The sequence below is a fragment of the Protopterus annectens genome, chromosome 17.part0 (assembly GCF_019279795.1).
Source record: "Protopterus annectens isolate FY-2018-M chromosome 17.part0, PAN1.0, whole genome shotgun sequence".
Taxonomy (NCBI): domain Eukaryota; kingdom Metazoa; phylum Chordata; order Ceratodontiformes; family Protopteridae; genus Protopterus; species Protopterus annectens.
The window spans coordinates 257,381,034-257,453,122 of record NC_056751.1 but is presented as its reverse complement, the minus strand read 5'-3'; positions in this window follow the sequence as shown (position 1 = coordinate 257,453,122).

Sequence of the window (72,089 nt, the reverse complement as noted above, 5' to 3'; positions counted from 1 at the left end):
GTCAGCAAAAGAAATTCTCTTCACATTAATGCAGTACAGCATATTTTGTGCAGAGAAATCTGTGTATAATCTTATGCATATACACACACACACACACACACGTTCTTCACCTGATAAGCCAGGGTGAAATGGTGGTAGTGATCAGTTTTCCCTCCCAAAGAGCAAACACTTTGAATGGTTATACTTCCAAACTTTGTAATAATTTGAAAGATGTTCCTGCACTCACACACAATTTGGATATCTGTTCTTCTTCACCTGAAGTTCTAGTCTTTGATTTTGTTATTAAAAATGATTGTTGTTGGGTCAGTTTATATATTAAACACCATTGATAGGTGTGATCCGGTGAAAGTATTACTCAAGTTGATTAACAAAAAAGAAAAGAATTGTTCACTTTAGCAATGCTTACAGCGGATATAAAAAGTGTACACACCCCTGCTAAAATGCCAGGTTTTTGTGATATAAAAAATGAGACCACAATTAATCATTTCAAAACTTTTCCCACTTTTAATGTGACCTATAACCTTAGAGTTCAATTGAAAAACAAATCTGTTAGGGGAAAAAATATAAAAAAGAAAAAACATACGATAAGCTGGTTGCATAAATGTGCACACCCTTAAACTAATACTTTGTTGAAGTACTGTAAGCCGTAACAGTGGAACACAGAGCACCAGGACCAGCCTCTGAATAAGGTATGTCAGACACAAGCTTCCTTATTTAGCAGGCGTGCCTCCCTGCTGCACTATGCTGTCATGCCATGTATTCTTGTAGTCTGTGACATAGTGCACATAGTACAGCAGTGTGCACTGTGTGAATCTGTGTGTGATTTAAAGCTATCTGTATTTTTTTTGTATTGCTTGTCTTTATTATGTTCTGTGTTTATGAAGCACAGTAACGATAGGTTGGCATACTAAATGTCATGTGTACAGCACATTTGTGCAGTGTACACTGTATTTATGAATCTAGGGGCATATTTGTAAAATATAGATAAGTTTACCCATTAAAACAGTTCACTGTGAATTTTTGACTCAAGCAGATATTTACAAAATACTCAGTAGTTCATAATGTATTAAGCCTCGTTTCTTGTAACTGGGACTTCGAGTTCTTTAGGTGTTTCTTTCATGTCCAATGCATTTTAGTATTGTCATGTTGCTTTGGGTTGCAGCTCCAATGATTTGGTGCGTTTCCTCTTTCTGTAGCCTATTTGGACTATGTGACTCACAGGAGGAAGAGAACAGCCATTAGAATGACAGGAGGTGTTCCGAAGGAAAAAAAGAACCCAAAATGGAAGCTGTAAGACTACATATGCCCATAAGCTGTTATTTGAGTGAGTCACGAGTGAAGTAATGCATCTGCATTTACAGTGAATGCCTCGAACACTAGTATTTTGTCATATGGAAAAGTGTAGCTAAGGTTATATATGTGACTGGAAAATTCTAGAACTGGTACTCAGGGGCATGTACTCATAGTGATATTCAAAGCTCAATTCCTATTATAGACCAGCAATAGCCTCCATTTCCTAAAAATGTTGCTGCTGAATTATTTCCAGTTGTACTTTTGCTGTATAATGAAACTAATAATAGCATTTAGATATGGACATCAGACTCACAGACACGTCTTATCTTCTGTTCAGCTTTTAAGAGGAAATTACCAACAATTATAATGGAAGGCTTAAATGTATTCACTGTTTCATAAGATTCACATTCAGGTAGATGTGTATAATTTAGTGAAAAAAGTGCCAGATGAGGTCACTTTTTTACATTGTATTCCTGTTCATTTTATATTTTCTTACATCAGCTTTTCATAATTAGGAATCATGCAGTAAGTTAACAAGGTATACCCAAACTGTTAATATTATCATTCAAACCAAAGTGCAATCCTCTAGTTGAAGAATTCTGACACTAACATCACCAATAAACCTGTAAAATTTATCAGCCCTTACCTTTTTAACAGGGAGTCCACAAAAGGTTTAGTTATAAGCAGAAATTCATACAGGGAAGTAGTAATAACAGTATGCTTGACAGCCAGTAAATTGTTTACATCGATGACTCAACTGATCAATCCCTGACTTTTAAAAAGAAGAGTCTTGAAAAGCCATTGCCAGCTGGCAGAAACCCACAGAAGAGATGGTAGCAAAGATAATATGTCTCACAATACGTAACTTAACCTAACTATTTAGATAATTGTCTCAAGTGTTTTGTATCTTGGTTTAGGGAAAGGGATGGAGCCATACCTTTTATACTGAAGGTATGGAAAAGTTGTAGTCATTAACAGAAACCTTAAGAGGCCAGTGGCAGTGGCTAAACCTTAGAAAACAAGTAGGCTTGTCCAGTTAATTACGCTGATGCCTCCACTGAGATTTATAGTTTTGTTTGTGGACGGAGATCCATTCTCAGTAGTGCTACAGTCTGTGCACATTCTAATAATGAGGAGGACACAAAGTGTATCTAAATATAAATTTCAAACTGTTTGCTTTCATTCTTCTAAAGAAAATGCATTCCCTCTAAGGGATTATGTAGCACTGAGAATTATATTTGAGCTTTCCAGGCTACACTGAGTATAGAAGCAGGTTGTGTACTTCATTCTCCAGAAAGATTTTGTGCAGACACACAATAATATCAAAGTCATCTTCACATCGCTGTATGTTCCTAGCTTAAAATGTTGCCACATATAGCTAATGAATGGAAAATAAACAGACTGAGTACTGATCCATGTGGTACTCCTATGACTATTTTTAGTCTGACTGTGAAGTTACTGTAACACAGACACAGATATTTAACCATTGAGCTGATGTTGGATACGTAACCACAGTGCTGTAGTCTTTATAGTATGATAGTTGTTTCAATAGAAATTGCTCTGACTAGTTTGTTGTAGCAAATCCTTTTATGGCGACAGATGCATTAATGAGGCTATAATTTCTGGAAGATATGTTGAATGCCTACCAATATCTCCATGCTTATTAGATGATTTTTAAGTAGAAGTATTATAAACTGTTTTGGGATTTTAGCCATAAATGGATCTGAAATATGTAAGGATGTTACTGTGGGTACCTCTGTGCAAGGAAATAGTGAAATATTCTTTTCATGTATCTTATACCTTGTCTGCAATAATGCTATGACTAATATACAGCTTTAGTGACTGTTATATGGTTTAATTAGTCATTGTAATAAATGTTGATGATACGCCATTAGCAGATGAGGGTTGCTGTAGATTTAAATTTTTAGGGTTTTCTGATAAATGTCTTTGTCAGGTTGTACCCAAAATATATGTGGTTCATCAGGCAGGGTTTATGAGGTGGTGCTCACAGTTTTTGATTTTTTCAGTAGACAATTTTGGATAGCCTTCTAGATATTTGTAGGCATTTTGGTAATGGAAGCTTAAAGGTTATAGAACTGGTCCTTTTTCCAATTATATTATTTCTGCTTAACATGAGTTCCTTTTTTCTGTTTTTCCTAGTTGGTATCCACGTACAAAGTTATAGCAGCTTTCCAGAAAGAATTCCATTGCATCATTAGTAACCTGAATTGTGATCTTGTACATTATTGTTTATTGGCTTTGTGATGTTCTAGTTGCTTCTTGACTGTTGAGATGACTAGGAAAGTAGTGTTGAACCATTTTTTTTAATCCATTATTCTCATATTGGAGGCCAGGGACTGGAACAGCTAGTTTGGGGAAAAAATGTGAAACTTGAACTTTTTTGTGTTTGTGTGGATCTGGTGTAGTTGTTGTAGCACATGTTGTGAATGTGTGTGTATATATATATATATATATATATATATATATATATATATATATATATATATATATATAAAACCATGCATATAATCTATTTTCTATTTGTTTGAGTGCATGTCATAAAATAGTCTTCAGGGCTGTTCCATACATGCTAATAAATATAAATTAGTGTTATATTCTGGTCATGTATTTACAGGCTAAATATTTTTACACTTCAACTGCTTCAGAAACTGAAGCATTCCAAATCTTTACACATCACATCAATTTCTGTCTAGTATTTCTAATGTTCTAGTGAGAACATGTCAAATTATCAGTGGTGATCCCAGTGAAGCTAAGAAGTTTGAGACAAATTTTCCAAACCTCCTTTGGTGATAGAGTATTCATCTTTCTACACTGTTGTGTGACACTGGAGTTAATATATATGGGTTCAAGGGTTGGGGTCTTGCCTCCCTGCAAAGAAAAAGAACTCCTCTGAGGTTCACTGGAAGTAGTTCTGGCACATTTATTTTGCTGCTGATGATATTTGTGTTGTTCTATCAACACTAATCCTAGTCTAGCAGACAATTAATACAGATTTCTCTGAATACATTATGGGTCTTTGTATTGCAAGGCATTTAGTCTGATGTACAGTTATTTTAGATCAGTTAAAGCCAGTCTAAGTATATTTTCCCATCCTAATGATTTCCTCTTGAGTACAGCTGTTGAGAAAGATGTACTATCATTCTCTACTTATTTCCCCTTAGATAATTTATTAATGCCTCTTCCCTTTTTTGGGTTAATCTCATAAAAATTGTTGCTATATGGGAATCGTCTACCTGCCTTTGTATTCCATGTAAAATAGTTACATAGTCATTGTGCAACTGAGACTTAGCAGACTTTTGTCCAATAAATCATGTTGAGGCCTGTGGTTTTATTTTCCTAATTCAAACTAAAACTGGTTTATCTCACACTGATTTGACAAAAAGTACAATATTAAATTTAATGCAGTATATTTAGTATTTAAGTTACACCATGCACTTGACTTGCTTAAAAATTGTAAATCCTGACTTATATCAAATTATAATTTACCAGATATAATTGTATTAGTATACGTAATAACACTACATTTTAGTATAACATATACACTCATTACTTTTGTCCAACCTACCTAATGTTTCATGGTCCATAGTTAAATCGTGGTTGTTAAATTACTTATCTAATTGTTTATAGTCTGCACTAAATCTTTTAGCCCTGTTTTCTTTCCCTTAATTTAAACTTTAGCAAGTTACTGTCTTTATATGGCAAATTTCCTTCCTCCTATTATTTGCGATTGTTTAGTTAAACAATATTACCTAAAACGTAGAAGCTATTTAATTTATTACCCATTTTGCATACACACATGCACACAGCTATGTAAAAGAAATTGAAATTTAATTTAACTTTAATTAAAAATAATACAACAATGCCTTTCTAATCCTCAGGATATCCATGCATCATCTTTAAGAATCAATGTCACTCAGGTCAAGATCATGTTTAACCGAAAGGATTTGTTGGGACATTTTGTAATGCTGCCACTTTAATCGTATTCCTACAGCTTGATCATATTGCTAATGGTTTTATCCATCTGTACATCACTAGTTAAACAGACTAATCGATCAGTAAACTCTGGAATATGAACCGTGATATAGATATCGATCTGTGTGTATTAGATCTACTACATAAATGTGATTTGTTTACACAAAAAAGTACTTTCTGTGATAAAAAAATCAGACAGTGCATTTCTTGATCACAAAAAACTGTAGTTCCCCTGACTCATATGCTTTCACATCTAATACAAAAACCCTTCCTAAATTCCATCATTATACTTCTTATGTTGTTTCATCTCATAGGCGCATAGGTAAGTATTAGGCTAGCTGCCCATTGGACGATTTTAAGCCTAGCCAATTTTCCTTAGAGAGAATTAAACCCCTTTATCTCTTGTCAGTGAGGTAAACACCTTAGCAATTATGCCAACCTCAACTCCCTTATGACAACCATAAATCCTCAGACACATCTATTCTATATTTTAACTTCTCTGTCTTCATCATAATCGACTAGTAACCTCTGAGAAAGCTCTCTCTCCTTCTGCACTCCATTTCTCTACTGATATATTCACTGCATCACCACAGAAGCCACCTCCACACTTTAGTCTCCTTCTGCTCTGTACTGACTACTACAAATTACCGTGCTGCTCAGTAGCATCCTCCTCATTGCATTTCTGCTGTCTCTTTCACCTTACACATGCCAAACAAACATCTTCCACTCTAGCATACATAATCCCTGCACTAAGGAAATATACTCCCAAACAAACCACATTCTTCATAGCGTTTTGCCCACATCTTTCCACAGTTTTATATCCTCCTCCATAAAATCCCCCCTACAAACTATAAACCATCTATCTATTAAAAACTGGTTTGAAACATTGATACCAACCCAAATATGCCATCTCTTACTTAAACTGTTATCCCCTCTGGTGATATCCACCTAAACCCAGGGCCCGCTACTCATCCTTCCATTCTACCTTGCAATCACCCCCATCTCTTGTCAGATTAATAGCTCTTATTGAAACAAGCACCCTTTCTCCATACTTCTCTTTTTTTTTTTACATAATCTGCCAACACGTATGAAATAAAATATGAGCTACATGCTTGGGTTACACAATATACCCCTGATATAGTTTTAACAGAACCCTAGCTAAAGTCCAGCATTATGAAAATACCTCCCCCCTCAAGTATAACATTGTGCGACTATACAGATGACACTAAAAATCAGGGTGCATAGCAGCTATAATAACCTCACGGTTATCATCACCACAGACAATCTGTTTACCCTCCTTCAACAATGCTGCAATACTCTTTTCTCTCTCAAAAATCAGTGATTGCAAAAAATACTTGATTCATTACTTTTTACATTACCCAGTTAACAACAACTCAGTTTTAGAGGATCTTCTATCTTCGCTATCCACAAATATCAACCCAAAAAAACATCATCCTAAGTGATGCAAATACTGACAGACTATCTATTTCCACTCCTGACTCTACCTCTATCATAAGTCTAGTCAACTTCATAGAACTCATTGCCTCTTCAGCCAGATACAGCAAATATTCCAGTAGATCTTCTATTCTAGACTAGACCTTAACATTTGTCCCAAATAAAATCATCTCCTCTGGCACCCTTCCAAACTATGTGAGTGACTACCTTCCAATCTATCTTAAAATATTGCTAGCTCATGTCCCAAAAGTCCACCATTATAAACAGTCCACAACTTAGCTCAGTTTAACAAAGATACATAACAAGAAACACTCAAAATCTTGCAAATGGCATCTACTAAAACTGTTCTAGGTGAAGCAGTTGCATATTTTATTGATGCCTTTCTCACTGTGCTAAACTAGTTAGTTCCAACCTAACACAAAAAAGTCAAATTCAATCACACCCACTGGCTCACAAAAAGTACTGAATGACTTACGAGAGCCAAAGATAAAGCTAGAAATCTTGGCTTCTTAGCAAAACAGACCAATCTCCAAAATTTCAGAGAACACACACAAAAATCAATCATATCTGATTAAAATACTCACTACACCTCAATACAGTGGATTTATACCATATACTCGTTATTTCAGAACATTGAACCATTCATAATTGAGAAGAAATGGTTCTGAAACATTGAAAACAGAAACAAACCAGTACTTTTTTTTTTTTTTTGCAGGGGAACAAACCACCCTACAGCCCCATACCCTTGGCTAATTATGTATACCAGTTCTGATATCACCTTACAGTGAGGGAAAGGGCAAATTTGCCGATTCCCCACTGAGATGGGATCTCATTTAAAACAGTCTTGCAGCACTACCATATAGTCTACTTTCTGAGATGTCGGCCATATCATCTCAGTCCTATGGAGGTCGTTGTTTCAGAACTTTGATGATATGGTATAAACCTAATCCAGTATACCCACACTAAGAAACCCAAACAATTCTGGTCCTCCTTCAACAGTTTGTTAAATTCACCCTGCCCAGCCCAAGCAACCCCTAATACCACCAACCATACTAAACCTACTTCTGACCAATTCAACTCACACTTCATGCATTCACTCACCTCCCTCATAAACAGCCACATACCTAACCCCCTCTCCATCCTCATAGAACTTGAAAATTCCAGTCTTCCACATCAACCTAGTTCACACTTGTACCATCAAAAAACTACTTCATGAGCTAAAACTCACTACACTCGCTGTTGACAATCTTTCCTTGGAATACATTAACATGTCTTCCAATCCTTTAGCATACTCTGTCTCTGTCCTCAGAAGCAAATCAATCCAAGAAAACTATATACCCACAGAACTCTCAACTGTCCGTAGTTTGGGAGAATGTTCCTATTTTCAGGCCTGATTTACTGCTGTACAGGATGTCCCTATTTTTGGAGATATGTTACTATTTTCTGGTTCGATTTAACCTTTCGCATAATTTTCTGAATCCTCCTCATTGATTTTGCTTTTTGAAGCTGGCACACACACACACACACACACATATATATATATATATATATATATATATATATATATATATATACAAGAATCATGGGCTTTAATAATATTCCAGTTCTTGCAGATAACCTTCCTGATGGCTGTCATGTCCCTGCAGATGGGTAAAGGGAAGCTGCATTTTCTATCAGTATTTTAGTTATCTGCAAGAACTGGAATATTATTAAAGCCCACAATTCTTTGAACAACCCTTTAGGGACAGAACCTGTGTTTACATGTAAAAAAACACCACTTTGAAAGCTTCCTTTGAAAATAATGATCTGCATTATTTATTAAGCCAACCCAGTAAAGGAAGTGATTGTGGCATGTTTAATTGTGGTAAATGTATAGTGTGCTCTGTAGTGTACATAGGAAATGTATATAAAGTTGTACACTGTCATTTCCTTGTCTCTTTTAAAAGACATTTTGATTGCCATTCCTCAGTGGTACTCAGCAGTCTGTAACACCTGTACTGCATTTACATTGAGAAAATGATCAGAAGGCTTTCTGAGTGAGTTAAGGAACATTTGGCTGCTATTAGGAAAAAAGATGAAACCAACGTGTTAGGACGTCACAGATGTCATTTGTTTACTGGTTTCAAATTTCTAGTTTTAGAACAGATTGATCAGTTTTTTGTGACTTTGGCACTTTTCTGCAGCCAAAAGAACTCTGTTGGCAGTTACTTTTAAATGCGGAGATGGTTCCGGGGCTGAATGTTGTTGTTGTTGTGTCTTTTGGCTTTTCCCAGTTAAGGGTCACCACAGCGGAACTCCGGTCCGCTAATGATTGGCAGATGAGAACTTGAATCTCAAATGTGCATTACGCTGGTTTGCATGAGCATATTTAGACACACCTCACTCTTTTTGATTAGCTAATGTATTTACAGCTGGTTGTTTCTAAATTGCTGATGGGCTAATTTCTATTTTGATATGTTTCTATTGGGTATTGATCTTGTCAACCATTTTAAACAGTGTGCACTTATTATATTACTTATTACACAGTTTTACTTTACAATATCAGTTCTGATAACGTTAAAAAATGAAAGCACTTAACAGTTTTGCCTCAGTGTCATTTCTTTTTTATTTTTTGATAAATATTTTGCCACAAGACATCTGCAGCAGCTGGAAAGGCCACAGAAGTACCTCACAAAGAGGATTACTGGCCTCAAACAATTGCCCTACACTGACCGCCTCAAAAAACTCCAGCTTTACTCCGTAGCATATCGCCTACTCCGAGGTGATCTCTGCCTAACATGTAAAGCTACGTCAAACCCAGAGCTGTTGGACATGCTACACCTAAAGAAATCCCAATCCCTCCGAGCTACACACTCTAGGGACCTAAACCTTGTCACCACAATAAACAGGACATGCTGGAGGGATAGATTCCTGTCCCAGAGACTTCCCATACTCTGGAACAGGCTACCCATCTATGTTAAGCAAAGTTCTTCATTAACACTCTTCAAGAAAAATCTTGATGAGTGGATGGGAAATAGAAAATACACCCTGGGGATCCTGTCTTTGTCTCTGCTCGACAGCGGCACAGGAAAATAACTTTCTTGGGTGACGTAAGCCAGGGAACTTTGTTGGCTAGGCTTACGTAGACCCTTGGGCCGATAGCCTAGTACCTACCTATGATATTTACAAAGTCATTTTCGCATATATATAGGGGAGTGCTACAGAATCCTGAAAGCCCAAAATCCTGAGACCAAAATCCCAAAAGTTCAAAATGCTGAAAACTCAAAATACTGAAAACACACAGGATACTAAAACTTACTATATTCCAGCACATGTACATACAGAAACATATTACCCTTCAACTATATGCAGGGGGGCAAGCCCCTCTGCACCCCCATGTGGGGGGCTGTGTCCTCCACACCCTCTGCTACTTAAATATATCAACTCTGAGATTGCACTTCACTACACTAAGTGCAGTATATTTAAAGTAGGGGGGGGTGTGGGGATGCGCAATGGGCTGCCCCCAGCTTATACTAGAAGAAGAGTTGTATGGAGTCTCTGTATGTACTTGTGCTTTTGTCATCTGTATTTTTGGTATCTGAATATCGGTGTTTTGACTTTTGTGTTTTTTGATTTTTTTGATTTTTTTTTATTTTATTTTTTTTTCTTTTTTGATTCTGTGTCACTCATATATACATATATATATATATATATATATATATATATATATATATATATATATATATATATATATATATGTGTATGTATATTCCAAATGCAAAGAATAGTTATAACAAAACACTATTCATATAAAATATTCACAGAAGCATCTATTTCTCTGAAGTCAAGACAAATATCAAGAGCTTACAGATGACCAGGTTTACAAATGACTGTAACATATACCCTTCAAGAAGGTCTGATGCAGACAAACAACTGGTGCCAGACCCATGGACTAAACTCAATGTGAAAGAAGTAGACCCAGTGGTCAGGAATCTGGGAATGTATGTTGACAGTAACCTGGCCATTGACCATCATGTGTCTACTGTGATGACAGAATCATTCTATATTGCACATCTAATAAGTAATGGCATGGCATCCAGGTCCAAGGAAGTTGTTATTCCTCTGTATTCATCTCATTGAGTACCTTCCAAATAGCATCAGAAATATCTATTCTAAGGACCTAAATTTCATCTGTGACATAAGCAGAACATGCATGTGCCTCATAGATTACCTCTTTCTGGAATAGGCTTCCCATATCTGTGAAGCAAATATCATCACCCTATGGACCAATGGATGGCAAATAGCAAATGTACGCCTTGTCTGGCACCAATGTTCCTCATATCATAATTGTAAAATTCATTGGGGTATTGACAAATATCAGTAATATTTTGGTAAATTTGGGGTAAACTTGTCTAGACATAAAATAGCTCTTGGGCTGATAGCCTAGTAATGACCTATAAACCTGTCCATCATTATTTCCATGCAGTTTTATTTTCAGGTCAGTTAAGACCGCTGACTTGCTGACATAATTTGTCTGTATAGTGGCACATTGCATATACTTGTCATCACCATGACTATTGTTATGGATAAGTTTAAATAAATGAATTGTAAACATTTATATGTATGCATGAATGTAAAGATGCACATGTGCATACTCGGATTACTTGGAAATCTGACTGTTGTGTATCCAGCATCACAGTAATTGCTATCCATGGGAAATCCATATGTGGTATGGTGCCTGGGCTGCTGTAGAAGGAGCTCTATCACTATTGTAAGGTTTTCACATGCTCTCTGTGCTTTAAATGTGCCTGACCGACTGTGTAATAAGAGTTCATAGGCCAGCAAAAAGTGGGAGTAGATGGGATCTAAACCAGAAGTAGCCATGACAGATCATACTCTGGGTGCAAGTTTTGAGCATGTAGATCAGTTCCTTTGTACAACCTTCATGAATATGATCAAAATAAGAATGTTAAAAAACTGCAAATAATACTGGTGACCTCCGTCTTGCGCATGTGTTCAGGAAAAATGAAACTACTAATAAGCAATGTTTAATTCATTTTTTCTTTATCATACCACTATCTCTATGAGGTATATATTTTCCGTGGTTTAAACATTTTCCTATCGTAAGTGTTTTACTTATGTTTTGGTATTTACACTAATGTTTTATATATATATATATATATATATATATAATATTTTTTAGATGCCCTTCCATTTCAGTGTTGCAGTACTCATTACAATAGGGATTCCCTGGCAGGGCAGCCTAACATCCAGCCAGTATACCAAAGTCTTTGGGTTGCTTTAAGGTACATGGTATGTCATACGTATGCTCCTCATGTAGTGTAGAGCATAAATGTGATGTCTAGATGTGCCCCAGTCTGAACTCCATCTTTTGATCGGTCTGAATGCCCATTCGATTGCTGGTTCACCAAGCCGTTGCAGATAAGTACCCCATTGGAATTTATTGTATCTAATCTTTCTTTTTATTTTTTGTTGCTTGTGGAGTTTCTTGTCATCTAAGAAGGGTAAATGCCAGTGTGGGAGACAGATTCCCCTTAAAGACCATCACAAGCAGTGCTTGTTTTGCCTCACTGCTTCCTACAACCTTACGTCCTGTTCAATCTGTCAGGCTTTTGTTCCCAAGACCCTCCATAGTAGGCTTTCTTCTTTGGATTGGTATCTGGAAAATCAACATCTTAAGTTCTTATCTAAAGATACAATGGAAGGGACTTCCTGTTCCAAGGGACAGCCGTCCATGAAGAAGAAAGCTTAGAAAACTAGGCCAGATTCTTCTACTGTTCAGCCTCTGCCAGACATCTCTCCTAAGGCAAGTAAAAGCCCGGAGATTCTTTGGCAGTGACCAGTTTAGAGGTCAGTGGGGATCTGACCTTAGGCACATCTGTGGAGGCCTTGCGGAAATCTACATCGAACATTCAGGGGGGACCATGTCTGATTATTTCTGAGGCGTCTTGGGGTGTTCTTCAAATTCTGGCCAGAGAAGAAGTTCCTAGTACAATTATTTAATGCTGTCGGGGGTCAGAGCCTTTTACATTTCATAAGGCAGATGTCCCCTTAAAGAAAAAGCAGAAAAGTAAACCTATTACCCCAGCTCCTAAGTACCCACAGAGTGAATGGCAAAATTTCACTCAGGGGTTGTTTAATGGTTTGATGGCTTTAAAACCTCCTTAGGGAGTTTCTTTTGCAGCTCTTCCTTGGTCCTCTACTCCTTTTAAAATACCCAGGGAACAGGGTTCCTCTAAGGAGGAGGTGGATTCAGATGAGGAATCCCTTGCCTGCTTCTCTCAAATTCCTTCTCCTTTAGATTATGGGTTTGAGGAAGAGGAATCTACTAGTCCTGAAACTCCTTTTGAGGAAATTTCTTTTGGGGACACAGTCTGTAGAATAACAGAGTTTTTTTAAATCGGATTGTGCTCAAGTTTCTGAAGTACAGAATTGTTTCCCAGCCGCCTGCCCCCAAGAAACCTGATAGGTTTTATAGGGTGCCTGAGGACCCTTCTGCTGACCCCTTAGTGGTGTCTGTGGCTTCTGACAAGCCATCTCAGTTGCTACCTGCTCCTAAACTGCTGCATTCTGATAAAGATAGCAGAGCCATGGACAGGTTAGGAAAAAAGGTTTATACCTGTGCTACTTTAGCTTTTAGGGCTGCCGGTTATCAGACCCATATGTCCAAGTACATGTTGGCTCTTCATTCCCAGGCCAGTCAGGTAATTTCTGATCTTCCAGACTCTGAAGGGAAGACTTCTGCTCTTTCCCTGTTAGGGACTTCCTCCCAGGTGGCTCATCATTCCATCAAGTGTTGTTATGATGCAGCAGATGCTTCTTCAAGGGCTGCTGCTTTTGGGTCTCTGATGAGGAGATATTCTTGACTTCAGCATCAACCTTTGCATGATCATATTAAGGCTAAGTTGATGGATACTCCTCTAGATAATAAACACTTGTTTGGTGAAGCTGCTGCTTCTTTGTTTAATTCTCTTCAGGATAAAGGCAAGGGCTTACAGGAACTTAAACATGTTTTTGTTTCTCCTATATCCAGGTTTCAGAGAAATTAACCCAATAAGCCAGCCTTTGTTCATAGGTAATCATGCCCTTCCCCCAAGGGCAAGAAAGGCGGGAAATGGGCTCCTCCTGATAAAGATACTCAGACTTCTCTGCCCCAGAAGTCTCCTTTTCCTGATAAACCAGGTGATGACTATCCTATACTTCCTAACCACATTCCTCTTTCTCTTCACCTTTCTCTGCCTCTCCCTGTTTGGTTAAAGATTACTCAGGACTCCTGGGTTCTGTCCATTATCCGTCAAGGGTATTTCATGTTCTTGAAGTCTATTTTCCCTTTTCTGGGAATTCCTCATCCCCCTCAGGAACAGCTGTCCTTTTTTCAGTGGTGCTTTGGGATCTCTTGACTCAGGGTACTATTCAAGAAGTTCCAGTTTCTCAAAGGGGAAGGGAATGTTACTCCAGAATGTTCCTCATACCTAGGAAAGAGGGTACTTGGAGACCAGTTTTAGACCTCTCTCATCTAAATACATTTCTGAAGGTTCCCCTCTTTTTGAATTTTGTCGCTTCAGACTTTGTTCCCTCTTTGTCTGCTTTATATGGTGTCTCTGGAGCTCAAGGATGCTTATTTCTGTATCCCAATTCATCCCCTTTTCAGGAAGTTTTTACATTTCTCTGCCGCTTCCTGGTATTTTCAGTTCACTGCTTTGCCCTTTGGCCTTTCTACTGCCCCAAGGGTATTCACCAAATGCCTCGCTCCCGTGATTGCTTTTTGCAGACTACAGGGGATTCCAAGTCTTTCCCTACATGGACAACCTCCTGTTTCAGGCATCCTCTACAGAGACTTTGTTGCAAAATCTCCATTTTGCCATTTCTCTTCTGCAAAGCCTGGAGTTCACTATAAATATCTAAAAGTCCTTTCTGACTCCTTCTCTGGATCATGTTTTGCTGGGTTGCAGGATCCAGACTGTGCCTATGCTGGCATCCTTGCCTCCTCTCAAGGCCCTAACTGTCATTTCCTTTATTTTCAGTCCAGTCCTCCTCTGGCTTCACTAACAGCCAGGGAATTTCTGAGAGTTCTGGGGTTCATGGCCTCCACTATTCCTAGGCTTCCTCTGGCCAAACTCCACATGAGAAAGTTTCAGTGGTTTCTGAAGTCACTTCGGCTTCAACATGCTCTTTCCCTCTAATTTATATTTCTTCTTCTGCCTTGTTTCAAGAAGGAACTTTAGTGGTGGATTCAGCAGTTGGCTGTCAGTCCAAGGCTCCCTTTTCTTTCATCTCTTTGCTCCCAGGAGCTGTTCACAGATGGTTCAGATATGGGATGGGAAGTAGCATTTAGATCTCTAAAGGTGCAGAGGGTATGGGCACTTCAACAGGAAGAACACATTAATGTCAAAGAAATGAAAGCTCTTCTGCTGGCTCTACATGTTTTTCATCCCTTCTTCTCCCCAGGGTCTCTCAAGGTGTTTACAGACAATACCACAGTGATGTGGTATGTAAACAAACTGGGGGGGGGCAAGGCCCTGTCTTTGCTGGTTGGCACTCCTAGTGTGGGAACCTGCTATTCAGTATCAACTGACTCTTTAGGCAGTTTAAATTCTCTCAGGTCAAAACATTGTGGCAGAGTATTTGAGCAGGTCCATAACCCAGTCCCATAAATGGATATTTCACAGAGATGTATTTCTGGACATTGTCCACCAGTGGAGTACTGCTCAAGTAGATCCTTTTGCCACCCATCTGAACAGACAACTTCTTCTGTTTTGTGCCACAGTCCCAGGTCCTCTGGTTTGGAAGATGGATGCCCTGTCTTTTTCTTGGAAGGGGATGTTTCTTTATGCTTTCCCTTCCCTTCCTCTCATTCCAAAAGTCCTGTTCAAAATACAACAGAATGCTCCCAAAATCTTGCTGGTGACCCCCTTTTGGCCGAGACAGCATTGGTTCCATCTTCTGCACTTAGCCAAGGGCAATCATCACAAGTTACCTAACAGGGTGGACTTACTCGCACAAAACAAGGGATCTGTCATCCATCCCCACCTGTCCACTCTTCATCTGACAGTAGTCGGTAATAGGATTTGAATTACACATAGACACATAGACACCTTTAGTCTGAGGACGTGCTTAGGGTCCTGCAAGAGGCCAGGAAACCCAATACTAAGAAATCCTATTTATCCAAGTGGAAGATGTTTTATGTTTGGTGTCTTTCTTGTAACATGGATCTTATCTGTGTGAACTGCTCAATGCTGAATTGGCTTATTCTTCTGTAAGGCCCACTTATCAGCTATCTTTGCTAGTCTGCCTTTATCACTTCCTTTAGCTTCTAGATTTGAAGCCAAACAATTTCTTAAAGGCATTCTTCATATTAGGCCTTCCAGGAAGCATTTTCCTCTTCCCAGGGATCTTAATTTTTTTTGGAAAAATTGGCCAAGGCTTCTTTTGAGCCGGCAGCTTCAGTTTCCTTGCAACATTGCTATTGGAAGACTATACTTTTCTTGGCCCTTACTTCTGCGAGACGGGTGTCTGAGCTTCAAGCCCTTATGGCTTGTCCTCCTTTTTTGGTGTTTCATAAGGACAGGATGTCCCTTTGTACTAATCCTTCCTTTATGTTCAAGGTGGTAAATGAGTTGTCCCTTAATCAGACTATTCATTTGCCCACTTTTTTCCCTTTTCCGCAATCTGCCAGTGAGAAGGTGCTGCACATGTTGGATGTACATAGACAGCTCAGATTTTATTTGGATAAGACTTAAGACTTTTCATAAATCTGATCAGCCCATTGTTTCTTTTCATCCTAAGTCCTTAGGATTGACTGTGTCCAGGCACAGTCACTCTTCTTGGATTTCTAAAGGCATTTCATTTTGTTATTCCTTTCATGGCAATAACCTTCCTTTTTCTGTTAAGGCTCATTCTACTAGAGCTGTGGCTTCTTCTGGTGCTTTTTTCATGGGTTTGGATACTAACTCTATTTGAGAAACAGCTACCTGGACTTCAGTGCATACCTTTACCAAGCACTACAAGCTGGATGGAATTTCCAGAGCTAGAGCTGGTTTTGCTAGGGCCACCCTTCATGGCTTCCTAGAGAGCTCTGCTGGTCCTTCCTCCTCTCTCTCATCTTCCTGAGCTGTGGCACTCTCCCTATTCCAGTGAATACTGCAACAGTGAATTGGAAGGAGATGGTACAGTTGTGTAAAATCTTACTGTAATGGTAGATGCCCTTCTCTTCAATGTTACATTATTTACACTCTCCTTCCACCCCCTGGTCCATTTCTTTTCTGGATGTACTGATTACCATTATGCTACTTGGACTGGCATTCCTACTGGGGCTCTCAGTTCTGAGGGTAGTACATCCGGTCATCACCTTTATGCCCTACGCTATGCAAGGAACATATGTGTGATATACAGCTTACCTTAAAGCAACCTAAAGGCTTTGGTATACTAGCCGGATCGGGCTGCCCTTGGCAGGGGATCTCTATTGTAATGAATACTGCAACAGTGAAGATAAGGACATCTACCATTATGGTAACATTTTGCACAACTGTACTTTCTTAATTTCCCTTCTTTATAGACTCAGTTGTCTTTGTCTGTAATATTTTATCTATCCTAACTTTGCTATATATATATATATATATATATATATATATATATATATATATATATCCCCATTCTGAATATCACTGTGTTTTCAGTTTTTTTTAGGTTGTCTTCGTTTTTCTGACACACAAAAAGTGCAAAGTGGTAGTCATGTATGTGAATATAAAGTTTTGTAATTTTGCTCCGGAGGATTGTATACCACATATTTTACTCAGAGACAACAAACTGTAATCACTTGCTTATTGATGAAATCAGAAAGCTGTTCCAGCTCCAGTAAAAGCTACTTATCTGTAACACTGTGGTAATATTTTGCTGAGTAGCCTCTGTGGAGGAATAGATCAATGAAACAGGTTAGTAATGTTCACCCATAGCATTTTTCATTCCTTGTGGGCACAGGTGATAGGTAGCTACATCAGTAACTTAATGTCCAAACTCAAATTATTGTATGCATGGCCATGGACCAAAATGACTATTATATGAACTAATTACTGAGGCCATTGTGACAGATGACTTCATTCTTAATTGCTGAGCTGGAAGCAGAAGTGTAACAAGGGTGGGCCAAAGGGAGCAGTTGCCCTGGGGATATGTCTGTAATAACCAATTGCTACAAATGTTGCACTCGGCTTACTGCAGTAAAGACCTTTTTTTTGCTGTTGAATGGCAGATGTGGGGGGTGTGGATCTGTCTGTACTCAGCCGCTTGCTATAAATGTAGCAATGGGCTTGCTACAGTAAAGTCTTTTTTGTTTTTTTGTTGTTGTTGTTCTTTGCTATTGAATGGAAGAGCTGGGGAATGACCATGCATCTGAGTGCAGTAAGCTGATTTCTACAAATGACAATTGGCTTTCTACAGTAAAGTGCTTTTTTTCCTCCATTAGTTGAAGAGCTGCAAGGATGGGGTACTACATCGGGGATTGGCACTATGAGCTAGATGAACCAGCTACTGCTTAACATCAACTAAACAATAAAATTTTCTGAAGCTTCATTTAGTTAACAACTGCAATCATAATTTGTTGTCAGATATGGAATGCTGCTGTGTTGTAAAAATGGAGGGAAATAGTTGTTACACAAACTTATTTTCTATGCACTTATGTGTTACAAAAAAAAAAAAAAAATAGTTGCACTTCCAGTTCTCACTCACAAAACAGACTAGTTATCCTCTACATTTCATTCTGCTTCATGGACTCATTTAGCAGCTTGGTTGTGGTTTGAGTCTACATTTGAGGAACAAAAACATCAGTAAGTTAAACAGGTGTGGGAGTTATTAGTTGTTTTCCATTGATTGTAGCTCATTAAGTAAAAAAGGCACAACCCTCAGCTCATTCAGGCCTCTTCTTTATTTCCCCCTTTTGAAAGCCTGTGATGGGATTGTAATTAAGCTTGTGTTCTAACTTGTATACCAGTAGAGGAAGATTAAATTTAGAGGTTTTAGATGCATGCTGGGCTGTTATTTCTTTCAATTCTAAGTTGTGTTTGTAAGCTGGCAGCTAAGATTTATTAACTCAAATGATATAGTTCTGTATTATCACATCCTTTGTTAGATATTTGATATGGACGCCAAAGGATCTTGTTTCAGTGAGTTCCACAGGTGGGTCTCTTGCAGGCTGAATCTTAGTCATGTGATTTGATGTAAAAACTACCAGCTCAATGTGGATATCTGGGTTTGAGCTTTAAAGTTATTCAGAGTGTCTTGGCTTACTTTTTAATAATGTATATGTAATTCTTTCACTGAGGCATAACAAAAGAGCAATATTGAAAATGACATATTTTTTTTTTACTTGTATCAAATAGGACATGACTGGAAGATTTTTTTTTCTTCAAAGGTATAATAATGAAAGCCCAAATAACTGTGGATCTTTATTATTAATACCTTAGAGAATAAATGACTTGTTCAAAAGGAAGGATTGGCTTAATGCATAATTATCTGTTTATTTTCTAGTTATCCGGTTAAACCCCACATGTTCAACAATGGCATAAAGAATTAACTTTTGGATTTACAGTGAAACAGTAGAACAATTTCCTGGTATTTTGTTCTGGTATGTATCTTCTTCTCTTCTTTTTAATCTGCTAATTGTAAATTATTGAAGAGAGGCAGTTTGATCTTATTTTTTTTTATTATTTAAAAAGGGATTGTCCGTTACAGTTCATGTTTTTAATTGATTTTGACCCAGCTGTCCCTGACAGTCATCCATATCCCATGACTCCCAATCCCTGTGGGCAGCCAATCTAACTTGCCCTCCAAGGCTAGAATTGCCCTTGGAGGAAGGACATTCTCTTTGTAGAATTACAAACTACTGACTGAAGCGCACTCTATTAAACTTAAAGGAGAAACCACCCCGTGGATAACTCCTACCCTGAAAAGACAAATTTAACTGAGAGATCAAGAAATTATGGACTCTGGGAATATATCTAAATATAACTAATTTAAATTGCACAAGCAAATAATAACTGATCAAAATTGCACTTATGGTAATTAAATAGTACACCTCTTATGTGTATATGCAAAATAAAAGTGGTGGGTTCTCCAGCTTCTGTTCAAACTAGAAGATGATTATTAACTATTGTAGGCACTACATAATTACCTTATTGTGTTCTTTGTACTTCACTATTGATGGAATGAAATATTTTCTGCTTTTGTAATACCAACTATGTGTATTCAGATTATGCATCGTCTTGAGCAGTGCCTTTGACTATCAACCAACTTTGAAGAATATTACATGATTTGATGTCGCTGTGCATGTTAATCATCTGTAATTGGCTGTGTTTGCCTGTAAGACCTTGGTTGTGACTGAAAAGGGTTCATGGACCAGCGTACTTAGCCAGGTAATCAACATAATCAATCAATCAATCAATATGGGAACAGAGACTTTATATTCTTTGGGCCTGACAGGAAAGTTGGGGTTGCCCTTAATGCAGCATCATAGTTAACAGCTACTGGACTTTTTGTATGTTAGGCATACATTTTCCTTGTGGTGACTAGTAGGCATGGTTCAATGCTTACAATGTGTGTGGTATAGCTGAACATTGGATACTATGTGCATCTTAAATTTCCACCTAAGTCAATACCAGCAAGACAATTCATCATATACTGCTGAAATGTCTGCTGTTGCTCTGAACAGATCCATGAGACCCTGCTGTTCAACCCTTGTATGCAGGTACCCACCACTTTGATTTGATTATTTTCTCCCTCTGCCCTGTCATATGCATTAATGCTACCTTGGTCCTGCTTTATTCCACTTTTAGAGCTTATCATGCAATAGCATTAGACATCATAGAGGGGCAGCCAAATAAATACTGCTTCCATTGTCAGCCTTTTAGCACTTGGTATCCTAAAGCAGTGTAAACAATACCTCACGCCCACTGAAAATGAACTTCTGCTCAACCTTGTATATTCTGTCTCTGAGGTGTAAATATTTAGTGAACTTGGAGGCATCCCTCTCGCAGTGTATAGCATGCACTGAGCATCACATTGTCGCAGCCACACCCATACAAGTGCATCGTCCTCATGCAGACAACACTAAAATCCCTTATATTGATTTATTTATTTTTATTTATTTTATTTTACATTTGTTAACCGGGATAGTCCAGCTGGATATATGTCCATTTTCAGTGGAGGCCCGGGGAGAAAAGCTCCAAAGAGACAATTTTTACAGAACATACAGACAAACTTGGGTACATATTTCATCTAGATCCATTAGGATATCTAGTTATTGACACTTATAGGTATAAATTAAAGACACTTATAGGTATAAACTACAGACAGATACAGTTTACAATAGTCATTAAACAGTTTTACATTGTTCATACTAACACTGTTATATGTATGTTATCATACCTTTGATGTGGCATACATTTTTATGCAAGTAACAGATAGGACTCTAGTTTGGGACAATGGTTACAATAGTACTGGAGTAGATCAGGTATTAGTCTGGAGTTGAACAGGGTCATAACCATTTGTTGCTGAGGTAGTTGTAGATAGCTTTTTTAAACGTAGGTAGTGAGGTAATCAGGGATAAGGATGTAGGCAGGGAGTTCCAGATTTTGGCCACATAAGAAGAGTAAAGGGAGTCTCCAGCATGGTTGTTGGATCTAGTAACAGTTAACTGTAATTTGTCAGTTGAGCGGAGTTGCCTAGGACAGGAATATTGTTGAACAATGGTAGCCAGTGAAGGTGATATATTTTGTTGATAGAGTATTTTGTGAGTAGTAACCAGCTGACTATAAATAATTAAGTTTGGTAGTTCCATCCAGTCTAACTGCTTTAGGTTTAGGCAGTGATGTGTTCTGTAGGAGCTGTTGTTGGCAAATTTGGCTATCTGATTGTAGCAGGTTGTCATTTTATTGATTTCTGTTTTGGATAAGTTAATCAAGATGGGTGAGACGTACACTAGTGTTGAGAGAAGGTGTGTACATGCAATTGCAGTTCTAGCATTATGGGCCAGGAATGCTTTATGTTTGTAGAGGCTACCTAGCTTTTTGTTAGTATTTTTAATGGCCAGATTAATGTGTACATCAAATTTGAGCTTATTGTCAATAGTAATACCTAGTAGTTTTGTCTGGGCTTCTGGTGATATGGGGGTACCATTATTAGAGTGGATAGTAAAGGTGCAGGTGGGGGCATTTATAGTTGAGGGATGAAATAGCAGGAGCTTGGTTTTTTGGGGTTGAGTATCAAGCCATTCTCAGTGAGCCATGTTTTCACTGAGTGAAAGTTATCCTGTGTCTTTTTGTGGAGGTCTGGTAAAGTAGGGGCATTACATATTATAGTTGAATCATCTGCATATTGTATAAGGCTTGAACCTTTTGCAACTGAGTGGAGATTATTTGTAAAAATAGAGAACAGCAAGGGGCCTGGTATAGATCCCTGAGGTACTCTGAGTGTTACAGGTAAGGGTGGAGACAAGTTATTATTCCATAGTACTGCCTGTTGTCTATTGTTGAGGTAGTTTTTAAACCAGGAGACTGATGAGTTATCTAAGCCTAGGCTTACAAGATGGGAGATTAATTTTTCATGGTTGACCATGTCAAATGCCTTTGATAGGTCTAGGAAGAGGGCTGAGGAAAGCTTACCATTATTCCTGTTGTGATTAATGGTATCTATGAATGCTAGCAGGGCGGTGGTTGTGCTATGTCCTGTCCGAAACCCATGTTGTGTATGAGATATGAGCTCTTGATCAATAAGATGTGTCATTAATTGATGGTGAATAAATTTTTCTAATATTTTAGCAAGTTGGGATAATATTGCTATTGGTCTGTAGTTAGATATGTCATAAGAATTTCCCCCTTTGTGTAGGGGTATGAGATAGGCAGTTTTCCAGATCAAGGGTACTGAACCTTCTGAGATGGATCGGTTTATTAAGATTAAGACTGGTTTAGCTATTTCATTTGCTGCAAGTTTTAAGAATTCATTGGGGATTGAATCTGCTGCTAGTGTTGTTGGTTTTAGTTGGGATAGTAGTTTTCTTATATAGGAGGTTGAGGTGGGTTGTAGCTTAAATGTGGGACAGTTGTTAGGTTTGGGGGGTACTAGTAGTATTTTTATAGGTTTGGTTTTGGGCAAGAGCAAGTACAGTCTCAGTAAAGAATGAGTTAAATGATTCAGCTATGTTTTCTTTTGTTAAGCCTGTTGTTGTGGGTGGCTAGTGGTTTTTCCAGGGTGTAGTAATCTGTTTAAGCCTGCCTAGATTTTTTTTGGATTGCTTGAGTGTTGGGTTTGATGGGTGATAAAGTAATTTCTTTTATCTTGCATTACTAGTTTCTTAGTAAGATTTCTTATCTGTTGGTATGCTTGCTGTGTTGCTGGGTTTTTGTTGGACCTCCAGGCTGTCCAGGCACTATTCCTTTCTTTTATTTTTTGCCTTGTTTCCCTTGATAACCACGGAACTGTTTTAGATTTAATTCTGGTAGTTCTTGGAGGGGCATGCCTATTTAGTATCTCTAGGAAGGTATAGTTGATGTGTTTGATAGCTTCGTCTAGGGGTAGATAATACAGTTGCGACCAGTTGTAGAGCTGTAGATCTTGTAAGAATTTTGGTAAGTTGAAGTGCTTTTTGTTTCTTATTGTTTGGAGTATAGGGGTTTGGGGGTGGTGGGAGTTATATTTCAGTAGGAAGGTAGTTTGATGGTCACTTAGTGAGTCAGGAAGGGTACCTGCTAAATATGAGCAAGGTATTTTGTTTAGTAAAATCCAGTCTAAAAGTTATTCTCTTTTACTATTTTTGTCGACTCTAGTGGGTTCTTTGATTAGTTGAGAGAAGGTAAGTAGGTTGATATGATTAGTGGGAGCCTGGGAAGAGCATGTGAGCCAGTCAATATTAAAGTCCCCTAATAGAATAGTTTCTTGTGGCAAGGTTTGTGATAGCCATTGTAGTAGATTTTCCATGATGGGGATATTATTGCCTGGGGGGATATAGCCTGTAACTAAGTTGATAGTTTTGTTGTTACATATTTTGAGCCTAGTTAAGAGTAATTCTGCCTTGTCCAGAGGGGGTAAAGTCAACTCAGTTTTAGCTATGGATAGTTATTTTTATAAAGTAGAGCAATGCCTCCACCTTTCTTCATTGGTCTATCTTGCCGAAGGATACTGTATCCAGGTGGTAGGATCTCTGTATCTTTGGTAATTGGTTTTAGCCATGTTTCTGTTAAACTGATTATATCTGGGAGATAATGTGAGATTAGAGTATGAAGCTCATGTATCTTTTTGTTGATGCTCCTGATATTTAGATTTAGAATGAGTAGACTATTTGCTGGTCTGGTATTGATTTGGGTTAGTTTGGGAGGTTTTATATTAGTAGGAGGATTTGTATCATAAGGACCTGGGTTAGGGTGGATATCTCCATCATTTAATAGTTCACGTTGTTGTTTTTGTAGAGTTTTCACTATCTTTTGCAGTATTATTATGTGTTTGTGGGTAATAATGGATTTGGGGTTGGTGTTGATGGGTTTAAGAAGGGTATAAGTAGTGGCAGTGGTGTTGAATAGGGTGGGGCTTATTGTTAGGGAGTATGTAGAAGGGATGGGAGAGATAATGGATGTGGATTTATGGGTGAAGGTAGAGATATTTTGTAATGAGTAGTTGTAACAAGTGATATGGTAGGTAAATGCTAGGAGGAGTAGTAGGGTTGTTTGCTGGAGGTAGATGTACATTGTAGTTGGCCTTGGTAGATTGACAGGAATGAATTGGAGTGATGTAATTAAATATATGAGGGTAGTAAGGGTATGATAGGTAACAGGAAATGCAGAGGGTGGGAAGGATGTTGAGTGGATGTAAGTTAATTGTGGGAGGGACTGGGCAGGATTGGTAACAGGAAATGTAGAGGGCGGGAAGGATGTTGATTGGATGTGAGTTCATTGTGGGAGGGACTGGCCAGGTATAAGTGTAGTAGATGTGGGGGTGGGTGGAAATTGGGGGTAGGGTAGGGGAGCGGAGTGAGCCCAAAGGGTGAATGGAGCGGGTTAGAACATCTATATGAAAGATTTTCCAGAGACAATCAGAGAGGAGGAGATTCCAAAGGCAGACAGAGTGGTCACTGGTTCGTTCAAGGGCAGGAAGAGGAGGAGAAAAGTGCATCAGTGAAGGAGAGAAGACGTCTGAGGTAAGGAGACTACAGTAGAGGTGCTTAGTTTCAGAGTTAAGCAAGCAGAATGTTTCACAACAGAAAGGAGCTATACAGGGCAGAGAAGGTGTAAAAAGAAAGAGTGACTAAATCTGGTTCATAGAACAGGGCAGAGTTGGGTTAAGGTAGTGTAGTCGTACATAGGGGTGTAGAAAGAAGCAGGAGATGCCACCACCTAGTGGCCAGACTCAGTAATTGTAAAGGTAGGCCAAGGACACAGGGGAAAATGGTGAAGACACCAGAAAGGTAGGAAGGGATGATTACGACTAGGGTAGGTTGCTAGCTTTTGCTCACTGGGTTGCTGTACTAATGGACAATAGTAATGAATAGTTAGTAGTAACAAGGTACATACATTCAATAACAATTCCTGGGGAGGCAAGGAAGTTATAGAAGAACAACAGGAGTTCTTATGCTCTGTCAGTTCAAGGGCGGGAAGCCAGGGATTCCAAGCAGAGACTGGGAGGCACCTGGGGTCAAGATGATTCAGCTGGGATACAATTCAATAACAATTCCTGGGGAGGCAAGGAAGTTATAGAAGAACAACAGGAGTTCTTATGCTCTGTCAGTTCAAGGGTGGGAAGCCAGGAATTCCAAGCTGGGACCGGGAGGCACCTGGGGTCAAGGTGATTCAGCTGAGATACAATTCAATAACAATTCCTGGGGAGGCAAGGAAGTTATAGAAGAACAACAGGAGTTCTTATGCTCTATCAGTTCAAGGGCGGGAAGCCAGGGATTCCAAGCAGAGACCGGGAGGCACCTGGGGTCAAGGTGATTCAGCTGGGATACAATTCAATAACAATTCCTGGGGAGGCAAGGAAGTTATAGAAGAACAACAGGAGTTCTTATGCTCTGTCAGTTCAAGGGCGGGAAGCCAGGGATTCCAAGCAAGGACCGGGAGGCACCTGGGGTCAAGGTGATTCAGCTGGGATACAATTCAATAACAATTCCTGGGGAGGCAAGGAAGTTATAGAAGAACAACAGGAGTTCTTATGCTCTGTCAGTTCAAGGGTGGGAAGCCAGGCATTCCAAGCAGAGACCGGGAGGCACCTGGGGTCAAGGTGATTCAGCTGGGATACACCTAAAGCTAAGTCAGCAGCCTACACAGTATGCCATTAAAAACTCCTTACCAGATCCTCCTAGAACTCTCAAGTTTAGGTATCAGTGCCAACTCACCAGTACATCCACTCCATGCACCTCCACATCACCAACTCACTGATACCAAACCACTCCCTTTTCTAGCACTCATAAACCAGTTCTGGGAATGATCTAATGATAGGTGACTCCATTGTTAGACATACAGAGTCCATGCTCACTAAGCTGGACATGGTTACAATCAGCTGCCTCTCAGGAGCCAGGACTGATGACATAGCAAGGGCAATCAAGACCCTTTCCACAAATAAATATAACTATGACTTAGCTTGCAAAACCCTAAGGGATGTGCAAAGGGACATGCTGGAAACTATCATGCAATTATGTGACAGTGGTAATACTATGTTTCTGAGTGGAATCCTCCCTTCATTGAGAATGATTCCTAATTATAAGGAAAAGATACTTGTTTTTAGCAATTGGCTAAGTAACTATAGCCATTCCATGGGGATTCAATATGCATCGGCCTGGAGCAAAATGTTCAAGAGTCAAACTTGCATTGCAAAAGATGGCATGCATCTCTCATTCAAGGGTTTCCACCTTGATGTTGTTCAGTTGGGGAAAGGCTCAAGCCTTTGCTGCTCCCATTGTGCCTTTTTTTATGGCCGAGTTTAATGAACACCTCACCTTAACAAACACGTCTGTTCCCAAACCAGACAACATCAAGGTGGTGGTTCTTAATGCCAGGAATCTTAATAACAAACTTCCTTATCTTGAGGCACTTCTTCATCTGAAACTTGTCTATGTATGTGTAAGACATATTTCAAATGTAAGGAAAGCACTCCCTCAGTGCATGGGTTTGTGCCTACCATGCCTTTAGTCCCATTGGAAATGGCTGTGGTGTCTTGGTGATTGTTAGTGACCATATCCTTTCAAGACTGTTACCCCAGACTCCCACAGTAAGCTCTTAGAACTCCAGCTTATGTTAGGTAAGCCAAACCTTCAATGTATAGCTTATCATCCCTGCTCCATGCCCCCAAATGATCATGCAGAAGTACTGGCTTTCCTAGAAGATACCACTGTAAGCAATTATCTTAATAGCTGTACTGTTTTACTTTCAAAATATTGGCTACTGTCATCATAATCTGTCAGTTTATAAATCTGTCATCCACATTGGATCACCATTGTACTTTCCTGTGGAAGTGTAATTGGCTTCCACTTCACCATGTACCTGTTTGCTTATCTCTCTATCATACCTCCCAACCTAACCCTAACCCTAACCTAATCTAAGCCAAAGAAATCTTGACAAAGCCCGAAATAATGGGGGAATGACAAAGTCTCCAAATTAGGGACAGATTTTAAGTATTGCTCTTATAAACATCAAAAGATGATAGAATAAAAGGTTTTGTTTTAGCATACATTTTCTAAAGGATATGAAGTCTGAAACATAAATGTCTGTCATAATTTAGTGACCTCCATTCTGATTGATATGACAGAAAACCTCAAATTTTATGACAAATAGAGCAAAAATATCAGGCAAAAATCTGGACAATCTGTGAAAATCAGGGCAGTTGAGAGGTATGCTATCTATGCCAGCATTCAAAATTCTTCATAACAACTATCACTCTACACTCAAAAATAAACAGACAAAACAAATAAGCAAAAAAAAAAATGTGTGTGTGTACACCCCCCTACTTTATTATTCTAACTCCGAGATCGCACAAACAGACACACAAGGCAAACTCACACCCACACATTACAGTCCCTCACACACACACACCACAGTCACAACACACACTTGCACACACTACACCCCTCAAAAACACACTTACACACACATACATACCTGAACCGCAACACCAGAAGTGCTAATGCAAAATCCCTTAACATCGGGATTTTGCATTTCATGCTTCTGGTCTTTTGGTAATGCGGGGTTTCGGTCATCTGGTCTTGGTGTTTTCAGCGTCGGGATTTTGAGCGTTCGGTAATCCATATTGATCCCATATATATATATATATATATATATATATATATATATATATATATATATATATATATGTGTGTGTGTGTGTGTATATATATATATATATATATATATATATATATATATATATATATATATATATATGCACACACACATATATAATAATATCATCCCCATAAGGTGTCTTGCTGATGTAGACAACTGATATAATCCAAAGATTCCAGTTTTACAAGGCCATAGCTCTCAACATTCCATCTTCAAAATGAGGAACACTCGCCTTCATAATGTGGAACAAATGGGCAAAATGTGGAACACATACTAATGGCTTACTAACAACTTCAACTAGGAAGGTCATAGGATGGTTAAAATATGCTGGTTTTACTTATAAAGAATTAATTAATATGATTAATTTATATTTACCATTGGTATTCACTTAAAAAAATTCCTAACAATGAATATGTGACAGACTCTTTCAATGTGGAACTTCGAGGAACTTTGAGGAACATTAACTTTTTAAGACCCCAAATGAGGTACGTTCCTCGTAATGAGGTACACTTGAGAGGTATGTACAAGACTGCTAATCATAACATTTTTTCCTAAAATGGCAACTGCCAGTTGGAATGATTTGCCATTTGAAGTCTACAGAACTAGACTTTATTTAGGATTTGATCATTTGATGGGTAGATGGACCTGAGGGCCATTTTCATTCATGACCTAGGCCAAAAAAGTAAAGATAATGACAATGGTAACAATGAAAGTAGTAGCAACATTGGCTTGATAGTGAAGAAGCCATCAAAAAAATTGTTACTAATTAGCTGAGCTTTGGAAACCAGGAGCTATGATACTCTGGATAACTTGGGGGGCAAGACCTGAAACTCAAAAAATTCCACTGTTTGAAAATAATATTATTCTACCTATTTCTTTACACTTCTGCAAAACACTTTTTAGATAGCTTATCACATTTGTATAAAATAAATATGTAAGAGTCACTGCAAATCAGTCACTTGCACCTTTACTAAGGATTCTTAAACTTAACACTATTTCTCATAGGTAGGTACTAGGCTATTGGCCCTAGGGCCTATATAAGCCTAGCCAAAAAGATACCCTGGCTTTCACCACCCAAGAAAATTATTTTCCTGTGCTCTTGTCGAGCAGTGCCACTGAGGTGGTCCCCGGGGTGAATTTCCTATTTCCCATCCAATCATCAAGATTTTTCTTGAAGAGTGCTAATGAGGAGGGGGGGGGGGGGGGGCAAGACCTGAAACTCAAAAAATTCCACTGTTTGAAAGTAATATTATTCTACCTATTTCTTTACACTTCTGCAAAACACTTTTTAGATAGCTTATCACATTTGTATAAAATAAATATGTAAGAGTCACTGCAAATCAGTCACTTGCACCTTTACTAAGGATTCTTAAACTTAACACTATTTCTCATAGGTAGGTACTAGGCTATTGGCCCTAGGGCCTATATAAGCCTAGCCAAAAAGATACCCTGGCTTTCACCACCCAAGAAAATTATTTTCCTGTGCTCTTGTCGAGCAGTGCCACTGAGGTGTTCCCCGGGGTGAATTTCCTATTTCCCATCCAATCATCAAGATTTTTCTTGAAGAGTGCTAATGAGGAGCTTTGTTTGATATAGATAGGTAGTTTGTTCCAGAGTATTGGAAGTCTCTGGGACAGGAATCTATCCCGCCAGCATGTTTTATTTATTGTGGTGACAAGGTTTAGGTCCCTAGAGCATGTAGCTCAGAGGGATTGGGATTTCCTCAAGTGGAGCATGTACAACAGTTCTGCGTTTGACATAGCTTTGTATGTTAGGCAGAGATCACCTCTGAGTAGGCAATATGCGATGGAGTAAAAGTGGAGTTTTTTTGAGACCGTCTGTGTAGGGCATCTGTTTGAGGCTGGTATTCCTCTTTGTGAGGTATTTCTGCAGCCTTTCCAGTTGTAGATGTCTTGTGAGGTACATACCAAAAGGGGTGTTGTACTGTATAATAGGTCTAATGAGTGATGAGTAGAGGGGAACAATGACCTCTTTTTTCCTGGATGAGAAACCTTTTTGTGATGGTGTGTGCCATGTAGAAGGATTTTCTGACTATTGTGGTGATGTGATTATCAAATAAGTGACTACTATGTGGTAGCCCATGGGTACAGAGTTTTTACCAAAAGGGATGACAATGCACTTTTTGGCATTGAGCTTGAGGCCATGGCTTTGACACCAGGCATCTGTCTCCGTGAGGCTCTTTTGTAGGATGTCCACATTGTTAGGAGTTTTGATTATGGCTCCTAGTTTGCAGTCATCTGCAAACTTCATTAGCCAAAGACCTTCTGTGTTAGTCTGTATTTCAGATAAGTAGATACCAAACAGGAGAGGACCCAGGACTGAACCCTGTGGTACTCCACTTGTCACTGGTCTGAAGTCGGATTTGGAGTCTGCTACTTTCACAGTGTGGGTTCTGTCAGTGAGCCAGTTGGCAACCCATCTTGTGACATAGGGATTTATACCTAGATTAGTAAGTTTATCTATAATTCCAGAGTGGGGGATGGTGTCAAAAGCCTTGGCGAGATCTAGATAGGCTGTGTGAACCAGCTTACCCTTGTCTACAGCTTTGGTGACTGTTTCAAACAAGTCTATCAGGTTTAGGAGACATGATCTGCCTTTTACAAACCCGAACTGCGTGGGTTCCAGAGTTTGGAGATTACCAATGTCTTTGTGTATAAGATCCATGACAATATGTTCCATGGCCTTGCAGACCAGGCTTGTTAGGCTAATGTGGTGGTAGTTCCCGGGGTCCATGGTGGCCCCCCCTTTGTGGAGTGGGATAACCATTGCTGTGCGCCATTCAGTGGGCACAAAGCCTGAGGTGAGGCGATGATTGAACATGGTGATTAGGTGTGGTGCCAATTCATTCTGCAGTTCATGTAGAATGCAGTCTGAGATGTTGTCAGGTCCCCTGGATGCTGTGTTCTTGGCTTTGGAGAGTGTGGTTTTTACCTGTGCAGCTGTGATTACAGGACTTTGCATTCTTCCGGTATAGAGATGGGCCCTTTAGGGGGTGAGAGAGGGTAAAGTTAGCACTGAACCTATCTGTCAGGATGTTGGCAATATCAGTTGGTTCTGTATATTTTGTGCCATTGTACTGTAACTCAGAGCAGATCTGAGTGTTGCCATTGAGATTCTTGACATAGCTATAGAATGCTTTGTGGTTGTCTTTAGAATCAGTGGCGATTTTGTTTTTGTAACTAGCTTTGGAGGATTTTATGAGGGATCTCAGCTTCTTACTGAGGTTGACCAGGGAGTTCCTCCACTCATGGGATTTTACTCATTTTTACAACAGTTTCTTTCTTCTGTTGTAGAGTTTGTTTATGGCAGGGGAACAGCAGATTGGCTTCCTTTTTTTGGAGGATATCATCTTAGTTCTGTTAGGGATAGCGCGATCCATGCACTCGTGTAAGTGCTTATAAAGTGAATTTGTGTAGGATTCAACAGTCGTACCTCTATTGTCCGTCTGCATGGATGTCGTGAAGTTTGCCACTTCTGTCTTAAGAAGCGTGAAGTTGGCTTTGGTTTCCCTAATGTGGGGTGGTGGCGAGATGTGGAAGTCTAGGGTGATTAGCTTGTGGTCAGATCTGACCAACGAGGAATTGACCTCTGGTGTGGAACACTGATCGGCCTTGTTGGTAATGACCAGGTCTAGGATAGTGCTGCCCCTGGTGGGGGTGTGGATAAGTTGATCCAAGGCATTGGACTTTATGAATTCCAGAAAACGTTGAGCAAAAGAGTTGGTACATGAGTAGTTTTCCCAGTTAATGGTGGGGTAGTTGAAATCGCCCATTATTAAGGTGTTGGGTTGTATCCTAATATTTTCCAGTGTATCAAGAAATGAGGAGTGGGAATCCTGGGGCATGCTGTGGGATCTATAGCAAGTTACAATTTGGATTGCGGTCTTGCCCAGAGTTAGTTGCACTTGGATAATCTCGGATGCATTATGCCGAGCAACTAACCTGGAGGTCTGGATATCCTTAATGAATATGGACACGCCTCTGCCTTTAGTGTTTCGGTCCAGGTTAGGTGGCCAAAAGGTGTGGTATGAATTATAGCCTGGTAATGCAACGGTGCTCTCTGGAACCTTGAACCAGGTCTCTGTCACTGCACAGATGTCGATGTTTTCCATTTTAAGGACTGCTTCGAGTGAATGCATTTTGAGGTTTAGACTTCTAGCATTGAGTAGCATTACCCTCAGATTTTGCTTGCTTGTACCTGTTATGGTGGTGAATTTGTCATTTGAACCTTGCCTAAAAAAGGCACTATAGGGGTAGGCAAGAGCCTTAGCCAGTATCCAGGATCCCAAGGGCGACATGTGCAGGCCATCTCTGGCAAAGCATCGTGGTCTGTCGATCATGTCATCCCAGGCAGACAGATATTGGATTCCCTTAGAATGACACCAGAAGCTTAGCCAATTGTTGAAGTCAATCATTTTGTCCTTGTACTGTGGTATCATTCTGGGTGATAGCAGGATGCTACTCAGGGCTAGGGTCATACCTGCTTGGGCTACAAGATCAGAGAGCTCCTCCATGTCTCTTTTCATGTAGTCCAGGGAGGTACATCTCAGGTCATTCACACCAACATGGACAATGACAGAGTCATATTTGTACTTGTTGTGGAGAGACCTGAGTGCGTGCATTATGTGTTGAATCCTGACACCTGACAGGCAGCTGACAGTAACTTTCTCCTTATTTAGCCCGGTGAGTGGAACATCAGTGTGCCTGACTATAGAGTCACCTTTGACTAGAGTGTTAGGTACGTTGTTATGCCTTATGGGCTGTGATTGGATGGCACACTGAGTTTGTGGGCTATGTGCCATTTGGGTTGTGTTGGGGGGGTGGAGGTTTCTTGAGTTTCTGCTTTGGAGGTCTCTGTTGCTTGAGCAGATTTTTATTGAGAGCCTCCACGAATGTAGGTGTGTGTTTTGTGTTTCTGTGTGTGTGTTTTGGTGGTGTAGGTTTTGAGGGACTATGTGATGAGTGTGGTGTGGTGCAAGTGTTTACCTTCTCCCCTTGACTGTCTAGTCCAGTCTTGGGTGAAGAGAGCTTTGCTTCCAGTTTGGCTATATAAGTGCATCTCTCACAGGTTGTAGTGTTGGGTGGTAGGAGGAGAGGGTTATCTGTACATGAGGCAATTGCTGCATTGCCCCAAGATGCCCAGATTCATCAGGTAGACAGGAGAAAACACCGGGAGCTGACCCTTAGACATGCCTGGATAGGTGCTTATTTATTAAGTACTAAAACTGTTTTCCTCTAGGCAAGTGAGGAAAGTTGAGTGCTGTAGTAATTTGTAGCTTATTTAGTGTTTACGAGTTCTAAACAAGTGCTGAGCTCAAAGAAACAGATTTTTTTATGCTAAAACTAAAAAAACTGGCTTGTTCTAAGGGAACATTTGAAGAGCAGACTTTATGGCACTGGGAATAGTTTAACCATAGCTAAGCGGTGATGCATAAAGTGTATATGTGTGTGTATATATATATATATATATATATATATATATATATATATATATTTTTTAATATAACAGTAGCAAAAGAGCAAACTGATTTAAACAAATTAACCAATTAACCAATAAAAAGCTAAAAACTGAGCCCCATTCCAGCAGTCTTCTATCAGACAAGTTCTAAATGCACACTTCTGCCACTAGGGTGCAGGGGAACCTTCTCCAAAAAAAAGATGGTCTGGATTAGTGCTCAAGTTGTACAAACAAAGCTAGATTCAGCAGGTCTGAATTTACTCTACGCTACAGCAAACAAGGCGTACCAATTTCAGGAAGAAACAGTTCAAATAAGCAGGCACAATAAGTCTTTAACCAGAAACTCTCAGCTCAGAAGGGCAGAATCTACCCTCTCCTCCCACAAGAGTGCAGACCACACCTTTGTTTAAATGAATGGATGTGTGATATGTCAGGAAAGGTAAAGGTAAATTATTCTGTGTGTCACAATGTTTCACTGACAAAAAGTAACTTTCTGAGAAATTATTATTGCTTCAAGATGTCTGCACCTAATAGAACAGTCAGGTTAAGAAAAATAAAAAGCAGTACTGAACAGATAGTTTGTTGCTTGCTGGTTTGTGCTGTGTAGAATTTCATGGCAAGATAAAAGTACACTTTTTAGCTTCTGCCAATAGTGGCTGTTTATGTAATATAATTGTGTCATCCAATATGCTTTTGTTCGACCATGTGAGTAATATTAACAATCACAAATCTGTAGCAACAAAATGTAACCTGAAAATATACTGCTCCATTTTGGTTGGGTCAAGGCTGAAAAATATCCCAGGACCAGAATATCCATTCACTTCATAAGCTGATAGGTTTAAGGTGCACCTTTATCCAGACCTTAAAGGCCAAGTAGGAACACAGACTTCATAATGCTCACCCTGTAACTTCTAATGGCAACCAGGAATTGAGAAGAACTTAAATGAATTGCTGTAGGTTGTCTAAGATATGGATACAGCTTATTCCAGATAATGTGAGTAAACTGGCTCATATATTATTTTTCCTCTTATATTGCTTTTTGCGACTATTGTCACTATTAATATATAGGAAAAACTGAGAGGCAACTGAAACGGCATATTTATGAGGATGTTTACAATAATGCTCTATATAAACACAAGCTAGTTTGCCATTAACAAAAGCTTTGTTTTTTGTGCTGGAACAAGTTTTTCCTAATTTAAGAAGTGGATCTTGGGAACAAATGCTTGAACATTTAGAATTGAAATGGCAATTGAGATTAGAACCTAATAAACTGCCAGTTCTAAATGAAATGAATTCTATTAATAGAGTTTTAAAGATGCGTACCTCAAGCTTATAAAAAACATTTTTAAAAAATTTAAAGATTATTCATTTTAAATGTACTATTAATTTATTTTTTAAATAGGCTTTATATATGGAGATTTGTTTACAACTCCTTTGTAGTGTTAATGGATTGAATTGAGCTGCAATATGATCTACTGTAGTGGGTCATGTGGAATACTTAATTAAATAAACAATGTTTTTAAATGTTAAAATGTTCTGATACTTATAGTGGGATGAAAGCACTCAATATTTTGATTTATTAATTTTTTTTTAATATCAAGATTATTTCAATTTTGTGCTTGGATTTTATAAATAGTTTCAACACTAGTTGCAGACAAGCTGCTGACTTCTTTGTCAGGGCTGGTGTTAGCATTTTGGATGCCCCCAGCAAATGTCAAGTTGGGGGCCCATGGACACTTCCAGTCTACCTATCACCTTGTCACTGCCACCCCTCCTAAGCAAGCTTGTAGTTCATGCTGCACAGACTGACCTGTAGCTGCTATGCTATAACAACAGGCTTATGTACCACACTATGTTGGCTCATCTCACAAAGGGACATTTAAACTTACTGTCATTTAGTTGCAACAATGATAAAACAGCTCTATGTATACATCTGCACTTAGGTGAAATGGCGTCCTAAGCATTGCCTACTGTTTCAGCCCATCTCCCCCACCCCCAACCCACACATACACACCCTCCAGTCTTCCCCATCTTGGGCTCACCATACCATTCATTTTACTTTTTTCTTCCTTTTCTCATATTTTGTCTTACTTTTCAGCTTCTTCAAGAAACCTTAACTTTCTATATGCTCTGCATTGCATTTTAACATTTTTTTTCTCTTTTTCACAACCTTTTGATCCAGTGATGGCTTGAACAGAAATTATGATTAAGGAAAGAAATTCATTGTTGCTGTTCAGCTTTAGTTTTCCGTGCATCCTTTCAACACACCTTTTCTGATCAAAACAGCACAGTAACAACCATTAAGGAAATAACTCAATTACGCCCGTGCTCCCAGAGGCCATAGAGGTTACAGATGCGCTGAGATGCATTTTTGGAGCATTTTCCCAGCATTTTAATCCAATGGTAGCCTAACCAAAATCATGAGTAAGAAAAGAATGTCAGTCTTATTTTTTATATATATTTTTTTTATTTCAAGGAAGACATAAGTTGTGCCCAAGGCTTAATGTTCAAAGCTGACAAAATAGTAGTGCATAATAAATGAATAAGACAATTATTGTGTGGATACACAGGTCCTATCTGAGAATACTACCTGCCTCCTTAACACCCCAAAAAAAGACACTACCTATGCATCCCTCTGGTGTTAGATTGGGATGAAAGCAGAAGCTGAAATTGCCACAGTCATGTATTTCAAGTGACTGCTGACATTCATATAGATATCATGCCACCTCACTACTCACCCCTAACCCCAAAAGACAGTCACTTGGATACATGCCTGATGTGTGATTTTGTGGAAAATGAAAAAAATAATGATTACAGTAATGTATTCTAATCTGTTGCCCCTAGACAGTACACTGCTCCTACACAAGCTATAGTAACCTTCCTTGTACACCTCTAAGGTCTGTGAGAAAAGTAAAAAAACGACCACACTGTCCTCAGTCCATACACAAGCTATAATGACTCCCTGTGCACATATGTACGGTTTGACTCTGATGAAAACTGAAGAAGTAATAACACACAACCTCCCCATACACACAATCTGCAGCAGCTTTCTATAAACACATACACCAGGGGAGGGCTGGTTTTAGAATGGGCATGGTTGTAAGCAAAGGCCATTATCAGCTTTATCCTAACAGGACCATATCCCAGCCCTGTTCAGGTTAAAACATAATCATAAAAATTGATACATTTTTTCCTTCTCATTTTTCCCTAAACAGCAACCGCTTTTGTGGGGCCTCACACAGTAAAGGATGATTAAGGGAGCCCCAGTGTATTCATTTATACAGTCTGGGGAGTGGGGGCCACCAGACTCCTAGAAGATCTTAGTGTCTGAATATTCTGGGATGTATTTTATGCCTTACTTTTGAAATTTTGAAATTTACTTGTTAGCTGCATATTTTTACAGATACCCAGAAGAATAATGCATGTGTCCTGGCATTATTGGGTGCATGCACAGATAAAAATCAGTGATATTTTAAACACATACACACATCATAACAATACTAGTTTTGTACTTCTTTCAGCAAATAGCAATACATTGCACAACACTGGTGCTGCCACACAAGCTCAGTGCCTTCTGTTTAGCAGTTTTCAAAGAGGGTAAGTCACTTTAATTTACCTCATTGAGGAGCAATGCATACCTGTCATTGTCCTTGATTTCACAGACCTTGCCTGGTTTTGCTTTATCCTTCATGAAAAGTTTGTTTAGTTGGTACATCATTCAAGATTACATATAGTCTATGCATCCAGACATCAGAGTTTTATACTTCTTATTGTCCAAAAAAAATGCATGCCGATGCAAAAAGTCTTATTATGTTACTTTTATAAGTGAATTAGAGTAATATGTAAAAAGTGTTCCTGATTTTGAGCCTTTATTCTGCTATTATTTTTCACATTGTGCTGACTTCTTCAGCAAAGACATTGACAGTTATAGTATCTGGTGTTCTGCCAGTATTTGTAAAACTCTCTGAAAGAGAAAATACATCCCTGTATATCAGAAGCATCAGCTCATCTTTAAATCCAAGATTTGCACTATCAGTCACTCTGAGCTGGTGAGCTATCTACTCATCAGTTTTATCTTAACAGGGTCATATCACAGCCCTGCTCAGTGCTCAGGTTAAAGAGTGTAATCAGGAAATTAATAGTTTTTTCTCCAACCAGCAGCAGCTTTTATGGGCACCTCCACACAGTTAAAGATGATTAAGGGAGCTCCCTGCACCCATAGGTATTGCCTGTACCTAAACAACTGTGTTGTTATAACCAGAAATATGTTTTAATTTTAAAGGCTATATAAATAAGAGTTATTACCCACCTGGTTTAGTATACAAGATTGCTGTACTAGCTTTTGGTGGTTTGAAAGACATGTTACAGAATATCTAGATAAGATAACCTGCTGTGGTTGCCCCCCCCCCCCCCCCAGTGACTTCAGGGTTTACTGGTGCCTAAAGCTGGCTGTGTTCTTTGTGATTCTTTTGTTTTTAATTTCTCCAAGTCTTTTGGGTTTCTAATACCATGACGGGAATGGACCCCATTCCTAAGTCAAAGTATGATTAAAGTTCATGAAATTAGTATTGTTTCACTCTTTGATGTTAGACAAAAGTGCTCTTCGTAGCACCCACAATGTGCCCAGTAATGACTCCTTCTGCAATTCGTATGGTGTTACAGAAATTGGTAACCTATCTAAATACGATTGTAAATTCTTTTTTATAAGACCCATTGCTCCTACTACTACTGGAACTGTCTGGGTATCTTTCTTCCACATGGCTCTTGTTTCTGCCTGCAGATCAATGTATTTTATGACTTTGTGTGTCTCTGTACGCAAGACACTGTAGTCACTGGGTGTGGCGATTTCAATGATCAATGCTACTTTTGTCTTCTTTTCCTGGACCACTATATCCGGTTTTCTAGCATCTATCTCTTGAACTGTTGGTATTGTGTGTGTGTGTGCTGATGGGCATCCTTGCATGATTTATTTCTTAGGTTTTTTTTTTCTCAGTGTGCTTTGTTGTTGATTATTTATGTTTGTAGTTTACTTATTAACTAAGTTTATATGCCTAATACAGGTCTTGTATTTGTATCTTTTTATATCTAATAAGGAATTAAGCCTGTTGCTCTACCAAGGAAGTTGTTCAGCATTTTTATTTTACTTTCTAATGTTTGGTTGTGCATATTATTCAAGTGTGACCAGTCCGCATACCTAATTGGATCTCTTGTCAGGTCTTTGCTTAAGAGCTGCATACTTCATTTTTCTATAGTCAAACAGATCAATTATAGACTGAAAAAACTTTCATTCAGCAGCATGAATTCTACAACCCTGTGATCAGAGTTTCTTAGAGACAGACTGTAAAGGCTTCTATATTAATAAACATTCAGAGTAATCAGTAATTATCAGCTGTAGAATATTGTAACAATGAGCAGGAAAGTGAACCAGATGGGTTAGGTTATTTTTGACTATGATATCCAGTTAACTAATATAAATATATAAATACTATTTTTTCAGTATAAAAGAAAACCCAGTTAGGAAGAATGTTTTTTCATAATATCTGATAGTACAAAATTGTCACACACAGCAGTGCTAGATGTCGGAATTTCCCTGTAAAATCTGGACTAATGCTCGCTTTTAGCACAATTCCCTTCCTTAGCAGCTGCAAGTACTCAGGCTATAATGAAGTGTTAATTGGTGTTATATTACTAGGCAGTTTTTTCATTCCATTAACTGAAACACTCTGGTGTTATGCTGTCAGTTTTTCTTTTGTATGAGTGCCTGCATGATTTAATTTAACTAAAGCTTCTATTAGTGATTGTATACTTTAAGCAAAATAAAGGCTTTATTTAATGAAAGGCTGTTCTTTCTGACACAGAGCACCCAAGAGAGATTGGGTTATAATGTAACAATAAGCTAGAACAGCATATTCTTTCATTAACCGATACCATACACAGCACATATGTATTACATTGTATTACATTTTTTTGCAAAAGTGATGTATACTGTAGAAACAAAGTATGAGATGTAACAGGAGTAATTTTGACAGCCATAAGTGCATACCAGAAAATAAATTAAAAATATAAAGTACTCTGTGTATTCAGTTTAATGGTGGTTATTATTCTGTGTATATTTGCAATAGATCCTTTCTAACAGTTTCTTTCATCTTCATTCTTAGTATCTAAATGATGCTGCACGTGTGTTAGTTCTGTCAGTATCAGAACTGCTAACCCCTTCTTATGGCAAACACAAAACTGCTAACCCCTTCTTATGGCAAACATATAAGTCACTGCTGAGCCTGGGAAGCACACTGCTTATTGTGTATGTCCATCATTTATACTCCACTTGGATTGCATTTACCTAAAGGTGTGTCGTAGAAGAGAAATACAGAGCTTTTTTTAAGCTGGAAGCAGGCAGACAAACCAGAGAGGAGACAAAGCTCTCATTCTCTTACCTCAACAAAAAGAGACAGAGTAGAACATAATCAGGGACAAAGGTTTCAAATCAGGGTCACTTTTAGCAGTGCTACTGACTTTAAAAAGTGACATGCTAAGGCAATATGAATTAGCAGGCATTTTCAGAAGTAAAATGTTTTTAGCTTTAAAGGTTGCCATTATTTGACTATAGTCTACCTACCACCTTAGTGCAAAGAAAAAAAAACAATTTTACGAGGGAAGAGTAAACTGTTGAGCCCAAATCAGGGATGCCCCTGAAAATTAGGGATACCTGAGAATGTGAGAGGTAAATAAAGAGTTCCTAAGTCTGAAGCAGGAAGGACAACCAGAGAGAAGTATCTCTCCATAACAACAAATAAGAAGCAGATGTCTCTAGTAGCATATTATGCCCACTACCTCTAGGAGAAGTCAGATTCTTGACCTCTAGGTCTAGAGAAGGTTCTGAAGAGGAGTCTGCAGGGAGCCAAGTCTTCTTTTTCTTTCAGCTGTTCCCATTAGGCGTCACCACAGCGCATCATCTGTTTCCATTTCTTCCTGTCCTCTGCATCTTGCTCTGTCACACTAACCACCTGCATGTTCTCTCTCACCACATCCATAAACCTTATCTTAAGGCCTTCCTCTTTGCCTCTTACCTGGCAGCTTCATCCTTAGCATCCTTTTCACAATATACCTCGCATCCCTCCTCAGCACATGTCCAAACCAATGCAATCTCGCCTCTCTGGCTTTGTCTCCAAACTGTCCAACCTGGGGTGACCCTCTAATATACTTATTCCTAATCCTGTCTACCCTCGTCACACCCATTGCAAATCTTAACATCTTTAACTCTGCCACATTTAGCTCCGACTCCTGCCTTTTTGTCAATGCCACTGTCTCCAACCCATATAACATAGCTGGCCTCACTACTCTCTTGTAGATCTTCCCTTTCACTCTTACTGGTACTCGTCTGTCACAAATCACTCCTGACACTCTTCTCCAACCACTCCACTCTGCCTGTACTCTCTTCTTCACCTCTCTTCTACACTCACCATTACTCTGAACTGTTGATCCCAAGTATTTAAACTCATCCACCTTCGCCAACTCTACTCCCTGCATCCACACCATTCCTCTATCCTCCCGCTCATTTACACACATATATTCTGTCTTAGTCCTGCTGACCTTCATTCCTCTCCTTTCTAGAGCATATCTCCACCTCTCCAGGGTCTCCTCAACCTGTTCCCTACTCTCACTACATATCACAATGTCATCTGCAAACATCATAGTCCACGGGGACTCCTGTCTAATCTCATCTGTCAACCTGTCCATCACCACTGCAAATAAAAAAGGGCTCAGTGCTGATCCTTGACGTAATCCCACCTCCACCTTAAATGTATCTGTCACTCCCACTTCAGATCTCACCGCTGTCACACTACCCTTGTACATATCCTGTACCACTCTTACATACTTCTCTGCCACTCCCAACTTCCTCATACAATACCACAACTCCTCTCTGGGCACCCTGTCATATGCTTTCTGTAAGTTCACAAAAACACAATGAAACTCCTTCTGACCTTCTCTGTACTCCTCCATCAACACTCTCAGAGCAAACATTGCATCTGTAGTGCTCTTTCCTGGCATGAAACCATACTGCTGATCACTAATAATCACCTCCCTTCTTAACCTAGCTTCAACTGCTCTTTCCCATAATTTCATACTATGACTGATCAATTTTATCCCTCTGTAGTTACTACTGCTCTGCACATCACCCTTATTCTTAAAAATCGGTACCAAAACACTTTTTCTCCACTCCTCAGGCATCCTCTCACTTTCCAAGATTTCATTAAACAATTTAGTTAAAAATTCTGCTGCCATTTCTCCTAAACACCTCCAAGCTTCCACAGGTATGTCATCTGGACCAACAGCCTTTCCATTCTTCATCCTCTTCATACCTGTCCTTACTTCCTCCTTGTTAATCCACTACACTTCATGATTCACTATTCCCACATCATCCAACCTTCTCTCTCTCTCATTCTCTTCATTCATTAACCCCTCAAAGTACTCTTTCCATCTGTTCAACACACTCTCCTCCCTTGTGAGTACGTTTCCCTCATTATCCTTTATCACCCTTACCTGCTGCACATCTCTCTTAGCTTGGTCCATCTGCCTAGCCAGACGATACAGGTCCTTTTCTCCCTCCTTAGTGTCTATCCTTTCATACAACTCTCCATATGCCTTATCCTTAGCCTTTGCCACCTCTCTCTTTGCCATGCACCTCATCTCCTTATACTTCTGTCTACTTTCTTCATCTCTCTGACAATCCCTCTTCTTCTTTGCCAACCTCTTTCTCTGTATACTCTCCTGTACTTCCTCATTCCACCACCAGGTCTCCTTGTCCTCCTTCCTCTGTCCAGATGTCACACCAAGCACCTTTCTAGCAGTCTCCCTTAATAGCTCTGCTGTAATTACCCAGCTGTTTGGTAACTCTTCACTACCACACAGTGCCTGTCTTAACTCTTCTCTGAACTCCACCTCACAATTACCCTTTTTCAATTTCCACCATTTGATCCTTGGTGCTGCCCTCACACTTCTCTTCCTCTTCTTGATCAGCAACGTCATTCTACAGACCACCATTCCATGCTGCCTAACTACACTTTCCCCCGTCACCACTTTACAGTCTCCAATCTCCTTCAAACTGGCCCTCCTGCATAGAATATAATCCACCTGTGTGCAATCTCCCTCCACTCTTGTATGTCACCCTATGCTCCTCCCTCTTGTTAAAATACATATTCACTACAGGCATGTCCATCCTTTTTGCAAAATCTACTACCATCTGACCTTCTGTATTCCTTTCCTTAACACCATACCTACCCATCACTTCCTCATCTCCTCTGTTCCCTTTACCAACATGCCCATTGAAATCTGCTCCAATCACCACTCTCTCACCCTTGGGTACAGTCATCACCATTTCATCCAACTCACTCCAAAAACGTTTTTCTCATCCATCACACACCCAACTTGCGGAGCATATGCACTAACAATATTCATCATTACACCATCAATTTCCGGCTTCATAAACATCACTCTATCTGACACTCTTTTCACCTCCAAAACACTCTTGGCATACTGTTCTTTCAGGATAACCCCTACCCAATTTCTCCTCCCATCCACACCATGATAAAACAATTTGAACCTGCCTCCAATACACCTGGCCTTACTTCCCTTCCACCTGGTCTCTTGCATACAAAATATGTCAACCTTCCTTCTGTCCATCATATCAGCTTGCTCTCTCCCTATACCAGTCATACTGTCAACATTCAAAGTTCCTACCCTCACTACCACACTCCTAATCTTTCTCCTCTCTTCCTGCATTTGGGCATGCCTTTCCCCTCTCCTTCTCCTCCTTCGGTCAACAGTAGCCCAATTTCCGCCAGTACCCTGTTGGGTAACAGTACTGGTGGTGGTCGTTGTTAACCCGGGCCTCGACCAATCCAGTATGTAAATCTGTATTGTTTTTCGCATATCTCATTTGGCAAATGTTTTACGCCTGATGCCCTTCCTGACACAATCCTCCTCATTTATCCGGGGCTTGGGACCGGCACAAAGAAATGCACTGGCTTGTGCATCCCCAGTGGCTGGGTTAGTCTCCAGGGAGCTAAGTGTGAAGGACAAAGACAGTCTTGAAGTTATTGCTGAATACTGAAAAAGAGATAGGAGCTGCTGTCCTGCAAAGGAGAAACTACTGGAATTACTCCTGCCTATATGTTAAAGTATGCCAAAGGGAAAAACTGGTATCTTTAAGTACTGCTTATTTTACTGTCCCAATCTAGGAAAACCTTGTGTAACTGGTATGCAGGAATACTGAAACTGTATTGACTGAAAAGACACCACATTTAGCTCAAATCTGGAAAGAAATCTTTGTGCACTATTATAAACAGACTGAATTTTGTGGACTTGCCTTTATAAGAGCATTTGCTAGAAAGTTTTATTGAAACAGAGTAACTGCATTTTTCTGGATTCCCTTTATGTTATTTTTCATAACTACTGCAAGAAAAGGACTACACGTTCATACTTTTAGATAAATTCCAACTTTAAACTAAGAAGCTGACTGCTTTTGCTGCTACAAGGATAGTAAATTGCTACACTGATGGAGACTGCAGGCATAAATACATTTTTTATAAACTATGAGTTTCTAAGCTACTTGAAAACAAATGTACTGCTTGGGTTTTTCTTCTTACCTCAAAATGAAAGGAAAGCTTTCTGGAGTGAATGCAATGCTGCTGCTTAAAGTTATAATTTCTGTTATGCTGACCTGGATTAGTGGGTCCTCTCAGCTTGTTTGCAATGAAGTTTTGTCTGCTGTGTTCTTAAAATGGATAACACAATTTAGATTTTAATAAACTCAGCTTCTGGTCTTCAAGAAAGAAGATCAACCACTGACCCATACCAGCTTGGCATTCTGCAACAAATATCAAGTAAACTAAACCTACCATCTTTCTTGGTAACAATCCCCAAAATCAGGGCACTTATAAAAAAAAAAAACTTGGAATGGAAGATGATGTGGAGGCTTATTTGATGTTATTTGACATGCAACTACAGAAAATTGGCCCCAAACGGAGTGAACCAGGATACTTTCCTCACGTAGCTGAAGACTTACTAAAAGCATACATGACCTTGAGGATGCTAATACACGTAACTATCAGAAAATGGGAAAGGAAAATATGGTTAGGGATGGGACCTCACCTGAGACACATTAACTTACATTTTACTACTGGATATTTGGTATGGATTGACCAGTAAGGCCACAGATGGCTGATTTAACACATATTTTGAAGTTATGGCTACAGCCTCTTGTAAATGATGTATGAAAAATTCTATATATCCTGGTTCATAGGTAAATACTAAGCTATCAGTCTGCAGAGTATTATAAGCATAGGCAATAACCAGAGGTCAGAATTAAACCCTGTATCTTATGTCCATGAGTTAAAGACCTTAACCATTATGCCAACCCCTTCACTGGTTGCAGATATAAAGGCCACTCTATTGCAACTTAAGAAAATGAATATTCCAGAGTGACTTTGAAGCTTCTAAAAAGCAAGGTATTTTAGTAAAATGTCTGCTATTATCCAAAGTTGCACACCCCAAGTCAGGGAAACTGAATAAGCATTGATCTAAGTTTGTTTCTTTACCCACAAACAAGCAATGTTACCATGCAATTTATTTTGTTAAATGTCCTAGAAATGAAAATGGCAAAATATTGTATAATTACTAACATCAGTATTGTGCATTAAAAATGTTAATGATAGCCACCATGTTGTGTCAGAAGCATGAAAGAATACCTATGGAAAGTTATAATGTAGAACTTTAAAGAAGAACGACACCCAAAAACTGAAAACAAACACGTTTTTCAGCATATCTTGAACTTTTCTGCATTACTAATGTCTCTGTATCAAAGTAAGTTATTATTTTCTAATTTTAATACTCCAAAATGGCCCAAAAGGGGGCTGCCATGGGTAACATGATTTTGTTTTAACCTCCCTGATGCCATTTTAGAAGGGCAGAGAGAAATCAGTAGGATGAGAGTATCATTGAATCTAGTTTTCCCTCTGATCAGCTTGCCACAGTGCTGTGACTGCCTACTTTTGATTATCAGCATCAGTCCGCATTCCTACTTACTTTGCTTCCTTTGATTTTCATTAGTGACCATCTCTGATTCAGAATGTTATGAATGTTTGAATGACAGGCTTGAAAGCACAGCTTAAGCTGAGTTAATTGTTCTTTTCAAAGTAATAAGTCTATTTCACTATTCAAATGTGAGAACTCTGACTCCTGTGATTAATACGTGTTACTTGGGCTGAGATGGTTTGTGTTGCATTTGGTTTTTAATAATAGGTTCATAGTTGTTTACTAGGCTAATGAGCACAAGGGCCTTTTTAAGCCTAGCCATGCATCCCAAATGTCTGACACGTTCTGATACCCTTGATGAGTGTAAGCAGGGACTTGGGAGATGAACCATTTACAGGTTGCCTGTGTCCATTAGAGACATAGGTGCCAAACCAGGGATGAATTTCATGTTCCCCATGCACTTGTCCAAGTTGCAGTTGAATTGGGTTAGGGAAGAACTCTGCTTCACATGTATGGATAGCCTGTTCCAGAGAGAGGGTAGACTCTGGGATACGTGCCTGTCTGTCAAGCAGGTCCTATTTATATCACATGAAAGGTTTAAGTCTTTAGAACAGGTAATCCTGGTGCTGTTTGTTTTGTGGATATACAGGAGGTCCGTCAGAGTGGGGTCTAACAATGCCCTGTATGCCAGGCATATATCTCCCCTCAAAAGCCTGTAGGAGACAGAATACAGGGATAGGGCCTTGCGGGGGTCTGCATAGAGTCTTTGATGTTCATCTTCCTTCCTCAAATCTCTGTATGCAATGCAAAAAAAAAAAATGTAACAAAACACCAGAAGAAAAATGTACTTATACAGAAACTAAAGTGTAGAAAAATGCAAAATCAAATACTCACACAAAATAAGAAAAGTAAGAAGAAATTATTTTCTCTTTGTGGCACTCACTGTTAGGTTAGAAGGAAAGACAAGTAATTTGTAATAACAGAAAAGGTATAACTTGTGTTTTCTTATTCATTTGCAACTGAAAACTAAGCTTAAAGCCTTACTTTTCTTCAGACACCAGGTGTGATGCAAGCAATGTGTAAGTAGTAAAACACATTTAAATGTCATTGTTTAAGAGCCATTGCTTTTTTAATAGCTCTGTAGTTGGAATAAGTGACCTAACCTAATTACTCTGCCACTCTTATTAGCCTTCATGACGCAACACATGATGAGACAAATAACAGAAAGAAAGGCAATCAGAAGTAAATTCAGATATAAAACAAATGGTATAATTATTAAATTATGCTTTTTCTGTATGTGGCATATTTAGTGTTGGATTAAGTGGAAGGAAAATCACTTTTTGGGAAGAAAAGCTTGAAATTTAGGTGCAATTCTCCTTAGCAACAAGAACCGTAAAACCTGCCTTTTGCAACAGTGCTATTACTTAATTTTTTAAATGTACAAACTGAGTCCACCAAAAATTTTAAAGAAACCTTAACTGTTTTATACAAAATTACTTAAAACATAATACCAAAACCTTAAAACATCACCTTCAATAAACATTACATATATTCAAACAACTAAAAACATCTAAAACACATCATCTAAAATATGCTTTAAGTCTTAACAAACAGGAGATTAATGCCTGGTGCACAACTTACATTTAAACTTCATTGCCAGGCAAGCTATTTTTTCTCCAATATTAAACCCCAGGGACCCCCCTCCCCCACTATTTTCAATATGCTGTTCAGCTATAACAAATACATAACAATACTTATCTCCACCCTACTTTATGCCTCTCCAATATATACCAACCTAAGGCAATGCGATCTAAATAAGCTAGAAACCTGCTACAACAAAATTGCCAAATTCACCACAGGGGCATCCTACCGTAGTCACCACTGTCTCTCACTTGCTGAACTGGGCTGGCTTGAACTCCGTCACCTCCTTCAATGGTATCAACTCTCACTCGCCCACAAACTAGTAAACCATCCACTAAATGTCCCATCCCTCCAGAATCTACTCCAACCCTATCGCACCACCAGACAACTAAGATCCAGCAACAAAAATCACTTGCAGATCACTAAAGCCAATAACTCTGCTGGTGAAGTACTATTCTCTTGCACCATAGCCAAATTATGGAACTCCCTCCCACCCACAATTACCTCCGTACCATCATGCACCCACTTCAAAACTTTACTAAAAGCGCACCTAAAAACATGCTGGCTATGCCCTTGCCACTCCCACTCTAATATCACCCACCCCATCCAACCACTATCTTTCTTTCCACTCCACTAACTACCATGATTATAGCAAGCTCAGATGCTCATAAGCTTAGTACTTATACAGCAGGAACTTCTTATTTTAACATTTGTTAATGTCTGTTATGTACTTCACAGATAAAGATTCTAGTTGTCTACTGATGTACTATGCTCTTCATCTGTAAATATGTTGTAAATTGCTATGTAAATTGTTAATTGCTATGTAATCCAATGTAACTACTGTCTGTTTATTTTAACTGTGGAGCTTTTCTCCCCAGGCCTCTGCTGAAAATGGACCTACGTCCAGTCGAACACTCCCGGTCAACAAATATAAATAAATAAATAAATAAACAAATTTAAAAACATGGTTGGGGTAAATATTAATATGTTTAGCCAGAGCATTTTTATCATTATGACTCAGTTACATGATTTGTTGCAAGTTTTTAAATAATAATAACTCTACAACAGAAGAAAGAAACTGTTGCAAAAAAGAGTAAAATCCCATGATTGGCGAAACTCCCTGGTCAGCCTCAGTAAGAAGCTGAGATCCCTCATAAAATCCTCCAAAGCTAGTTACGAAAACAAAATCACCACTGACTCTAAAGACAACCACAAAGCATTCTATAGCTATGTCAAGAATCTCACTGGCAACACTCAGATCTCCTCTGAGTTACAACACAGTGGCACTAAATATACAGAACCAACTGATATTGCCAACATCCTGGTAGATAGGTTCAGTGCAAACTTTACCCCCCTCTCATCCCTTAAAGGGCCCATCTCTATACTGGAAGAATGCAAAGTTCCTGTAATCATGGCTGCACAGGTAAAAAACACACTCTGCAAAGCCAAGAACACAGCATCCATGGGACCTGACAACATCCCAGGCTGTGTTCTACATGAACTACAGAATGAACTGGCACCCCACCTAAGTACCATGTTCAATCATAGCCTCTCCTCAGGCTATGTGCCCACTGAATGGCGCACAGTGACGGTTATCCCACTCCACAAAGGGGGAGCCACCACGGACCCCGGAAACTACTGCCCCGTTAGCCTGATGAGCCTGGTCTGCAAGGCTATGGAACATATCATCATGGAACTTATAAACAATGACATTGGTAATCTCCAAACTCAAGACCCCACCCAGTTTGGGTTTGTAAAAGGCAGATCATGTCTCCTAAACCTGATAGATGTCTTTGAAGGAGTCACCAAAGCCGTGGATGAGGGTAAGGTGGTTCACACAGCTTATCTAGATCTCGCCAAGGCTTTCAACACCATCCCCCACTCTGGAATTATAGATAAACTCACTAAACTAGGTATAAATCCCTATGTCACAAGATGGGTTGCCAACTGGCTCACTGACAGAACCTACACTGTGAAAGTAGCAGACTCCAAATCCAACTTCAGACCAGTGACAAGTGGAGTACCACAGAGTTCGATCCTGGGTCCTCTCCTGTTTGGTATCTGAAGTACACGCTAACACAAAAGGTCTTTGGCTAACGAAGTTCGCAGATGACTGCAAACTAGGAGCCATAATCAAAACTCCAAAAGATGTGGACATCCTACAAAAGGGCCTCACTGAGACAGATGGCTCGTGTCAAAACCATGGCTTCAAGTTCAATGCCAAAAAGTGCATTGTCATCTCTTTTGGTAAAAAAAACTCTGTACCCATGAACTACCACATAGCCGGTAGTCTACTTAACACTGAAAGTGTGATAAGAGACCTTAGGACACAGGTGGACAGTAGTCTCTCCTTTGATAATCACATCGCCACAGTAGTCAGGAAATCCTTCTACTTGGCACACCTCATCACAAAAGGTTTCTCATCCAAGAAAAAAAGAGGTCATTGATCCCCTATACTCCTCACTCATTAGACCCATTATAGAGTACAGCGCCCCTTTTGGTATGTACCTCACAAGACATCTACAACAACTGGAAAGGCCACAGAAATACCTCACAAAGAGGATTACTGACCTCAAACAGATGCCCTATGCAGACCGTCTCAAAAAACTGCAGCTTTACTCCGTCGCATATCGCCTACTTAGAGATGATCTCTGTCTAACACACAAAGCTATGCCAAACCCAGAGCTTTTGGACATGCCCCACTTAAAGAAATCCCAATCCCTCCGAGCTACATGCTCTAGGGACCTAAACCTTGTCACCACAATAAACAGAACATGCTGGAGGGATAGATTCCTGTCCCAGAGACTTCCCGTACTCTGGAACAAACTACCTATCTATATCAAACAAAGCTTCTCATTAACACTCTTCAAGAAAAATCTTGATGATTGGATGGGAGATAGGAAATTCACTCCGGGGATCACTTTTGTGGCACTGCTCGACAGTGGCACAGGAAAATAATTTTCTTGGGTGGCGAAAACCAGGGTACCTTTTGGCTAGGCTTATATAGGCCCTAAGGCCAATAGCCTAGTACCTACCTATGAAGCTATGAACCTATAATAGTTTAATTTTTTGCATTTAACTGATGAAGTCTTCCTAAGTATTTGTGACAAAAGCGTTTATCTGTATAATTTATTTGCTTATTTATTTATTTCCAGTTTGATTACCAGGGAAGTCCACTGGGTCCAGAAGACCTATTTTCAGTGGAGGCCCTGGGAGAAGAGCTCCAGGATAAAGAAATGCAAAAAAGAAAGAATATACAAGAACAAGCTAATACAAATACCGTAGTAATATACAAGAAACATTGTATAGTAATAGGTTACAATTATGTATTTTCAGTGTCATGCATATTCAGCAGGAATCAAATTGTATAGGTTGCAACTTCTGTACATTCGGTGTTAGGCATATTCAGCAGGAATCAATGTGAATTGTTATTAATGAATTTTACAATAAGTTTTCATTTGAGCAAGCCACTTGTGGTTGGAGAAACACCTTAACATACATGCATATTAGTAATAGTGATAACACTTTACTTGTGCTCATGTAAAATAAGAAGCTATTTACAAAGTTGAACTAGTGTGCTGTTTAGCTTTAAGAGATCAGAACTTATATTGACTCATGGGTGCAGTAGCTATGGGTAACAGAGAGCTAAGGAAACCTGGGAAAAAAACCTCTTAGGGGTATGTTCTTAGAATTAGGTTGCATGAAAGCAGGTGCATTTCCATTTGGTGGACAGGTGTTCGAAGAGTAGAGATTTTAAGTTTCCTGTGTCAGTTGTAGTTCGTAGCATGGCAGGGAGAGAATTCCATTTCTTGCCTAGTGAGAAAGATAGGAGAAATTGACCGGCAGGACGTTTAAGTTTGTGGATAGAGATTAAGTTTTGGTGTTCAGATCTGAGTGTTCTGTTGGGGGTGTAAGGGGGGAGGATATTAGTTAGGGCTGGACATTTAGTTGGGTGAAATATAAGTCTGTGAGCAGTGGTGAGTTGGAGGTAATTCAGGTAGTTTGTGAGTTCTAGCCAGTTCAATGATTGTAGAGTAAGGCAGTGATGGGTGGAATTTTTAGATTTGGTAGCAAATTTGGAAATCTTATTGTAGCAGTTTTTTAGTTTGGAAGTGAGGGAGGAGGATAGGTTAGTTAGGAGAGGGGCTCCATATAATAAGGATGGAAGAAGATAAGCGGTGGCCAGAGTATGCCTAGTGGAGTTGGATAGAAAGAGATTGTTTCTGTACAGCATACCTAGCTTTTGGTGTGTTTTCTTAATATTTTGCTGAATGTGGATATCGAACTTGAGGTGTACATCAATAGTGATGCCAAGGAGTTTAGAAGAAGGGACCACTTCTATGGGTGAGTTGGATTAGGTAAAGACTTAGAGTTTGAAAGCATTTTTGTCATAGGAGAACGTCTTTGAAGGAGGGAATAGGATTTTTGATTTATTTGCATTGAGGGAAAGGTGGTTTTGTTGCATCCAATTTTCAGTGGTTATAAAAGCAGTGTGGGTTTTGGTCAGCAGTTCAGAGGGGTTTAAAGCAGAGCAGACTAAAGATGAATCATCTGCATATTGAATGATTTTAGAATCAGGTAAGGCAGTGTGAAAGTTGTTGATGAAAATATTAAATAGCATAGGCCCAAGTATAGATCCCTGTGGTATGGCAGTAGGGGTAGGTAGGAAGGTAGAGTTAGAGTCCTTCCATTTAACTGCCTGTGATCTTTCTGACAGATAGCTAGAGAACCAAGATATAGTATTTGGAGAGAGATGAAGGTTTGAGAAATGATGGAGAAGGTGATTGTAGGAAACAGTATCTAAGGCATTAGAAAGATCGAGTAAAACAGTGGAAACTAGGTGTCCAGAATCACGGGCTTGGTTAACAGTATCAAGGAAAGAGAGTAGAGCGGTTATAGTACTATGTCCTGGACGGAAGCCATGCTGGGTGGGTGTCAGGAGATAGTTGTGGGTCAGGAAGGGCATCAGTTGGGAGTGGATGCATTTTTCTAGGATTTTGGAAATTGGTGAGAGGAGATCAATAGGATGGAAGTTAGAGATGCTGGTGTTTTTTCTCCTTTGTGAAGAGGAAGAATGTATGCTGAGTGCCAGAGTTTAGAGACATATGATTCCTTTATGGCGCTGTTAATTAGGATGCCAATTTGGGAGAGCAATGCCATCAGCTGCACATTTTAGGAAGGAGAGAGAATATTGTCTGGAGCATTGGTGCAGGGTTTGAGTTTGGACAGAAGTCTTTTTATAAAGTTTGTGGAGACAGGTTTGAGCTCGAACATAAGGGGAGGGTTCAACACAGTAACCAAAATAAATCCACAAGTATCCAGGCTGTGAAACAATTCCAATAATAAAGATAACAAAGCCAGTCTGAAAGCTAAAACACAGTTTTAATCTTAAAGTCTTGAAAGTAACAAATCCACTTGGTTAAGCACTTTCGTCTACATTAAGACATCCTCAGAACCAAGACAAATGGTGAAATAATATTTTTAAATACAGTACAAAGACACACCCATTTAAAACCTTCAATAGAACCAATCAACCAATTAAACATAGTAAACAAAAATGAAGCAACAGTGACTAGATGTTGCAGCCATAGTACTGAATATAATAGATGCTTCATATACTTTAAAATGTAAGTGAACGTTACAATTGGATAACTATTTTTTAGAAGAAAGTGTGACGAGTTTGCACGTACCTAAAGGACTATGAGTTTGGAAGTAACCCCAGCGGGTTGAAGCAAACTCAGTTTTTCATGTTGAGCTTACTGAGTTATTCGATCATACTGGACTGGAATTGGCAAGGATATTGATTAAAGATAACGAAATAAGGATGAATGAGTATGAACAGGAGATCACTAAAACTGTGCGGATGTGCAGTTTCAAGATCATAAAACAAGGTTAAATCAAGTGTTCGAATACACTGAGTGCAAAATGGGAGCTATCAGGATGCAAAAAGATAAAAAACTAAAATGTGACAATGACGAATACCAGAGGAAGACAGTCTATCCATTACCCTTTTCAACTAAGGGAACTAAGAATGGTATATATGACCCCATTGTCAGTGATGAACAAGGGGCAATGCAGGACAAGGCCCCTTTGGAGCAAGTAGGACTGAGAAGGTTGGAGAGATTAGCAGGGAGAAAGCAGGTGAACAATTGGCAGGGACAAGGGCATCAACCGACGAATGGCAGGAGGTACCACAATTTCAAGAAAGGCAAGAATTATCAGAATTAAATGGATCAATTCCAGGAGTGTATTCCAGTATCAATAGATCAGGTACTGTAAAATTGACTTCATTTTACAATTTTAACATTTACAATTTTTCGAGTATGATTATAGGGCCTCAACATCGCAGTCTATTTTTGAAAGGTTTCAAATTTATTCCTGCAAAAGGAGCCCGAGTAGAGGACATCATACTCTATTTAAAAATGTTCAGTCTCAAACTTAATTTCAAGGTTATGTATGATGGTGGGGGATCAGAAACAAGAGAAAATGATGACTTCAAAAGGTCCAGTATGTTTAACCCTCCATTGCATCCAGCCATCAACGTTTTTGAAAAGCAATGTGAAAGGGAATTAAGATCATTGTTGGGGAACAAACGTTGTAGATTTTACAATCTCTCTCAAGATGAGAGTCAGTTGCTTTATGAAATCAGCCAAAATAAAGGAATTTGTTGTATGAAGCCTGATAAGGGAGGGGGATTGGTCATTATGGAGTCGGAAGACTATAGTGGTCATATGATGAATTTGCTTAACAACACTGAAGTATATGGGGTAGTTTCCCTGAACGATGTCAATCTACCATACAGGTCTGTGAAGATTGTACTTGATGAACTGTTGTAATTCAACTCCATTTCCAAACCCCTCTATGACTATTTGAGGGTAGAAAATCCACTACTACCTAAGATTTTTGGGATTCCTAAAATTCACTCTAATCAAGAAGACCCATCCAATAGTTGCAGCAAGGGGGTCTGTGACTGAACCCATAGCAAAATATGTTGATATGAGACTCGAGCATCTTTTTGATAGATTTCACCACATTTTAAAAGACTCTTGGGACCTTTTGAGTAAGTTACAAGTTGTGGTGATACCAAATGATGTATTTTTGGTGACTTGTGATGTGAATAGTCTCTTCACAGTAATCCCACAAGAAACTGGCTTGGATTGGTTTAGAGACATCATTTTTCAATGTAGTGATCTTCACGATGATGAGAAAGAAATAATATGCAATTTCATGGAACTGGTGCTAAGTAACAACTTTTTGACATTTGAAGGTGAATTTTACAAACAGAAACAGGGGGTTGTGATGGGCACTGCATGCGCCCCCCCCTATTTGCGAACATAGTCATGTTATGGTGGGAACTGAACGTCTTATTCAAATTCCCACTATATAGGTTTTGCCTGGTCTATTTTAGATTTTTGGACAATTTATTTTTCCTGTAGACAGGCACTAGAGAACAGTTAGAAATGCTTTTCAATTTTATGCAAAGTAGTTCTGACTTTTTGAAGTTTTCATTTAAACAGGATGTGAAAGTGATGAATTATCTAGATATTTTATTTTTTAACAAAGGTGATGCTACTCTTGCTACTAGAATTTTTAGGAAACCTACATTTTGTAACACATATTTGCATTACATGAGCTGCCATCCCATTTATCAGAAAAAAAGGGGTAGTTAAGAGTCAGCTAATCCGAGCTTCACGTCTCACTTCTGATTCTTCTGATTGTTTAGAAGAATTTACAGTAATTAAAAAAATGTTTATTGATAGGGTATACCCCATAGATTTATTGGAGAAAATTATAGGTGAAGTTTGGGTTGGAAGACAGGACAAATATTCATCAATTATAAAACATGGGGTGACAAGCTCAGTTAACACAACGGAAAACAAAAAATGACTAGGGTATTAACACCGAATACAGATATGGTGTTGCATTATACAACTGATATTAAGGCTATTGAAAAGATCATCAATATAAACTGGATGTTGCAAGTTGATAGTAACATCTGTTATTTATTTAAATCATCACCATTTTTTACATACAAAAACAGGCAGAATGTTAAGATGATGTTGGAAAGAAGTTGTATGAGTAGGGATGTACCTACGACTAGAAAATGTCACCAGTGCGCATATTGTTCCTATATTAATGTGAAAAAGGGCAATGGAGTTTTGAACATTATTAACCATTGGGACACAGTAAAATGTTAAATTGTAGAGCAGAAAAAAATATTTATCTTGCTACTTGTTGCACATGCAGCACATTTTATATAGGCAAGACTAAGAATAGTTTGAAACAACGAATATATCAGCATGTATACAGCATAAGAAAGGGGGACAATAGAAGTGCACTGGCAAGGCATGCTGCGTGTTGTCAAAACTTCAATAAGTTTGTTTTTTGATACTTGAACAAATTACAGCAATACCATTTTCAGGAGACTGGGAGAACATTTTATTGCATAGGGAAATGTTGTGGCAGATTAGGTTAGATGCAACAAACCCACCAGGGTTAAATGAACACATTTCAATTTCAAGTGAGTTGAAAAACGTTCACTTACATTTTAAAGTATATGAAGCATCTAGTCTATTCAGTACTATGGCTGCAACATCTAGTCACTGTTGCTTTATTTCTGTTTGCTATGTTTAACTGGTTGATTGGTTCTATTGAAAAGTTTAAATGGGTGTGTCTTTGTATTGCATTTAAAATTTTTATTTCACCATTTGTCTTGGTTCTGAGGATGTCTTAATGTAGACGAAAGTGCTTAACCAAGTGGATTTGTTACTTTCAAGATTTTAAGATTAAAACTGTGTTTTAGCCTTCTGACTGGCTTTGTCATCTTTATTATAAGGGGAGGGTTGTTAGGGGAGTTAGATGGAGAGAAAAGAAATGTTGGAGGGTTATTGTTGGGGAAGGTTTTGGTCAAGTCAGAAATAGTTTCTATGAAGAATGTGTTGAATTCTGATGCTAGTTCAAGGTTGGATTTCCTTGGGTCTGGACAAGGGTTATTTCTGGAGCCTGGATTGAGAAGAGTGTTTATAGATTTCCAAAACTGTTTTGGGTTTTTGTTGTTGTTTGATTGGAGGCTAATATAATAGGATTTTTTGTCCATAGTGATTAGCTGTTTAACAAGGTTGCAGAGCTGTTTGTATTAGAGGAAGGTATTGGGGGATTTATTGTTCTGGTAAAGCGTCCATAATTTGTCTCTTTGGAGCATGATTTGTTTTGTATCTTTGGAGCATGATTTGTTTTGTATCTTTGGATAGCCATGGAGCTGTATTAGTTCTTATCCTTTTGTTTCTTAGAGGGGCTAGAGAGTTTAGAGTGTTTAAGAAAATTGAGTTGAAGTAGGCTATAGCATTGTCAAGAGGAAGGGTGTATAGTTTTTGCCAGTTCATTTGTTTGAGAATATTTGAGAATGCTGTGGGGTTGAAGTGACCTAAGGTTGTGAGTAAGGATGTATTGGTGTTGGTGTGGTGTGGAGCTGGTGGAACGATGGATGAAAGCTGGGAGGTGGTCACTAATGGTGTCAGGAATAGTGCCAGAGTTGGTTATTTTGTTTGGATGGGAGACTAGGATCTAATCAATAGTGGATCCAGGGGGATTTGTTTTGTTGGGTCTGGTGATGGATAGGATAGTTTGAGTAAAGTTATAGAGGTTTATGGAAAGAGAGGGAGAGGGAGTATTGAATTTGTTCCACTCTATATTAGCATCCCCAGAAATATAAGTTTCTTAGTTAATTTTAGTAGAAGCCCATAGGAGAATATCCTCAAGGACAGGAATATTGTTACCAGGGGACATATATAGGGCAATGATGCAGATATTCTTGTGTTTATTTAGATTTAGAAGTCCAACTGTAAGTTCAGTGTTTTTGAATTGTGGAATTGGAATTTGGAGGGGGATTATGGTTAGAAGGTTGGAGTAAATTAAGGCAGTGCCGCCACCTTTTCTGTTTAGTCGGTCATTTCTAAGGGTGTGAAATCCTGGGGGTAGAATTTCAGAGTCGGGGATATAGAGTTTGAGCCATGTTTCAGAGATGGCTAAGATGTCTGGTTGGTTATGGCTTAGCCAAGCGTGAAATTGGTGTAGTTTATTGTTAAGGCTCTGGGCATTGATAGTAAACATTTTAAAAGTATTCTGAGGGGAGGAGGGAGATAAGGGGAAGGTATTCTTAACTAGGGGACTAGGACCAGGGTTAGGATGGATGTCTCTGGCTAAGGTTAGGTTATTACAGGTAGTAGCATTTGGCTATTTAGGTTTGCTGATTAAGAGGTAAGGAAGATCTAGGCTTAGTTTTGGTGTCAGTAACTTAGCTGAGGTGGATAAGATTTTTGAGTGGAAAAGGAGCAGTGGGTTAGGCTGAATGAGAGAGGAAGAGATAGAGTGGAAGTGTGAGTAAGGTTGTGGGTGAGGTTGGGTAAGTGTGCTAGTTATTGTTGGAGAAAATATAGGATAGGAATTGGAAGAGTATGAGCTGGTATAGCATAGCGGAACCAGGAACAGAAGGAGGAAATAAGGGGCCTGGAGGGTGTGGATAAGTAAGGAGAGCATGACTATGCAAAGGGAAAATGATAGGTATACATTAGGAGGAAAGAATGGTAGCTATAAGGAGGACTAGGGTTTAGGGAAAGATAAGAGAAGGTTAGGTGAGCTTTGGTTGCTAGTGAGGTAGAGAGAATGATCTGTTTAAGTGGGATGATTGTAAGTAGGTGTGTTGAGGGAAGAGTTCCTATTGGGTAATTAAGTTTGGTGGGTGGAGTGAGGCAAGAATAACTGTAAGAACACTGGGGGTGGGTGGGAATTGTGGGTAGGGTAGGGGAGCGGAATGAGCCCACAGGGCGAACGGAGTGGGGAAGAACCAAAGGAGAAAGCAGCAGAGCAGAAGCCAGTGAAAAAACTATCAATGGAGCAGGGAATAAGCTCAGAAGTGAAGAGGTACTATGGGTATGGGGCAGGTTTGAAACATGTAAAGAAAACTATAGCGGGGGGTTATTTAATTAGGAGGGGAAAAATAGATGCAGAGATAGGGTTATGTAACAGTAGCAAGAGCCTGGAAGGAAAAAGGAGGTGATGTACTGCCACCTAGTGGCTTAAGTGAGAAATATCAGGGCTTGAGTTACAGGGATACAGGTATTTAGAGTCTAGGGTAGACTGCTAGCAAGCGCTCAGGGGAAAAAACAATAAATGCACATTTAGTGATATGCAGCACTATAGAGTATGTACACGTTTCAGAAAGGACTTGGGTGCACTAGTAGTACCAGCAAGCAACTTGAAGGTGTCCCTTAGAGGTTCTTTCAGAGGCAGGAAAAGTGGAGAAATTCCTTAGCAGAGTTGGGAACACCTGGGGGTTTTGAGCAATGCACAGCAGGCTGTAATGGAAGAGATAGGTTAAGTTAAACAAATTATGAATTTATACAGCAGTATGGGAAGCTGGTTTGTAAAATCTGTATAAACTGACTATATCTGGGTAGCCTAGAGAATCTATATGTAGTGGAAGTAAGCTAAGAGTGAAATTGAAATGCAGGTAAAAGTATAAAGGTGGTATTTATACAGCAGCAGTGCTAAAACAGATTTAAAATCACAGTATAAAAGATAAGCTAGCAATGTCGTTAGAGCAGAAACACAAGTAAAAACAACGAACAAGGAAGTTGTTCAGGTACACACAGTTTGAGTACTCCAGATTTGAAAAGGAGCACTGTAGGGTATGAAGTGCAGTTTACCCAGTAGATTTAAACCATTTATTTTGGTTCCAGGCCTCAAGAACGAAGCGTAGGAAACCTTTGAATAACGCTAATGCAACATGTATAGCACTCACAGCCCACTTCAGAGATTAGCAGATAATACAGCTTCTGAGTTGGTGTATTATGAGGAATGTGTAATTCTTTCACAACTCTGTCCACATTAGGTAGCTTGTTATATTATGAAATATTACACTGCATGTGTACTTTTACTTGCCAGTTTCTTTGATTTTATTATTTTTAAATAAAGTTATTACCTATAGAAAAAAAAAAAACAGTCAAACTGGTTATAATTCAAAATGTTGAACAGTTTTATTAATTCTTTAACTGAAGTCCTCAACTCTGAAAGCAGATAGTATCCTTATTGAGTAGCATTTCAAGTACTAGTGTTTCCTCTTCTAAAGAACCAGGCTATACTCAGACTCTTAATACTGTCCTTTGTTTTTAGGATACATTTCTGTGAGCATCTTGTATGCAGCAAATGCTTGTTCTGGAACATTTTGTTTATGGGTTTGAGCAATAAATCATTTTTTGTGGTGTGAACCTCTTGCTTCCGGCACCTGTTGGATTTAACAATTACAGGCTCAGCCCAGGTTACATCATAATGTAACAAAACAATGTACAGTATACAAAGAACAAAGGTTTTCATTTATGATTAAGTATAGAAAATCTGGCAAACAATATATACATAGAAGATCTACCAATATATGTACAGCTATATATGTGGAATGGAAATGAAAAAATACAGTTAAATTAGGAGGAGGAGAAGTGGTGGAGATATGGCAGTAGTAACTAGGTTAAGAAAGCTAATGGAGACCAGTAAGATGAAAGATGTGGATAGATTATGCATAGTAGGTTTAGACCAGTAATGGTGTGGTAGGCTAAATCACAGTTTAGAATATAGCAAGAGTGACCAGTAACCAAATCCAAAACTACACTCTTCAAAACACTAAAAAAAAGCATAGTCGCCATCAATATGACACAATATAAGATAATTTTATTAAACAAATTAGGCACTTTCATTCCATTTTGTTCTTGACACTTATAAAAACATTACAAACAATTGCCACTTTAACAGGTGTCACATGATCAAAATAATTAATTAACTTAATTCACTTAATAACATTACATCAGAATCCCTCTTACTCTGTCATTAAAACAAATACGACACTCGGTCATGTTGGAAGAATCAAACCTTGTTTAAAAAATACTTAAACTATATACAAAAATACATCTAATAAACATATGTAACACCCAAACAAAAATATAATGTTAAAAATGTATCCAAATTACCTTATTATAGACATTAAAAACTAAGAGGGTTTTTTTTAAATGCTAAGATAAACACTAAATTTTGTAAGTCAGTAATCAAAATAATGCAGGATTGATCTATGAACTTTAGTATTCCGAAACTAATGGGAATGACTGGCTTCTCAAGTTTAAAGTAGTCCATTAATCTCTAGGCAGATTGTACTCCAATACGTGATCTTCCAACCAATAATCTAACCTAGAGTATGCAATATTTAATTAATTCTTCTCTAGAAAAAATTATCATTATTTAAATCTTCAGGTCTTTTCTAAGAATAACACATATTTACGATTACATAACACTGTTAATATTACTAGCCCCCTCCCTCATCTGGCTTTATGATACAAATTGATTCATCATTTTGTAATTCCTTTCAGCAGCATCTAAACTGTACGACATTTTACTCCTTTTATCTACCATCAGCCTTATGTCATTTCACATAAACGATCAAATAAAGCCACTGCAGGGTGTCCATGGGGAGGGGGGTACATGTACTAAATTTATTTAAAGTTAGATGCATTACTTGTGTGCAGTGTGTTTATTATTAAAAAAAAATAATTCAACATTCAGTTTTATCACAAAAAGTTTCAAATGCTGTAATAGGCCTACTGCAGCAATCTTAGTAGCTGGTACAAATGTAAACACTTTCATAAACAATTTACCATAAATAGCAGTAAAGTTCAAATACATGTAATTAAAATCTTGAAACCATCAAAACCACAGCTGTTGTGTACATCACCATAAACATTTAATTTGTTTAATACATTTTATTTTATTGTATCATGTTGATGGCGACTTCATTACTTGTTTTTTTTATATAGCAAGAGTGAATCAATCAGGTAGATCACGTATGTGAGAAGCCAAGATACCACACATTTGGAGATATTGGTTTTAGGTGTCATGTCCTTTAGATGGCCAGTTGCAAAAACAAGTACTTTGCAAAATGGCCATGATCATTAGAAATTATAGAACAAATAAGTGATGTAAATTATACGGTGAGACAACTGAGATGAGGGAAACAGGAACGGTTATTTATTTATTTAATCTTTATTTTTACTTTTGTTATATGGTGAGACAGCTGAGAAGAGGGAAACAGGAACGGTTATTTATTTATTTAATCTTTATTTTTACTTTTGTTATATGGTGAGACAGCTGAGAAGAGGGAAACAGGAACGGTTATTTATTTATTTAATCTTTATTTTTACTTTTGTTATATGGTGAGACAGCTGAGAAGAGGGAAACAGGAACGGTTATTTATTTATTTAATCTTTATTTTTACTTTTGTTATATGGTGAGACAGCTGAGAAGAGGGAAACAGGAACGGTTATTTATTTATTTAATCTTTATTTTTACTTTTGTTATATGGTGAGACAGCTGAGAAGAGGAAACAGGAACGGTTATTTATTTATTTAATCTTTATTTTTACTTTTGTTATATGGTGAGACAGCTGAGAAGAGGGAAACAGGAACGGTTATTTATTTAATCTTTATTTTTACTTTTGTTATATGGTGAGACAGCTGAGAAGAGGGAAACAGGAACGGTTATTTATTTAATCTTTATTTTACTTTTGTTATATGGTGAGACAGCTGAGAAGAGGGAAACAGGAGCGGTTATTTATTTATTTAATCTTTATTTTTACTTTTGTTATATGGTGAGACAGCTGAGAAGAGGGAAACAGGAACGGTTATTTATTTATTTAATCTTTATTTTTACTTTTGTTATATGGTGAGACAGCTGAGAAGAGGGAAACAGGAACGGTTATTTATTTAATCTTTATTTTTACTTTTGTTATATGGTGAGACAGCTGAGAAGAGGAAACAGGAACGGTTATTTATTTAATCTTTATTTTTACTTTTGTTATATGGTGAGACAGCTGAGAAGAGGGAAACAGGAACAGTTATTTATTTAATCTTTATTTTTACTTTTGTTATATGGTGAGACAGCTGAGAAGAGGGAAACAGGAACGGTTATTTATTTAATCTTTATTTTACTTTTGTTATATGGTGAGACAGCTGAGAAGAGGGAGACAGGAACGGTTATTTATTTAATCTTTATTTTTACTTTTGTTATATGGTGAGACAGCTGAGAAGAGGGAAACAGGAACGGTTATTTATTTATTTAATCTTTATTTTTACTTTTGTTATATGGTGAGACAGCTGAGAAGAGGGAAACAGGAACGGTTATTTATTTAATCTTTATTTTTACTTTTGTTATATGGTGAGACAGCTGAGAAGAGGGAAACAGGAACGGTTATTTATTTAATCTTTATTTTTACTTTTGTTATATGGTGAGACAGCTGAGAAGAGGGAAACAGGAACGGTTATTTATTTAATCTTTATTTTTTACTTTTGTTAGTCAGATAAGTACACTGCTCCAGAGGCCCTTTACAGGTGTGATCCCAACCAAGAAAACAGACATTCTTGTGCTTAATATTAATACAGTCAGCAACATAAAACATGTAGCAGTATCATACATATTAACAAGGTAATCATTAAGCATGGTAATTGCAGATGCATTACAAATGTAATAACAGTGTTATTACTTTAACAGTAATGAGCTGTACAGTAAAGAGGAATTGTCAGGGACTGCTTAACAGAATGGTTAAAGTGTTAGAAATAGCTGTGTGTTAGAAGTGTTAGTTCCATTTGGGAAAGAGGAGGCATTAAAAGTGCAGAAAAGGAGAAGTTGATGTAAGAGGAAAAGGGCCTAAATTGTAAAAACTATGCAGACCATCTCATAGCCTCACCCTCTTCTCAGTATCATACAGGCTACTGAGAGGTGACCTCTGCCTTGCCTAGAGATTGTCAACAGGCCCTATTCTGTCAGACCTATTACACATTCACAAGTCCAACGGTGTCATAAACACCTGCTCAAGGGATCTCAGTCTGTTTTGCAAAATAAATAGAACATGTTAGAGTGATAGGTTTGTATCACAGAGAGTACCACCTCTATGGAGCCATCTTCCTTTCCACATAAAGCAAAGCACTTCTCTTACTCCATTCATATGTAATTTAGATGAATGAATGGGTAATCACAAATTCATCCTCTGGTTTAGCACCCCTGTCCCTTGTGGACAGGGAAAACATGTAAATGTGCCAATAGTAATCTAGTAATAATTTTATCATTGGTGTAAATAATATAATTAAGTGTAAGAAGGTCCCAGAGGAGATCCTTAATAAATGTAGGGAATAAAAGAGGGCCTAGAACAGAACCTTGTAATAATCCAGTCTTAGTAAGAGAGGGGTCCAAATGTATTTCTTGGTTATTTGTATGCAAATATAAGGGCTAAAAACTATCATGGGAATGTAAGGCTAGTTGTCTTAAAATCCTCACAGACTAATAGCCTGCTAGGCACCTATGAACCTATAAGAAAGGGGAAAAAGTTAATTTGTGAGGGGGTAGTCAGAGTCCATTAGTGTAATATTATATTTATAGTATATAGAAACAGTTTTTGAAATACCTCAGCTAAGAAACTGGTTTGTTTTAGCTTATGAGAATTAGAGCTGGAGTGTAATTAGTTACTATCCATTATTGTCAAAGTACTGAGAGTGGAAAATGTCAGTAGTTTGTTTTTAAGTGATTTGCAAAAGCTGTCTTCTGTTAGGAGTATGTATATTTGCAGAGGAGTTTATTTCACTTTTCCGCTGCTAATTTAGAAAAAGATTTCTCTGTTATGATAAGTGTGTAGGGTACCTGGATTAAACGATTATCAGTAAGGGTATACAAAGGATTTTTTAATTATTGGTGATTTGTAAGTGTACGGCAGTAATAGTGCTGTAAAGGCTTGTTTGAGAGTGTGTTATAAAGGAAAGAAGTTCTTGTTTCAACGAGAAGCCCATTGAATTTGTTGATAGTGGTATTCATAGTAACAGTGTAGGTAAAGGAACCTAAGAATTTTGTTAGCATGTTTCTTATAAAATGTTAAGGCTCTGAGAGGAATGTAAAGCAATGATAGGGAGGGCATATTTAAGGTGAGGTAGTTGCGTGTTAATTCCAATGGCATACATAGTAAGAAAGTATAAAGTTTTATTATACATTATCTTAACTTGAGGAAGGACTTTGAGCAGTTGTTGCTGGGTATGTGGTACACATTATAGTGTTTGGTCAAGTATTAGAATTGGGTATCTTTGCTGAGTGACAACTGGAAGTGACTGTTGGGAGGTTTTTGCTGATACAAATGCCTTAACAGTGGATTTATTGGTGTTGAGAGATAGTTTGGTATAATGAACCAAGTTCCATAAAAGTTTGATGTCATTTTGCAAAGAGGATTTTATATGTATTTGCAAGTTGGATGATCTAGTAATAACTTTATCGTCAGTGTAAAGAATATAATTAAGTGTGAGAAAGTCCCACGGGAGATAATAAACAAAGGGGATAAAAGAGGACGTAGAACAAAACTTTGTGATAATCCAGTCTTAGTGAGAGAGGAGTGTGGCAAGGGGTTATTGGGTGATACGTTAAATGTTCTGTTGTGAAGAGTTTTCAAACCAGAAACAGATTTTGAGAGAAATGGCATTTCAAAAGTTTTACCAATAAAATAGTATGATCAGCACATTTAAAGGCCACTTTTACTTTGATAAAGATTCCATTTATTACAATTACAACACATAAATATAACAAAAAAACAAACTCAGTCACATTTCTGTACTTGTTCAGACATCTTGGAGATAAACTGAAATTTCTGCAGTAGTCATGTTTGCAGACAAACCTAAGATCACCTACAGCATGTTATGAAGTCAAAATGGATGAGACAATATCAATGTATTTCATATAAAAAGTAAAGGAATTTTTATTCAGGAATAAACAAGACATATTGTCAGAGCTGGCTGGTTTAATCAAACTCAGTAACTAAATGGTGCTTGATGAGAGAGGAAATTTGAAACTGAACTGAAAATCATAATCCCAGTGCCAGGCAGTTAAGAAAGAGGGTACAGAAAATGATCAAACCTGGGGGCATAGAAGAATCATAAAGTAGGTAGAATAAACCCCATTGTACTCATTCCTAAGCTTCATGGGTCTATGAGGTCTTGCAACTTCAGATGATTAAACAGCATATCTAAATTTGATTCGTATCCATCTGCAGTGTGGATGAACTGATTTAAAAATCAGACAAGGCTATTTTTCTGTCCACTATGGACCTAACCAAAGGCTGTTGAAAAATTCCACTGCCCTCGGCAGTTAAGGAAAAAATGCACATTTTTTTCACCAGATGGAATCCTCCAGTATAGACTCCAGCCTTTTTGTCACCATGGAGCACTTGCAGCATTCCAGAGTCTGATGGAAAGAGTCTTTATTCCCGAGATATTCACCAGCGTACGAGGATAATGTAGTAACGTTTTCTAAAAATGGAGAAAGCCATTTCCCTAAAGATCAAGACTGTTCAGATTCTCTGTGTCAAACTGGGTTGACTACTGACTGAACTAAGCAAGTTATGCATGAGAGAAGCCCACACTATCTGGGCTGTAAATGGGCATGGGATAGAAAAATCATACGGTAAGAATATTGAGGCAGCACAAAATCTGCCAGCACCAACCACTAAGAAACAGCTTAAGTCTTTTTTAGGCCTTGCTAGTTATTATCGTACATTTATTAATAATTTTGCAGTCATTAGTCTCCCCTGACTGACCTGACCAAAGGAAAGGCTTGATTGAAAGTTTATTAGAAGCTAAAGCAAAACAAGCCTTTAGGCAACTAAAACATATACTGTGCTCAGAATCAAGACAGATAACTCCTGATTTTTCCAAACAATTTTTAGTGTATACAGATGCCTCTGATGTAAGCATAGGCCCAGTCTTGTCTTGGACTAGAGATGCAGATAAGTATTCCAACTGTTATATAAATAGAAAGTTCAGCAATACTGAGAGACATTATTCAAGTGTGTGTGTGTGTGTGTGTGTGTGTGTGTGTGTGTGTGTGTGTGTGTGTGTGTGTGTGTGTGTGTGTGTATATATATATATATATATTTATATAGAGGGAGAGAGAGAGAGAGAGAGAGAGGGTGTGTGTGTGGCTTGCAATAAAATGTGCCCTCAGCAACCTAAAGTACTATTTATTTGATAGGGAATTTTTGTTAACTTGTTTTCATGAACTTCTCCAATATCTTTACCATCAGAAGGATTGTAATCCAAAATTATTCAGATGAGCTTTGACCACTCAGCCTTATAGTTCTAAAATCCAACATCGACCAGGCTGCCTCAAGCTTACATCCAGTCTGACAGTGCTAGAACTAGTGGTTCTATGGTGGGGGGAATCTAGTGACATACTGAATGGTGAGCCTGGGAATCATACATCTTATTGTGGAAGGCACATCATAGATGGAAACTATAAAACATTGTCTGAAGTAGGCAGGCAAACCAGAAAGAGAGAGGCAACTCATGGTGACAAGTGATATGAATTAGAAGAATATCATGGCCACTGCCTGTTAAGGGAGTATGACCTTTCTGTATAAAGAGGGATCCGAAGATGGGCAAGAAATACAGCACAATTCACTAATCAAATCCACCGGGTTGGGCAGCAGCAAGGGTTTTATCCCTGTTTGCCACAAGTGTGGCATCTGTTCATGTTTATATGACACATTGAATACTTATGGGTCAAATGTTTGCAGTTATCCATTAGCTGGGGAGTTTTCATAGGAGATTAGGGTTTTCCATTGTTATTCTTTATATGTGGGTACTGTTGGTATAGTGGCTGTCAGCAGCAGGAGAAAGTAATATTAACTCTGAAGAAAGAAAACGTATTCCATTAGTTCAGGTACTTAGTGACAAGTTGCACACCTGTATGGTACAAAGGTTATGATATTGCACGTGTGGAGTGAGCATAGACAATGCCATTTATTATTTTAGGAGACTAATGTGTAGGCATTTGCTAACAAAAATGGGAGGGTACTTGGCAATAGAATCCACCTGGTTGCTTGTTTTACATAATCTTAAAAGTGAAAACAAATAATGTACTAGAAGAAAACATTGGTATTCTGAGAATCCTGTTCTTACTTGCTTCATACACAACATCCACAGATCACCATTGTTTGTCAATAGGAGCATCTTTTTTTCTTCTTTTTACATTTTGATATGATTAGCAGTTAAAATCAGATGTTCTTCTCCCAGCCTAGACACTTAGTCTATTTTCAAGTTGTCATTTAATTGAAAAGTTTGCAAAAATGAAGTGATCTAGAGGGGTATATCTGGGTGTATATTCCACTATTAAGAAAGTGAAAGAGAAGTTTTAATAACTGCCACGTTAGAGGTTATATGTTTTTCCAACACTATTATAATAATGAAGATAGGATGAAGAATTTGGGGATGGGAAAGCGTCTAGGCCAGGCAGTCTGAAAAATGATTAAGCTATATTCTGTATTTCTCTGTCCAGTAAAAAACACAGTATTCACTAAAGCATTACCAGACTGCACAATTGTACACACACACACACACACACACACACACACACACACACACACACATACATGAACACTTCCACACAGAGGCGTGCATGTGTGAGCACACACACACACACACACACACACACACACACACACACACACACACACACACACACACACACAGGCCCCCAACCCATGGAAATGTGCATATGTGCGTATAGTTCGAAGTGCATTTGTTGTAATTATTAAATACATAGGACATTTAAACTGTAAAGTATATAAATTCAGTGAATATGTACAAACCACGCTTTTTTGCAGTCAGCGAAAGACAATTTATCTATATGTGTTTCTGTAGTATATACAGAGTAAAGTTTTATTTTTACCTACTGTTTTTTTTTACATCTAAAAATGAAAGGCCATATCATTTGAAGGTATGCACAACTAGAAAGACATTATTTGACAGCATAACTGTAAACACATTGCTGCCAGCTCCCAAAGAACTCTTTTCCATCTGGTTTGAATCTGTGGTGCTAATTTAAAAAGTAGTGCATTCCCTGATTCATTCAGTAGCTGAGCCAAAGGCATATGAGGAGAACAGCAAGGGAAAGATAAACATCTCTGGCTGGCTATGTCCCTTTCCTTTCAGCAACAGTTCAGTCTGCATTTACATAACCGTTTGACGTTTACATAAATCGTATTGTCTAGTTTTATAATTGTGTCACTCTTTCATGAACTTGTCGTTTGTTGATTGGAGAAATCTATATTAAACTAGTGTCTTTTTTCCTTTTATAAATAAACACTGCAACATTAGACTTCTTTTGTTTTAAAAAGGGTATCTAGTTACAGAGTCTGCTAAGGGTTGGGATGTGAGGTGCAGAGAGAAATGTGGCATTTCAGTGTTTATTCTTCTGTTTTAGGACTCTTTCTGCACTTTCTTTTTATAACTGCATCCATTTTAGAAATGTAGAATACTGCAGAATAATTTATTAGATAGAGATTCCTTAGTGGATACTTCAGGAAATTAAATACACATGCGTAAATTGAGTCAGCACAGCTGAGTTCCTAATCCTGAGACAATATTACATTTACTATGTAGTAAAGATATATAAATGTTTCACTTAATTATAAATGTAAAAGCACTGACTATATGGATAACATTACACTATACAACAAATGGAACTAGCATGTTTTTGTATGTGTGAGTATACACACACACACACACACACACACACACACACACACATTATATATATATATATATATATATATATATATATATATATATATATATATAAAATTTACCATGATAAGGTCGAATGCACTAACATCAAACGTGCATTCAACCGAAAAATAACATCTAAACCTAACATATCTAAAGAGAGGAATGTCGAAAATAGTTTGCATGAAAAAGTACATTCCACAATATCGACATTCCCTGCACCCCTCATGTAAGGGGCTGTGTCCCCACACCCCCTTACTTAAATATACCAACTCTGTGATCGCACTACAGTGAGGAAATGGGCTACTTCCCTGTTCCTCACTGAAGTGCGACCTCCCTCCACAGTCTCATTACGTACTTTCTTGACTAACCTTGTTCAACTGCTCATCATTCGATTTCCTGCCCCATATGAATCGTGACTTTGCACATCAGCCATTCGACATCCTACACTTTGGGTAAGTGATATCAACCCTATATATATATATATATATATATATATATATATATATATATATATATATATATATCTTTGTAATATATATCACTCATGTATGTATGTTTGTCTGTGTGTGATGTATATAAATATATATATATGTGTGTATGTATATATATATATATATATATATATATATATATATATGTGTATATATATATATATATATATATATATATATATATATGTATATATATATATATATATATATATATATATATTTAAAATAATCTGTGTATGTGTGTGTGTGTATACATATTCACATACACACAAACATACATTTGTAAACAAATCCAGGCTTTACTCATCTCCAAAGAAACTCATTTCACAGCTAATGAACAAAACAGAAATCAGAAAATCTCTAATGAGCATTTGTCTGAAACAAACGTGGTTGCACTTAATATAATCATCCCCAAGTCTGTCATTATTCAGAAAAAAAAAGGCAAATACTCCACCCACAAACAAACAAACAGTTTGGCTTCCTTCTCTCTTTGGCAACTTCTGAGCAGCAATTCTGAAATGCTGCACTTGAATTTCATTGATTTGAGTACTTCTGTTTTTTGCTTTTCTGCAATACAAATTATATATGGCCTCTGCTTGATATGATTTCTTTTCCTGATTAGAAAAGACATGCAGAAGAAATAGTTTCTTATGCACTCATACTAATATGAATGACTAATTGCTGACAAAGTAAACATTTTTAAGTGTTATTAATCATTGCTGGTTTGAGGTTAATTAAAATCAGCATGTCCAAATTTTTATTAATCAGTTTTCGCCCTTTCACAGTATTTATGTAGATGCACTATCTTTTGTATGAATTCCAAGCACATTTTTAATTATGCGTCTTCTAAAGCAAAATTATTAAATTATCAAACATTTGTACACATGAAGCTCAATTCTCAGTTGGAAAATAGTAAGTACCTTTTAAACATGTAACACAGTTAATATCCATTTAAATATATTTCCAAGCTAAATATTGAAAATAGCTTTGCAGGCACAAAATACATATTGGTTTGTTAAATTCATGTTCTACATCAGTGCATTTGATCAGCACAATGCAGATTACTGTTTTAGATGAACAGAGGTGGGACAGTCTGTACACAACCTGTGTTATACTGATGGGAAAGGCAACCATTGGTAACAGAAGCTCTGACAGTGTTGAAAAGTCAGTGGCCTGGATTCAGAAACAGGTTAACCATGAACTTTCAGGCTGTGGGAAAAAGAGTCTTTTTAATGTGATTCTGGAAACCAGTGATTCAGAGATTCATTATTTGCAAGGAGGTAAGACCTCATTACTAGCTAATTTGCATGTCTCTAAATTACTCAGTGCATGTGGTACTCTCTAACAAGCGCTTTGCAGTGATAACACTGCTGATGGCCTGCCCACTGCATTGGCTGTGCCACCCCTCATCCACCCCCCCACACATCCACAAATCCAAACACACAGATAAATATACACACACACACACACACACACACACACACACACACACTTGCGCATGTATCTTGTCAACTGACCCTGGTATCACAGAACATCCATAGCTTTGCTTCTCAAACTACCCTCTTCCATTTCATGGAGCCTTGCAGGCAGTAAATAATGGTAGACATTAAAGTTTCATACACTGCAGTCTTCATTTGTAGCTTATTGATGCAAAACCTGTTGTTTTAGTAATTTTTAAGTGATTTAAGATAATATTTAAAAATGTGCATGATATCCGGTGTCCCACACCATATAACAACCAATGCTCATTACTGTAGGGGGAGTTGAGAGTTATAGGATCCTCCCCACAAACACACACAAACACACACACACACACACACACATGCCCACTCATACCTCTGCTAAACTCACACAAGCATACCCCCCAACTCTGCTTGACCACTAAACTCCCTGGTATTTATTTCTGACATGATGCCACCCATCAAAAGTAATGGATGAATGTGAGATTTAGGCCATGTTAATTAAGATGGCTGGCAGTGGAGGCTTATGTAGTCAAGTGGTTCTAAGAATAGCTCAGCTACATAAATTAATTACTGGAGCCATTTCTGGTTACAGCACATGACTTATTATCACATGCCTCTCCCCATGGATGGTGCACTTATATTTGTGGTATGCCAGACAGTGGCAGCTGGTGACTTCAAATCAAAGTGGGGCTGCAGGAGACAGCTGAATGGGTGGGGTCAATGGGAAGGGGTGTGGCCGACTAGAAAGGGGTGGAGCTATGCTAAAAACAACAAAAACTGTAACTTTAATTAAATACGCTGCCCTGGGTGCCAAACTGTCATTATGAGAGTCCAATCAAGACAAAATGAAGTGTAGAAGAAAAAAATATATTTCAATGCATTGGCTGCATGACAGCTTACTTAATATCTAGATGGAAACAAAAAGGTTGTGAGGCATGAAAAAATAAATTACTTTTTAAATACATTACTGGAATGCCAGTCAAAATCAAGTATAAGAAAAACAAGCAGCACTCAACTCAAACCACTTCTCCTTGCACTGCAGTTCTAATTATAATTTATATTCAGCTTTATTAAAGTTATAATTTATATTCAGCTTTACTAAAGTACCAAGTAACATGCTGAAAGTAGCAATCTCTGTGATACCCCCCACTTATAAAAATGTTTATCCAAAAAAGACCTGCTGCTTGACAACAACTATCTGCTTGTTTCATGGGGAAAACATGATCAAAGTAAAAAATGAAAAGCAAACAAGAAACAAGCTCATGATACAGTGCTTAAATGATTACAACACAGGTTATGGAC